A 72,089-nucleotide genomic window follows, 5' to 3' on the forward strand; every position below is an offset into this window, starting at 1 on the left:
AAATTAGTGGGCTTATTACAAAGCCAAAAATAACTGGACATACAAACACCTCAGGACAAGGTTGTAGAAATACACTGGAACAAACACAAATCCAAACCTAAGAGCAAGATTGAATCTCTGAAATAAGAAAAGAATGACATTCTCTAGGTACAGAACACAGGCAATGATTGCCCCCACATCAAGATTTGTCTTCATCTGGATTAGTGAAAAGAAAGCATTAATCTATCCCTACACTACTACTATCATGACATCCCTACTTAGCATTCCTCAGGCAAGATCTGATAAAAGTGTCAGCGCTTGAAGACTTCCTAAGAAGTACACTCACGTTGTATGGTCAAGTAGCCAAAGCTACAGAGCTTGTTCTAAGGTGCTCCTACTTACTCCCTCGATCTCCTCACCCTTCTCCTGCCTCCCTCATCTCCTCTCTTCACCCCTCTGGGCACTGTCCCTAATTCAAAACAAAAAGGCACAAAATATGCCCACTGTTGCATCGGAATCACACCATCCTGCTGGATACTCCTCATAGGTAATTTTCTACTAGCTTCTTAACGTTGCCAGCTCCTGGCTCGGTGACCTTGATTCCCAGGCCTCGTCCAGCATGAAAGAACACCGTCTCCCAATTAGCAACATTTTTCCATGGAAAGTAACTTTTCCTCTCCAGGCCTAACTCCTAAAATAAAAGGGGTTAGTCTACCTAACAATGGTGACTTTCTCCACCTGCAACTGAAACGTGAGAAAGAAAAAATTCAACATGCACATGAGTTTCAATCTACCCCTTCTACTAGAGCCATCAGGGAAAATACATTTCAGGCCTACAGAAATCGGCCAACATAAGAATAAGGCACACAGGGCCTGCGAATAACACATGAGCAAACATTTAAATGCATTTCCAACTACCACATTGCAAAAGCATTTTAGTGCAAATCATTATGTGCAACCTACAACATTCTACGCATTAATTCTCCATTAGTCACGTTCATGGGCAGCTTTCAAAGTGGTGCACGTTTGAACCTATACATTATATTCTTCATGAGCAACTTCATTAATCGTTTGCAACGAATGCTGATGATTACATTATTCAAAGCACAACTGCCATGTTAATTCTTGCATGGCACATATTGAATCTAACATTTCTCTTTCACATTTGTTATGAACCCTCACGTTTTCTAACCACATGTTAATACACCAAAAATAAATGCAGGTGCGACCTACTCATGATTATAATGCACCTCTACAAATTTAAAGAGCACCATCACGCTCCATCAGTCCATTAAATCAAATGGCCAACTGGTTCCCCAGTACATCAGTCTACCTTGTGCCAGAGAGAATTAAGGCTAATGACTTTGGTACGATTGTTGTGTCTATTGTACACCCAGGACGCTGGCCTAGGTGCTGCGGTGATACGTGGCACAGTGCCGATCACACAGAGAGACTCACACACACTGGTTATGGTCTGATGTGGGACTGCCTCTGCGCAGCTCCGTCTGTTTTTTTATCGCCAGTGGTCATGTGGCCATGTGCACAACTAAAAGGGGCTGTGGAGCTGAGGTGTGTATGAAAAATACCACTGCGCGGCCTAGAACATTACATTCCTTCTTTATCATAAATTAACGGGCAAAAAATAGTTCTGCCAAACTGGCAAACACTGCATTAAGTGATCAACACGATATAGTACAGCTGTCAGTCCAAAAGGGAAGTCTCTGAAGAAAAAAAATAAAATAATACATAAGCATTCAAAACATTAGATGGAAACCACACAAAGGATACTGATGTTTCATATTTCTGCTCTCCGCCTCTGGATCTCCCTTCTTTCTTGTCACTTCATCACATAGTCCTGGGACTGCTGGGATGGCATGGGATTTCATTGGAGGTGGTATCTTGGGAAACCTAGATCAGGTCTTGGCTGTTCAGAGGTGTTCTATTTGCTCTCCTCCTCTGCCCCCGCGTCAGAATGACCCAAGGAGTTGAGCTCATTTTAAGGGGGCACCGGAGAAGACATCCTCCCAGGGACACTTTGGGTAAGTGGTAGCTCCACTGCTTCCTGGCCATCTTCATGCTCAGGTGAGGAGTTATCAGTGTCACCTCTTAAACATTTGAAGTGTGACACATTCTGCGCTACAGATTCACGGTCATGGATCGCTGTTATCATAGTACTGCTGATCAGGGAGACCTCAGTTCAAACAGCAGCCAAAACTTCCTACCCGGGTGCCGGTCTTTGATGAGCATCCAGTCCCCTACCGAGAGATGCACTGTCTGTGCTCACCCGCACTGGGACGCCAGGCGGTTCTGCTCCTCGCGGTGAGATTGCTCATGATTCCTCAGCACTAGGGCTTGTTTAGGTCAGATGGTGGGGAATGACATCGATGATCAGACATTAGAGCCACTCCTGTGCTGGAGTGGGGTGTCAAACTGTACTCCTTCTGGAAGGTGTAGATCGCACTCTAGACACCGTTGCTCAGCCTGTGCTATCCGGATGGTCTTGGTAAAGGTTTGCGCAAACCGCTCGACCTTGTTGTTGGCGTGAGGCCAGCGAGTGGTGATCCATCGATGCTTGGTCCCACGGGATTCAAAATAGTTGGCCAGGTCTCGGCCAATGAAAGGAGGATGGTTGTCGGTCCACAGTTCCTTGATTAGGCTGTGAGTGGCCATCATTTTCTACAACTTTTGGATGGTTTCTTCAGCGGAGGTGATTCTCACAATTTCGACCTCTGGGTACATGAGGTAGTCATCCATACCACTAGGAAGTGCATACCATCCGGCAGACTGCTGACATCAGCACTTGTCTATTGCCAGGGAGCACTTGGTGATGGTTCCGTGATGACAGGTGGGAGAGGGTCGCTTCCTTCCATGCCCTGACAAGGGCATGTACTGTGACAAGGGCATGTACTGTTGGACAGTCTTCTCAACGTTGTGGTCCAGGCTGCGGAACCATATTTTGTTTCTTAGCCTCTTTTTGGTTTTCATGACTCACGGTTAGGATTCATGAGCCAGGTCCACCATTCGCTGTGTCAGGCATAATGAGTCTGGGTCCTCGGGCAGTCATCCATCACCTGAGGCAGAGAGTTCCTCTTTTATGTGTTGCAGCGACTTGAGTATGTTCTTGGTTTCCACAGTCTTGCCTGAGAGAGTGGCCATGGTGTTGTCCCATTTTACTGACTGGAGGCAGCTATCAATTACTGGAGACAGTCGGCTGTTCTGGTTGCTTCAATGATGTCTTTCTACTATAATCTGTACATACTCTTCGGCCTCTTCAGCTTCTCGTGCCTCTTGAGCAGTGGCGGGCCGCATGTGCCTCAAGAGATAGTCAGCTGGATTGTGGGAGCCAGGTCAGTATTCAGCATAGAAATGGTATAACTGGAGTATCAACTTATTGATGCACTGTGGAGGCTTGGTGGCTGACCCTTGAAAAAGTGGTAGTAGGGCCTTGTGGTCAGTTTGACAAAAAATGTGTGTCCATACAGATAGGTGTGAAAATGACGGCAGCACCAATGGATGATGATCGCCTCTTTCTCAATGTGAGAATACCTGTGTTCGTTCTGGGTCAGGGCATGGCTGGCATACGTGATGGGGGCCCACTCACTACATAGCTGCTTCTGGGACAGAACATCCCCTAGACCTGTGGGGCTGGCGTCGACGGACACCTCAGTGTCTTTGATGGGGTCGAAGTAGACAAGCATGGTGTCGGCAGACAAAGCTTGCTTGTTGATGGGAAGGCTCTTCCTGCTCGCGTCTCCACTGCCAGGGGTTCAATTGCTGTTGTGAGTTCCCACAATGGTTCTGTGAGCTGAGTAAGATTCTGTATGAAACGGCCAAAATATGTGAACATGCCTAAAAAATGTCTTACTCCGGTGATGGTGGAGGGTGCGGGCGCGAACCTTGGCAGGGTAGGGGTCAATCCCCTTGGCGGAAAAACGGTTGCCAAAAAAACAGATTTCCTCCATCAAGATTTCACACTTGTCTTTGTGTAACACAAAGCCGTGCTCCGCCGCCGATGAAACACATACCTTAACCCTTGGAGATGTTCTTCCAGGGTGGGGGCATTGACCAAGATGTTGTTGCCGACGTTCAGGGCGCAAAGTGAGCCCCACTAGCACTCCCCGGATGATATCCTGAAACTCTTCGGCAGAGCTGGAGATGCAGAAGCTAAGGCGTTTTCACCTGCAGAGGCGTTTGGAAAAAGTAGTCACATGTCAGGACCCCGGAGCTAGGAGAATCTGGGCCCGTATTTCATCTTGATCGTCTGGGAGGGTCCAGGTGTCTGCCAAATCACAGAGCCTAACATAGAATTCATCTACTGTCTCCTCAGATGCCTGGGGTGGCTATTCAGAGCAGAAAGCATTCATACTGTAGATTTGCTATTGGGGCAAAGTGAGAAGTCAGCTCTGTCTTGAGCGTGGTGTACCTATGGGGTCCGGTTTCATGTACCTTCTTGGATAGTCTGTGGACAGCAGCGTCCCCAAGGTGGAGCTGCATTGGTTCTTGTCTGTCTTCCTCCAGTCCAACCGCTGCAAAATTTCTCTAGGTGGACCACTCACATGGGCCATTTTGTGGCTTGGAATGACGGTGCACCGGCTATGATGAAAGGTTTGATGGTGGGTACTGACGCCATGGATGCTGATGCCAGTCGAATCTAAACTGCTCAGGGTGGGGTGGTGATAATTATGATCGCTCCTCCCCGGTGTTGGGTGTAGACAAACGCGCCAGTGTGACTGAAGGGCATACAGTGACCTTCTTTCTTGGAGGTCAGGGTACAGACAGGGACTTTGTGCTACCTTCCCTTCCGCCTCACGTTTGTAGATGTTTGTCGGTTGCAGCCACTTTGGGTTTTGCAGGGTGGAGGTGCGCAGTTGGGTCACATTCTGTGTCCCTGGATTTCTCCAAAAATTGTGCTCACCGAGCATGTGCTGTTCAGCAATTCTGGAATGCAGGACAGGATCTCTATCTGGACTTGGCACTTACTGGAAGTGATCAGGGTTTATGGGCGGAGTCGCGCTAGCCACATGGCGAAGCTGCCTTCTGCTGCCAAAAGTGTTCTGCTGTGGGTTCTGTCAAATCAAATCAAATCAAAAAAGCTTTATTCGATTATCACAAGGATATCATAAAAGCATACATTACATTAATCAATTTATAATTAAAATCCAGATAAAAAATGCCAGAAGAAAAACATAACTTCTCAGGGAACCGATGAGTTAACATTTTCCATAAAAACATTTTAAAAAGTTCCAAAAAAAAAGCAATCACTAAATATACAAATTCATATGTCACATCATAATGAGTTCCTAAATTTTAGCAGCAATTTCAAAAACTTTTCCATAGTAAGTATCACGTCCCTATTCTCCAGTTGTTGTAAACGGTCAAAAGCATCTTTACAAGACCGGAAACCCCAGGTCTTCAATAGAGGTTTCAATAAAAGTTTTCTAGGTACTAGATAATATTTACAGAAAAGTATAGAATGAATATTGGATTGAGGTGCAATGTCATCACAAGGGCAAGGGCGCAGGTTGCGGGACCAGTCGTTACAGGAAGGAAAAGTAATTAACCGAAAAAAGGAGCCCAGTCTAAATCTAGAGAGGAGCATTCTTGAGAAACAAGAAATGACAGTAGCGAGATATAATTGTAATCCCTGGATCATGGTAATTCTTTGAAAAGCCAAAACAGGTTTATTGTCCTTTTGAGTAGTCCATCTTTTGGCTTCTAGATGATCCATTAAGAGCTTTCTCAGAGCTTTCCTGGAAATTTGCTCCAAACTTAATGGGTCGGTAAAAAACTCTGGACGACCAATTTCAAAACAGAACCTTTTGACGAAAGACATCCATTTTATATGTTTAGCCCCCTCCAATTTTTGGCAATCAGCAATTACTTCTCGATTAAAAGCCGTCTCTGTAGTAGTCCAAATCTTATGCCATAGAAGAATGGGCTCAGATTTAATTATATCAGAAATGAAAGGTAGCCCCAACTCTATGTGGATCAAATAAGTGGACGTTGACTTCGGCGTCCCTAGGAGGTACCTTAGGAACTGATTTTCATCCTTCTGGATGGATGTTATGATGTCGATCCCCCAGAGACCAGCCCCATAGATTGCAGTTGATACACACTTTGCTTTATAGATGGTAATAAGCTGCTTGACTGGTCTCCCCCCTATTTTGCTAGCAAAGTCTCGAAGTGCACCAATCGCTCTAATAAAAGCAAGCTTCCTGGCTTTTACAGCGGACTGCCAGGTCACCTTTCTATGGAAGCAAATACCCAAATATGGAAATTGTTCTACGGTCTCTATTTTTTTACCTTCAATGAATATCGGGCATGGGATTTTCTTAATTCCCTTATTACAGGCCAAGGAAAAGGTCTTACCAACATTTACTTTCAAACCCGTTTCTTGCATGAAGAGAGTGAATTTAGTGACAGCCCTTTGCAGCCCCAACCTTGTTTGAGACAGTATGGCCGCATCGTCTGCGTACAACAAGATTGGGACAGGATGACCCTCCACCTTAGGGTAGTCACATTCAGAACTCCGCATATAGTCACCAACAGCATTTATGTATAGTGAGAAAAGCAGGGGGGCTAGGATGCACCCCTGCCTCACACCTCTAGCAATGGTGAATCTTGGGGAGCATTCCCCTCTCTGACCATACCGCACCCTAGCCCCCGCATCTCTATACAAAGCAATAATAAAATTAAGAATAGATCAATTTAATCAATTTAATCTCAAGAACACACCATAGCTGGTTATGGTCGACACAGTCGAACGCTGAGCTCAAATCTATAAATGTGACAAATAGATTTCCGTTTTTAGCCTCAACATATTTTGAAATTAAAAAATATAAGTTCAAACTCTGTTCGACTGTGCCCCTACCAGTTCGGAAGCCATATTGGAGTCTAGAAAGGGCATCTGCCTCCTCTGTCCAGTTATGAATGCGTTTTAAAATGATGCGTCCCGCAACCTTCATTAAGGCGTCAAGCAAGGAGATAGGACGGTAACAAGAGGGTAAATGCCTATCTCCTTTTTTATATATGGGTACCACAATGGCCTCTGACCAAGTTGGAATTTGACCATATACATTTGCACAATTCATGACAGATGTTAATAGCGGGGCCCAAAAATCTATTTCGGCCTTGAAGACATCCACGGTGATGACATCTGGACCCGGGGCCTTACCACTTGGGCTCTCCTTAATGGCAAGAATAACCTCATCACGGGAAAAAACAATATTAGGGATACCCTCTCTCTGGCACATTGTGGTACTATGGGAGAAAGGAGTAAGGTCCGATGGAGGTATGCCGGGAGGACTTGGTTTGCTATACAGTTGTTGGAAATATGCAGCCCAAGTGTCTCCATCAATTGCCAGGTCTAACCTCCTCTCAGGCATTTTGATCCACGGAAGTGGGGCATTTACAAATTTCCAAAAAGCTGAGGAATCACGGCTTTCACAAGTTAACAAAAGTGTCTGCCAAGCCTCCGCTTCCAAAGATTTTATCCTGGTATTTATAGCATGTCGGTAGCAGGATCTAGCCCGGCGTATCTCGGATAATGACTTCGGGATGGAATGTAAGGCCTTCTTCAAAATCTTTAATGCTCTTGTACAGTTATAATCGAACCATCCTTTAGGTATGAAAGGACCTGGCTTGAACTGGCGGGTAAGTAACTTTTTTAAGGTTTCTTGTATTTTTAAAAAAGATTTTAGGATTTTTTGAGGGTGTTCAGTCGTAGACAGACAGGTATACACCTCTTCCCGCCTCGTCTCTAATAGATTCATTAGGAGACTAGCAGGGTCAATTTTTTCCCATTTAAGGGTATAACCATTTGTCGCCCCTATAGTGATTGGTTGATCATAGCTTATAGGATGGGAATAGTGACAAATGGTAGAAGATGGTAATAGAATAGATAAGGCTATGGGGTAATGATCACCATATATCTGGTCTAGTGTATCCCATGAGGATATCAGGGGAGCATGCATCTTAGAAAAGATTACGTAATCAATAGTAGAATTTGAGCCTCTTCCATGAAAAGAAGGTTTAAAAGGTCTCGGTGGTGAACATAACTCATTTGCAAAGGCTAAGTTAAAATATGCTAAAAAGTTATTTAATCCCTCCCCTGTTTTTGAATGCATAAAATGATTTGAGATATCATCACTTTCATTTTCAGGGGTGGAAATAAACTCACACAATCCCCTTAGAGCAAATTGGCAAGTGTGACAATTAAAATCACCCATAAAGGCAATGGCCCATTCACCCCCAAACAGCTCTTTGACGGACACAACAGCATGGGTCAATTCATTTAACACTTTCTCTAATTCATGTGATGGCATGTTGTTATAAAAATTAATTATTAACAAGTTTAGAGATTTACCCATTTGAATGGAAATAATTTGATAAGACTCCCTGAGAACATGTTTACGAACACTCAAACCCCCAACAACATTTACATATATACACAGCCCCCGCTATTTCTTCCTTGTTTACTCTGTAGCGCCGGTGAATGGAAGGTCTGAAAACCCAGAAGATGTACCGGGGTTTGCACCCACGTCTCCTGAAAGCATAAAACTGAGTAAGAGTTAACCACATCAAGCCAAGATGGTAGACCTATTTTAGTGGAAATACCAGCCACATTCCAGCTAAGAATCTGAATTTGGGGAGATGTGGCTCGATTCTCAGGATGGTTGTAGGATACCTCTGTGTTATTTACCTGATTTGCACAGTGTAGTATAGTTAAGGGGGCCAATAAATCTACCTGACTAACTGTCCCAATAACATCAAAGTTGATACACAGGGAAGCACTATTTAAAGGTGCTACGTCAGAAGTTGTACCAGTGACATTCCCTATCTCATGGCTATCCAATCTAGATAGGGCCCTAGTATTACCTGGAGCTTTAGTATCGAGCTGAGAACCAACTATAGAAAGTTGAAGATTTTTTTGAGGGTCCAAAGACTCAAGGAAAGTTCCTTTATTCCGGGTACTGTTTTTACGAGAAGGGGACCATGCACCCTCATCGGCATTTAAGCTCCCCCAAGATGTTATTTCAATAGAGTGTTTTGTGGGCACAATGTTCGGCTGTCGATATTTAAAACGATGTTCACGGCAGTTTGTCAAATCTGCATCTGAGATGGAAAGTCATTCAATATCGTCCAAGCCGGAAAGAGGCGCATATTGATTGTAACAAGGAATATTCCACTGGGGTGTTATAGGTGGCAGACATTGACCATAACCGGCAAAACCATGTGGGAAAGAACGGAGAAATGTGTTTTCCATGACTCTTGGCCTTGAGGGGTAGGGGTTATATAATTGTCTATGGCGCTGGGGAAAAGAGTAGTTATCATAGAGCTGTGTTGTACGATAGTTTTTACGGGGCATCAAGGTTTCAGGATAAAAGTAGCTCAAAATTTTTGGAGTAATCGCCCCCCTGTTTGAAACTGGGAACCAGTCTCTAATATGCGAGATAACTCTGCTATCTTTAAAAGTACCAATTACAACATCACCCTCAAAGTCCTTTGGACGCACTCCAACCCAATTTGTTCGCCGCACAGTGATTATCACACCATTTATGTGAGGTGGCAGTGGCCTATTATTACATAGCCAATAGATGACTTTATTTTTTAGGCTAGTATGATTTTCAAGGGTTCCTGGTGATAAGGGCGAGACCCCTGTTAAGATGATGACATTATTAGAAGCATCTGGGGGTAAATCCACGTTTCTTTCACGTAGAATTTGGGTTGGTTTAGTTTTATCCTTGTTCAGCTGGGAATGGGTCTTTTCATTCCCTATTCTTGCTGATTCCATGAGTGCATTTATTTGAGAGGACTGTGACTGTAATTTTTGGGGCATCTTCTCAGTAACAGTGGGGACCTTAGTAGTCGCTGGTTTTGCTTTGGCAGAAGGCAATTGTGCAATAGATGTATTTACTGCGGGTGTTGTTTTAACCTTAGTTTTACTTTTGCAGCCTCCTTTAAGTTTATTGGTTTTACTACATCATTTCTTATTAGGGATTTTAGTTTGGAACCTTCGACAAGTGTATCCAGTTGGGCACCTAGTCTCTTAACTCTCTCTGCTATTGGTAGCAGCAAAGCTTTCAGAAGGTGTTCCATCGCATCAATAAAATCTTTCAAAGATGGTGGGACCTGAGAAGAGTTTATATTTAATGAACTAGTCGAGACCCCTTGTACAATTTCGAGTACTTCTTTTCTCAGAGTGACTTTAGGAGGCAATAATTTACAAGCAGGACTCGTTGTTGTACTCATGCCTCTTTTCCTTCGTTTTTTAGGAGGAGAGCGAATGATTCCGTGTTTGTTTTTAGGAGAATTATTATCAGTTAATGATTTAGGTTCCCCAGGAGGTGAAGTTCGTATTTGCGCTTGCTGATCAGCCCCCGAGCCTATTTGAGCCCTTAGAAGACTTGGACTAGGATGTTCAAAAGCCTTTGGAGCTATAGGGGAGATGGGTCTGACTGAGAGGCAACGGATATCGACATGTTGGTATTTTTTGGGGACGAGCTAACTTGAAATATTAAAGGAATACTCTCAGTGTTAAATAGATCAGCATCTGTATTTTCCATGGAGGCATTATCTAGATGTGATATATTTGTATCCTTGGAGATGGAGGCAGTAGCAGTATTTTTTATTAGTTCGACAGAGAGGCGGCGTGCCGCGCGTCGCTCAGCCAATGCAATATCTCTATCGACATCTGCAATAGCTCTAGAAAAGTATTTATCCAGGGGGCCAAGGATAGATACTCCTACCCTGGATGAAAGATCCTCACCTACAGATGTAGTCATTTCCGGTGGTATGAGCTCGTGAGTTGAGAGGTATTTGGAACCGGGATCAGAGTGTAGGAGTTAGAGGGTATGCCAAGCCAAGTCTTGTTTGGCCTTGGAGGGCCGTAGAGGGCCCGCCCTTTGCCCGGGCTTAGCCCCGGGCGTCCCGCACGCGTCCCGCGACGCGGAGGGCTCTGGAACTTATTGGCCCCTCCTGGCGCTTAGCACGCGTCAGGCAACGCGCCGCCGCAAAGGCTGCCGGGATGTGTAGTCCCCCCGGCGGCGGCGCGGTTGGTGCTCACCGAAACCCGGTGCTGGTGCTCAGGACGTTTCAGCCTGCTCTCGTCCCGCTGCCTCGTAACCAGTGAGTACTTTCAAGATTGTGGTCTCACATCACAGTACATCTCGTATGGTGTTGCCAGTTGTCTCTATGGGCCCCCCAGGATGCTGGGCCTAGGTGCTGTTGTGTTGCAGGACGCAGCGCTGTACCCGATGGGAGACTCATACACACTGGTTGTGGTCTGGCACGGGACTGCCTCTATTTATGGCCTGTGGTCATGTGACTGCAGGCACAACCAGGAGGGGCTGTGGCGTTGGGGTGTGCATGAAAAAAACCCTGCGTGGCAGAGAACATTACCCAGATCACTGTCTGAATTCTGCCCGGTAGCTTCAGCAGTCGTCCTTGGAGCTCTATGATGCCTAGTTGAAAACCACAACAAAATCTTTTCTCCCTCTTCTCACAACATATATTGTGGCTATTCTCTTTTACTGTTAAGTTTTGAAATAGTCTACCTGTTATTAAAGCCATACCAGTCTGTAGTGGTGGCCACCTTCCTGGGTGGGAGTTCATATCCACTTCCATTTCTTAATCATGTCAATTGTAGGACGGTCCTACCACTATAAAAGTCTGTTTGACACAAATAAGTTGAATGGCTTTAAAAGAAGTATAAACATGCAAAGGTCTCATTGCAACCAACAGCAGATAAATTATGTAAAAATATCTTTGAATAAGAAGAATCACTTTATTTCTCTGCTGGCCTGGTACATTAAAACCTTCACAAAGAAAGCATTACTGAAACTTCGATCAGTCCTACCTATAAATGTACTTACACTAAATTACAAAGAAAAATGGCGTTTTAACATAGAAACAATGGCCTGAAAATTGCAAACCATGCTCTTTTAAGAGGTCCATTCAAAATGGGATTCACCCAACCATAGCTGCTCTTGTGAGGCAGGGCTTAGCCTCCAGGAAGAATATTTTTTCAATATTCCTGGCGAGAATAAAGATTCTACAGAGCGGCTAACAGGTTTTGTAAGTAGTCCTTGACAAACCTCTTTATAATTGGAGTTTGGGAACAAGAAATCACAATAAGGCCCTGTGCCCAATGCATATCCAGGATGGCACAATCCATACAACATATTCGGGATATGCATGTAAAACATATTTACATACAACACATATGAATACCAATACTTTACATAGCCACAGTTGATCTTCAGACTTTTGGTAGAGATCTATACCTCTTAGTTCAACGTTCTACCTCACGAATGCAGGAATATTCATGGGTCATTAATTACAACACCTAAATTTCTATTTGAAACTAGGTTCAAAGTACCAGATTCATACATTATCACTAAATAAAACATTTTAAGCCAAGTGTTAGAGAAATTAGGATTAGGAATGGGAAAGGAAGAAGCATGTAATTATCTGAAGTCAGAGGTGATGAAGAGGATTAGTGGGAGAAGCACAAAACACTGACTGCAATTATATGATTTGCAGGGAAATTTCTTGACAGATTTGTCCATCAAAATGATGTTGAGTAGGGGGTGTACATTCTGGAAACGTAAGTGTTGCCCTTGACCCTTTCTGCAGAGTCATCCTCAGACTTTTTGTTTTCCTCCTCCTATTTTTTGCTGAATTCAATTATGCCTTCGAGCTCTATGCACTTTCCAACTGCTAACCAGTGCTAAAGTGCATGGGCTCTCTCCTTAACACATGTTGAATTGGCTTACAACCAGTCAGCATATTTAATGTACTTCTAAGTCCCCAGTAAAGTGGCACTACATTTGCCCAGGGCCTATTAGTAATTTCGCAGCTCTGATTGAGCTATCCACTTAAGCGGCTTGTTAAAATATCTAAGGCCTGCCACTGCAGAGCCTGTGTGTGCAGTTTTAAATTGCCTTTAAACCTTTTGCCAGGGCCAAATCTTTTTATCACATATAGGTCACCCCTAGGGTAGACCCTGGACAGCCCAGAGGGCAGGGTACAATGTATTTAAAAAGTAGGACATGTACTTTTACGTTTTACATGTCCTAGTAATGAAAAACTCTTCAATTAATTTTTCACTACTGCAATGCCTGTCTCTCCATTGAAGCTACCTGGTTTCATTTCAGATGTGTAATTTTCAAATGGGATGAGATATTCAGTTCATGTTTTGTCTCTCTGGAATCACAATTTAAAATCCTAACTTAAACACTGCACCATTTTGAATTGCTATCAGTATGCAAACAAGTTTGTACAATAGGACTTCTATTTACCAGGGCACTCATACTCAGACCCTTAGTCTTCTTTTGCTTTGGGAATGCTAAAGTAACAAACAAACAGGTTCCTCAGGAACCCTAAAAGGAAACATGCAGGGAGCTAAATAGAAGGAAACTTTTGGAAGTCCCTTCAAAGCTTCTGAAATGTGTAGACTTTACCCTGAAAGATGCGGGGAAAGCCAAGTTTCAAGGGGCATATTTCTAGAGCTTTTTAAGATTCCTCTTTTAACTTTCTTAGCTCAAATCTAGACACCTGGTGAGCATTTCATAAAGATTACCTATTGCTCACAAAATTGCAGCAAAGCGCCGAAATCCTGCATATCAGGAAAACAACTTAACATAAAGTTGAAAATGTTGATAGAAAATTGAGGAAGATTAACATAAAAAGGGATTCATGTTTATAGACCTTTTGTCAGATATTTTGATTTGTAAAATGTTGGAAGACATTGATTCCGTGGATCATGGACCTTTGGATAAACAGTTATTATTACAAAATAATTTAACTGACGTGAAAGACACTGGTACTTTTCTGTACTATAATTCAGTTAATCTCAAGCAAAACAGGCTAACTATGTGACTCAGACTAAGACTTTTTCAAGTTTGGGAGTCAGCGTTGACTATAGTTGTCCCCCAATGCCCCTAAATTATACAGAATATTCCAATGCACATTCCTCAAGCTCACATTTACAGTTCTGGTGTAAATTACACGAAAATGTGAACCCTATCCAGTGCCTGTCAGAAATCCCTTGACCTACAGCCAAATTGCACCTAGTTATAAATACTAGCTGCTAAGCAAAGAATCATTGACAATGTCAGTAGGCTTAAGTTTTGTATTGTGCATGCACATATGTTGCCATACATGACATTGATGCAACCGTTAGCATAGGATATGCAGCATACCTACAAGCATCCAACTTGACTAGGAGATTATGTTGTAAGGCCCAGCACTCCCTCAACCACGACAGGTACAACCAATCAGTAACATAGTCTAGCAGATAGAGAGAGAGAGGCCCATGCACACTGATGTACAGACATCCCTGCAAAGTCGCCACCTAAAAGGCTGTCACTCATAAACTTAGACAGAGAGACCTATGCTTTGTTAGGTCTGTTGCATGTTTAGTACTTTAGATTCCTCTTGGAGATGTGACATGAGAGTGGAAGGGACAAAGCTAGCTCAAGGGAATGAGGAAGAAGGCTTGTGATTTCAGTGCACAGAACACTATTTAGTAACCTACTGAATCCTAAAAGGCATGATGAAAGTAGGGCGGAGAAATAGCCTGCAGGAGCTGGAAGGCAGGAGGAAGAGAGGTTAGGAATATAAATGAAGGAGGTTCATACACTCTGTCCAATCAGGGATTGACATGACTGCAAACAATAGCCTGCTAGGGAGATGCAACAGCAAGCCAGGGTGATCCAAGTGAACATGTAGGCACACATACAGACCCACACAACACTGGCATTATCAGAGAGTGTACAAACAGGCACACATGGAGGGACGGGGACGAAAAGAAAGACGGATGGATGTAGACTGATCATTGACTTTATAGACACAACTGAAAAAAAAACAGGTACCAGACAGATTTGATCATGGCCTCCCTCAAAAATCACTTCTAACTCTTCTAATATGTGCTAAAATATTCAGAATCTATGTCTCCTTAATATCTGCCCTCTTTGCAATCTTCACCTGTCATTAACAATGCAGCACTCTCCGCATGTCCATTTGGTCATTTGCAGCTTTTCTATAATCAGGGCCACTGGAATTATGTGACGGGGAGGGCCAAATTATGTGCCAAGGTTGAGTAAATTATGCGGAATGAAAAGGCAATTCATGCAGGTAATGTAGCACATTTTGTGACACTATTCTTTCTTTTGTCATTTTTACACTTGTTAGCACTGAGTGGACATTGGTTGCACCTCACTAGTACCAGTTTAACACCCAAATATAGCAATAAGCAACAGAAAGGTTACCCGTCAAGCTTTACAAAGGGCCTTGCCCTGTGTGGCAACACGTGTTGCTGCATTTTTAGTAACATATGAACCATTTGAGCTAAAAACAACTTTGTTGTTAAAATCTGAGGATTATACAGGAGGTGATGAATTTGGGTATGTAGCAAATGTGTAAAATCTACAATTATGAGGAAAACACGACAGCTGCACAATCACATAACTCCATTGTCCCTGGCTATAATCATAGATATGCAGCACCAACATTTCTTTAGCACTACAAATTACTCACAGGTTTGCCAGAACATTCCATCTACAGAAAACATTCTGTATCCAGTCCTAAAACTCATCTCGACAAATGATTGTTATCAAATGCATTGTCAATTGAAGCAAACTTCTCAATGCCATAGCTAGTTGAATAAAAGCCCAGGGACAAGGACATGGTGCAGAACATACAAAGCTAATAATTTACATATTTTGGAGTTCTTGATTTCATGCATTGACAACCTAAAATTGCCATTTATAATGCTTTGTTTTCATAAATTTGTATTCTGAGCTATCTACATTTGATTTTTCTGCTCCTTCAGTCTCTGTAACAATAGGAATGTCTGTAAAGCAAGGGCGTTTTACCATTAGCCAGTGACTCATGTATATGGGTCGCATGCTCATCACCCGGAATGCCTATCACAAAGTGCTCTGTACAATACACTTTGTTACTAACTGCTCGAGGAGGCCACACCTGAAAACAACAGGCCATGAATCAGCATGGTAGAGTAGAACACTCCGTTTCTAAGCCCTGACCTCTTGTATGCCGCCTTCTTTTAGTCAATCTCAAAGCAAATCTTTAAAACAACCTCATGGGTCCCTTTTTTTGTGCTTATTTTATGTTACAATTTACCGTAAATGGTGCAATGCCATTAACGTAATCTTTAAAATGGGAGAGCAAGTCAGCAATTAATATGTAAATAGGTTTTAGCTAAATCTAGCATGGCTACTTATTGTTTTGTCCTTTTTGTGTGAAACTCAGAAGCAGTTTTTATTACAACTTTAAAAAAATTGTGGGTTTTTGTTAATCCAATCAAGCTTATATTTATCTGATGTTGGCAAATGGTCAGAGAGTAGGGAATGTTTTAGAAAAGCACAGAGTGAGAGGAAACACAATTATAGGCCTGATTATGATATCAGGTGACTGGACCGCCGTCTGCTGTTGCATCGCCAGAAGATCGCCCGACAGAGAAGGGGTTGGAGACCAAGTCTGACATGTGGCATATGCCATGACATATGCCACAGTATGCCACATTTTGTGTCTATGTTGTTTGAGGTATAATTGTGTTATAAACCCCCTTAAGTGCTAGTGGAATATTTTTAAGATATATCTTTCATCTGGATTAAATAAAGAAAAACATAATTTAAAAATCGATTTTTCCCAGCTGGGGTTTGAACCCCTGTCAAAAACACACTCATAGACCCTGTGAACTGCCCCTGTACCAACTGTTCTGCATAGTTTATCTCAGCCCAAAGCCTTTGTGTCTTTCAAAAAGGGTGATGTCCCTTTTCTGTTTCCATGCTGGTTTTCTTATAGCATGCCACAAATGTACACTTGATTTTCCTTATTTATAAACAAAGAGCCCTTCCTTCCTCCCATTCTGGCACTTGGCCCATGCATTTAGTTTTCTTACACAACCATTCCCAAAGTCTCATTCCACAAATTAAGGGATTTATTTAATAGCAAACCTGCCCCCCCTTCCACGTGCCAGTGCATGTCACAAATCTCTGACATGCACTGGCTTGACTAAAAAGGACACAAATCTCACAGACACTGCTCGGGGTGATTTACAAAAGGTAATCTTTCATTTGTGTAAAATAGAAAAAAAAATTGAAACAAATATAAAAATCGATTTTCGCCAGCTGGGGTTTGAACCCTTGTCAAAAAACACTCATATATCCTGTGAAATGCCCCTGTACCATCTGTTCTGTATAGTTTTTCAAAGCCCAAAGCCTTTGTGTCTTTCAAAAAGGGTGATGTCCCTTTTCTGTGTCCATGCTGGTTTTCTTACAGCATGCCACAAAAGTACACTTGATTTTCGTTATTTATAAACAAAGAGCGCTTCCTTCCTCCCATTCTGGCACTTGGCCCATGCATTTAGTTTTCTTACACAACCATTCCCAAAGTCTCATTCCACAAATTAAGGGATTTATTTCATAGCAAACCTGTCCCCCCTTCCACGTGCCAGTGCATGTCACAAATCTCTGACATGCACTGGCTTGACTAAAAAGGACACATATCTCACAGACACTGCTATGGGTGATTTACAAAAGGTAATCTTTCATTTGGGTAAAATAGAAAAAAAATAGAAACAAATATAAAATTCGATTATCCCCAGCTGGGGATTGAACCCTGGTCTAAAAGCACTCACAGCCTCTGTGAACTGCCAGAGAGCCATCTATTTTGCTGGAATTTTCTTTGCAGCCAAAAGCCTAATTGTCATTAAAAAAATGATGTCAGTCCCTTCTCTATTTCTATGGTGTTTTGTTTAGATGCTGGAAATGCACTATGACTAAGGAGGCCATAGTTCTCCCAGATACTGCTAGGGGGTGATTTACAAAGCCACAGCTTTCATTTGTGGAATTTAGAAAATAAATAAAAAAATAAATAAAAGAACGATTTTTCCCAGCTGGGGATTGAACCCTGGTCTTTAAGCACTCACAGTCTCTGTGAACTGCCAGTGAGCCATCTATTTTGCTGGACTTTCCCCCAGCCAAAAGCCTAATTGTCATCGGAAAATGATGTCAGTCCCTTCTCTATTTCTATGGTGTTTGGTTTACATGCTGGAAATGCACTATGACTAAGGAGGCCATAGTTCTCCCAGATACTGCTAGGGGGTGATTTACAAAGCCACAGCTTTCATTTGTGGAATTTAGAAAAGAAATAAAAAAAAATGTAAAAACAATTTTCCCCAGCTGGAGATTGAACCCTGGTCTGAAAGCACTCACAGCCCCTTTGAACTGCCAATGAGCCATCTGTGTTACTGGAATTTCCTTCAGCCAAAGGCCTATTCATCATTGAAAAATTATGGTGGTCCCTCCTCTTGATTTCAATGCTTTATAAACAAATAACCCTCCCTCTGTTTCACTCTGATACCAGCCCATAAATGTATGCTTCTCACAAACTCTTTCTTTATAAATTATGCCAAAATTTTACATGGATGTTAAATGCCTCAAGGACAATTGCCTTTCCTGTCCTTCTTTTCACTGTGCCACTAGTCCCCACCTTTTCAGTCTTAATATGTTTTTTTTTTACTTTTCAAGTCTCTTAACTCCAAAATTGTTCTCTATTCCTTGTATACAATATGGTTTCTAAACATTTTCAATTATGTAAGAAAATCTCATTTGCAATATTCCACTGATCAGTCTAGAACCCTGTATGACCATCAATCAGCTTTTTAGTTCCTGTATTTAGTCACAGTATTCTTCATACAATCACATGACTGTAGTCCCTTTTCTATTTTCAATGTGTAGTGAAATTCATTGATAGGCCCTCCTCTAAACCATGTGACACCACTTGTTTTCCAATATATTGCCATACAGTGGAATAATCTCCCTTATCAACCATCCATTTCTACCAGCTTAACCATTGAAATTTGCAGTTTTTGTCACTCATCCTGTGAGAACTGCTGACAGAAACAGGATTTTGGCAAAGCCACTCCACTTTTTGCCATTAAGATAAGGTAAGCAGAAGCATGGGCCTTGATCTGGGGCTGTGTGGGTCTTAAAGATTACTGTCCAAAACCTTCCAAATCCTCAAGTACTTTCTGTGTAATATGTAATGTCCTAAATGTGATCCTATCATACACAGGTTGTAAAACTGAAACTGAAACTGAAATGTACAGGTCAGTGCTTCATTTAACTTTATGGCATGAGGTGGGGGCATAAAGCCACTTTCTTTTTGGTTAAAGGGAAACAATTTTTAATTGGGCTTTGACCAAGGAAGGAATCTGAAAATCCAAGGAAGGAATAGAAACACAGGAAATAGTGGGAAAGAGAGAAAGCAAAAATCAAATTGTTGTTCAGTTCAGCTGTATTGTCATGATACATGGTGATGTATAAAAAATCATAAGGAGAGCACTAGTAGCAGTGCATAATTTGTAAAATACTGAGAGCTGGTAACCGCTACTTTTATGAGAAGCCCATGTGACATCCAATTAAAAGTTTGTGCGTCGAATACTAAATCTGATAGTCTTAATACTCATGATACATCTTTATTTCACTGACAGATATATCTGCCCATTTATTTTACTCTTGCCTCTCCTGCGTTTCCCCTTTGTGATTTTCTCATCTTTCTCTATCTCCATCTTTCCCCTTTTTCCCTCTTTTCCCACTTGAAATGATAGATGTGGAAAAATAAGTGCTGGTCCCCAAAAATAAGTGCTAGTAGCTCACACCGGCAACCACCATATCAATTGAAGCACTAACTGGTAGGAGGCTAGTCTTCCTTTAGGTATCACACAACTATCATGGGGCAATGAATGATTTATGAAAAGCAGCTTGCCAAAACCAAGCGGTCTATAATATACTGCCCATACATATAACTTTCTGGAATCTTACATTTTAAGGATGACACACAACAGAAGTTAGGCAGGTTTAGTATCTTATGTTGACACACTTTGTACTGCTGTACACGGATTTGCTAATCATTCACATTCATGATAAAGTGTGCAAATAACACACAATATAGGAATGATTGCACACATTGGCATTTTACTAGCATTTGTATTCTACTTCCTATTTGACTCATTAAATCTAGTTTGGCTGATTATTTATACCATGAGGTACGATTCTTGTCAACATATTAATTTAATTGTTTACATGTTTACAAGCTACATTCATATTGGAGCTTGTACTACTAAAGCAGCGCATAAAAATTCACACAAATCCTGTCATACATTTCACAGATTGTTGTTTTCTTTGTTTAGAGTTGAAATAATATCAATATATAAAATACATTGAATTTGAGCTGAAATTCACAGGGGACGGGGTATTAAGAAAGTGTTGGAAATTGGGTATCTAGTGTGCAGTGGTTTGCACCTGTCCAAGTACAGACCATCACTCTAGTCAGGGAAGGGGGATTACACTGCTAACATAACCCCTGCCCACCTCCTTGGTAGTTTGGTGCGAGCAGTCAGACTTATATAAGAGGTAATGTGTAATGCATTTGTACATACAAACACTACGAAAGGACACCACACCAGTTGACAAAAATACCCAATATTTATCTGAATAAAGCACCAAACATCCTGCATATAAAGTAAAGATATTACTTTTAAAAGGTTCTAAATTGTTCAGTCCATAGGAATCATGAACTTTAAGCACAAAGTACCTGTCATGGGCTACAATCAATGACAAAAACAGGCTCAGCTGAGGTGGAGCACAGTAAAAGCAAAGGATTGCATTGCTTCCTTACTACCAGGCAAGGTAATGCCTCAGTTCCTTACTGCCAGGGGATGTTATGTGTTAGTTTCTAACTGCAGTGCAGGGGAGATAATGCATTTGTTCCTCACCGTCAGGGAAGGTGATGTGTCCGTTACTTACTGTCAGGGGAGGTCATGTGTCGAACACTTGATACACGGCCTTGGTTCCTTACTGGGTTCCTTACTGCTGTGCCATGTTGATGAAGAACTTGGCTCAGAGAGACGATGCAATGAAAAACAATGCCCGCTGTGTCAATGTGGAGGAGCAGGCATTGCATCGATATAACAGCTGCGAAGCATGTGATGTGTTAATTTCTGTAGCCGCGCATCAGGGCCAGATTTTGAGCGTGCACCACGGACGTCTGTTATTTATTTATTTTTTAAAATATCTTTATTACATTTTATCTTTTCTGTTACATTAATCATTAAGCGTTGATACATACTGTTTTGGCAACATCATCCCTTGTTCCTTAACTATGTGCATTTAAATCTAAGTATTTCTTTATCACATTTTCAGTGTCGTCCATGTCTGCAATGTAAGGTTGCTCAAGCATTTATAAGTCGCCGTGGGCTTCCACAGGCCGCACATTCTGTCATCTCTGACTGATGGTCAAAGTGAAGGTGTTTAGTATTTCTCTGCATGACAGTGAACAATCCGTCTTGAAAACATCAATTCATACAGATAATGGCTAATCATATTGGGACTCCGCTCTTGGAGTACTTCACATAATGTTTCATAAGCAATTGGGTCAATACATATGTAAACGTTGAATCCGTACATTAGATATTATTTTTTTATAATAAGTCAACCATATTCAGCAACAGTACATAATAATTCAATCAAAACAAAACAAAAGAGACTTCAAATAACTGAGGATGTATGTACCCAGCATCTAGTGTGCTATCTGGGTGCGGTCACAGCTAGGCTAGCGTGCTAGTGTTGCATGTGGGCTGCTGCTTCTGTTTTCCATGTGGTTGCATGGTCATTAAGGCATTGCCTTTTAGGAGCTACTACCATATATTGTATTTTAAGGAATGTGAGGTCGTTCCCTAGTCTAACAGCTGCAGTGGTGGTGACACCCAGACGCAACGCATCGCTAGTGTCCAGGTAACTTATCAGGTGTTAGTTCACGCCCTTTGCGCATGATGTGTTTGCAGTGTGGCCGTACATTGTATGAGAGTCCTGAGCATATTCTCCCGGGTCTGTGCAATGGTATACTTGCGCATCCCCGCCGCTTCTTCCCTGTTTAGGGATTGTACTCTCTGCCTGTGTCCAGACCCCAAAGGACTTTGCCCAGTGTGATACCTCTGGAGGGTCCCTGTGCTTCCATCTTTTACTGATGAGCCGCTTTGCTGTTATGATGCCCAGGTCTAGAAACCTTGAGTTCACCTTGTTGGACTTGGTCCTCCTATAAAACCCCAGGATGCAGACTTCCCATGTAGTAGGTACCTCAGTGTTAGTGCAGTTGGTAAGTGTTTCTGAGATCACGGGGCAATAATGTAAAAGCAGGGGACAATACCACAACATGTGTAACAGGCCAGCGCCTAGGTGACGGCACCTTGGGCATTCCTAAGTATTGATGTTAAAGTATTGATTGATCTTGTCAGCTGAGAGATACGCCCTGTGTAATATGTATGTTTGTATGAATCTTAATTTCGAATTTCGCAGTATGTGCTTGGCACTAGCTAAAACGCGTTCCCACTCTTTATCATTCCAGGGACGGCCTCTGTCTTCAGTCCAATATGTGCAAAGTCTCTGCAGAGGCTTCAATACATAAACGAGCAGGGCCTGGACCAGCCAGTGTATCACATGCAATCCCTCCCCCATCACACGCAGGTATTGCAATAACTGGTGTGTCGGCGGCTTGTTGGTCATGTCGCCCCATGCTAGCGTAAATGTTCGCGTAATGGTTCTGTGTAGAAGGAACTGTCTCGCTGGTAATCCAGTATCTGCTGTTAGTGTCGCAAAATGCATTAAAGTGCCGTCCATGTACAGGTCTCTGAGAGTCTCCAGTTCCGCTTCAACCCAGGGCGCTAATGCCATGTCCGTTATGGGGTCTCCGGCTCTGGGCGTCCTGAATAGTGGTAGTACCGGGGCATATGGAATTGTGTCTTTTGTGAAGTGAAGGCTTCTCCTAAAACACCTATGCACCAGCTCAACATGTATTTGATGTCTGGCGAGGAAGCTTCGCTAGCGGTTGGAACAATCTGCATATCTGTATCTGCGTCCAAGCTGTCTTCTAGGTCACCGTGTCTGTCAGATTCCTGCTGCTTAGCCACTTTGCAACCCTCTGTAATTGTGCAGCTAAATAATACAGTTCCAGATGAGGAACCACCAAGCCTCCACTTTCCGGGGGTGCATATAGTTTCTGCAGCGCTATCCTGGGCCGGCCTGCATTCCAAATCATGCCACGTATCAACCCTCCAATTCTCTAAAGAACCTCATTGGGATATACACCGGAAGATTCTCAAAACAGTACATTAACCTTGGCAGCACTATCAATTTTGTCATGGTCACACGGCCCATCACATTGAGCGGTAAGGCCCTCCAGAACTGCATCTGTGCTCTTAATGAGGAGATGGCGCGAACCAGATTGCCTTTCAGTATATCTGTTGAGACCTGTAAATATATATTCCTAGGTACCTAAACGTGGTTGGATACCGGTCAAGTGCTATTACATTGATGATTATATCGGTTGCAACTACATCTTTGGGAAAAGAGTATGCACCTGACTTAGCCCAGTTTACCCTGAGTTCCAATATTGCCTTGAATCTACAGAACAGTGGCGATATCTCTGGTGGCACGGCATGAAGGTCACGTACGTATAATAACAGGGCGTCCGCATATAGGGACACTGTATGTAGACCATTGCTCAAGGGGATGCCCCAGTCTGCTCCTCCCTCACGGAGGAGAGCCGCCGTTGGCTCCATAGCTAAGGAGAAGAGTAACGGGGACAAGGGGCAACCCTGTCTAGTTCCTCGTCTCACCCTGATTTCGTCAGATAAGAGCTTGCCCATACGAGCCCGAACTGTGGAACGCTGATACAGCAACTGCACCATTTTTAGATAGTCATAACCCAGCTCATATTTACGTAAGACCGCCGCAAGATAGGGCCACTCCAGTGAATCAAATGCCTTCTCTAGGTTTAACACTAGACAGCCATATCTGTGCCATTTTTCCATTGCATACTGTTGGATTCTAAATAGCCTTTGAATATTGATCGAGGTGCTTCTATGGACACAAATCCGTTCTAGTCCGCATGGACCAGAGTCGGCACAAATGGGTCAATGCGTTTGGCCAGGACTGAGGCGAGTATTTTATAGTCTGTGTTCTTCAGGGCCAGTGGACGGTAAGAGCTTAGGAGTTCAGGGTTCCTACCCGGCTTAAAAGAGAGACCAGCGTTGACTCGTGTTGTGTTGGGGTGAGTGTTGAATACTCCAGTGTCGCCTCATATACTCACAGCAGTTCCGACACTAGAACCTCTGAGTATGCCTTGTAAAATTCAGCCGGTAATCCATCAGGACCCAGCGTCTTTCCATTTGACAGAGAGTAGATACCATCCCTTATGTCTTCTGGTAACAGAGGAGCACCCACTTCCCCTTGCTGGTAGTCTGTTAGCAGTGATAGTGTGGAGAGGAAGTCCTGTATTTCTGTGACCGTGGCTATTAAATAAGATCTGTATATTGTAGAGTAATGTTCCACAAAAGCAAGATGTATATCGCTTTGGGTATGCATTGTGACAGCCTGCGTATTCTCTATTGCTGTTACTGGCACAATATCCATGTCTTGCCGTATCAGCGACGACAGCAATCTACCTGGCTTGTATCCCATATGATGGGTACGCGCTGAGTGTGCGGCGTAGTTTAGATTATGGAGTCGGTCTATTAATCTAGAGTGTTCCTCCCCAGAGCGTTCCAAATCCTCAGTATCTCCCTCCAGCGCCTCTCCCTCCCCTTGGAGCAGCTCAGTTTCAAGGTGTGTAAGATCTGCCTCCAACTGTCACTGCATGCCCGCCTGGGCACCGAGGCAGGCACCCCTCATCACAACCTTGAACATGTCACACTCCACCTGAGGCGTCGTGGCCGTCCCGACATTATCTTTAAAATACTGAGTGACATTTGCAGCCAGTAGGGTACGGAAGGGTGTGTCCAATAGGAGATCCGGCTGTAGCCGCCATGTTGGGGATTGTCAGACAGGGGCGCGCCCACAACATTTTCAAGACATGCGGGTTGTGGTCAGAGTGCGTCCGACCTAAATAATGAACTGCCGCTATGTGGGGGAGCAGTGCGTCTTAGAGCATATAGTGATCTAACCACACATTCAGGTCATGAGCCCCTGAATAATAGGAGTGTACTCTATCATTGGGATGACGGTGTCTCCAGGCATCCTTCAAATGCCATTCTGTTTCCGAATTAGTCAACACCTTCATAGCATGGTGTGTGTTTGTATCCAGAAGTGTTGGAAAGGATCCGGCCAATGACACGTTAAGGACGCTGTTGTAATCACCCCCTAATGACATGGGTATGTCGAGCCATGGCGCAAGAATGTGTGATATCTTGTCGACAAATGCAGCCTGCTCTCTGTTAGGAGCGTATATCTATGCAAGTACTGTTTGTCGGCCATCCAGCGTGCCCCTAGCTATCACATACCTCCCCTCTGTGTCTACCAGCGACTGTGTAATTGTCAACGGAACACCTGCCCTCACCCATATCAGCACACCCCATGCAAAAGCAGAATACCCTGTGGCAAACAATTGGCTGCGCCAGCGACGTTGTAAACGTTGTATCTCTATTTTGGTTACGTGGGTCTCTTGCAGTAGGGCGATTTCTATATGATGTTGCTTGCGGTATGAGTAGATCTGATACCTACGTGACGGCGAATGTATACCCCTCACATTCCATGTACTAATCTTAACTGAAGACATTAACCCTCCAACGCATCGGGTAAAAATGTGTACGTGGCAGCCCAACAACCATGTGCATTAAACACAGCTCATCATTACATACTCCACCTAGCTCGCTGATTCGCAGCGTGGGATGCCGTATGAATCTACTCGTAACAGATGACGCCTCCCAAAAAAACGCAGAAAAAGATATATGCATGAATAATACCAAAAGGGTGATAATGCAACCAGCAATTGTCCAAACTCCCAATCCTAGATAACAGTCAAAACAATCCTGGGGGTTGCGCTGCAAACTGCTATACTTTAGAGTACAGTCCTCGTGTCTAGCGTCACAGGGGCTTCCCATGCGCAGGCAACATACAATATAGTTGGGGCTAACTGCATATGTTAACTCAGGAACATTCCACAAATCAACAATAAAATATACGTTTGAGTCCTACCGCCTCCCTCGTGTATTTCAGTATTGAATACAGTAGGGAGCAAATACTGTAGAGTCATAACAGCGTACATCCCAGGTGTCTACGCGTCCAGCAACAGCATGCCCCCACACATACACCCCAATACCTCAATTCGTAGTCCATACAAATACAGGAGCTTGCAGCGTTTATGCAATCAAGTCCGCCGTCTGCGGGGTGACATCCTGTTGTCCTTTTGAGTCCTGCGAATTCTGTAGGCCATATATCTGTTCGTCATCACTCGACATGTCTCGTTGGCTGGAGTTAGATGCATTTTCGTCCTCGGGGAACCGCTGATCTCTGCCACTGCCTGTATGGTGTATTGCTGTCCGCTCAGGATCAGCTCCGAACGTGGACCCACAAGTGGCAAAGGCGGTGTCCCTATTCTCGTAGACCTGCGCTCTCTCTGCTGGTGTCGAAAAGGGCCTTTCAGTTTCGGTAGCCCTGCGGTGCGGCCCTGTCCCGAGGCCTCACATTGGTGAAGGTGTCCAGCCAGTCCTCCGCCTCCTCCGATGTGTTAAAGAAGTTTTTTTTTTTGCTGGCAACCACACACAGCCGCGCAGGTAACAACAGAGAATATTTCAGGTTATTTTGTCAAAGACATTTCTTCACTGCCATGAACGCAAGCCTCTGGAGCTGTACCAGGATGGCATAGTCCAGGAAAAACATTATCTTGTTATTATCAATGTCGATATCCTGGAGCTTCCTGGTTTTCTTCAAGATGGAGTCTCGATCTTTGGAGTTAAGGATACGAAGCAGCCAGGGCCGCGGATTCAATCCCATAGTAGGTGGCCTCGTCGGGACCCGATGGGCATGCTCTATTACGAAGTGTGGTGATAGGGACCCTTCTGGCAGTTCATCTTTTAAAAAAATTCTCCATGTTCATTGCATGCTGTGCCCCTTCCCACCGTTCCGGTACACCTACTATGTGGACATTGTTTCGTCCTTCCCTCCCTTCGTCATCCTATGCTCTGTCTTCCAGGAATTCTACACGGTTTAGCAAGTCTTGTACATGTTTATCCGTTTGCGTCACCTGTGGTTTGGTGTCAGCAAGCGTGGATTCCAATGCAGTGGTGCGGTCCGGTAATTTCTGATGGCCTGCGTGTAGATCAGTGAGGTTGATGGCCACCTTGTGTATTTTGTATTCCAGGGAAATGTGGGTTTGATTGATGGTTTCCTCCAGACGGTCCATTGCAGCAAGTACCACATCCAACTTGCTTGCGGTCTGATCCGCCGACCCCTGCTTCGCCATCTTGTCCAATTTGGCCTTTGACAGCGGCGGCATGGCTTGAGCTCCACCAGTACAATCCTCACTTTACTACCCCCCCTCCGAAATCAGGTGCAGGACCTATTCACCTAAATTGCCTTTTCGCTCAGGGAGTACTCAGCACGGCGCCACCAGGTCTCCGTTATCGCTATCGTCCCCTCCTCAGCTACGACCGGTCGCAACCAGCAGACACTCCACGTCTCCCAGCTAAGATGTTCACTACTTCCTCGTATTCTTTCTGCAGCTCCGTCGTCAACCATTTGCTCCCAGCCACTCACATCTATTCGGGTAGAGGCGCCATTGTGTGCTCCCTGGCGAGAGACCGCGCCAGGCTAAGATTGGTGACGCATCTTTCTGTGTACATCAACAGACTCACCCCTCAGAAGGCCACTCAGGTAGAGCATGCTGGGCGTGCAGACGTGCCCTGGCTGGGCAGCAGTGTATACGCTTTGACTTTGTAGTGGATGCCAGGACAACGGCAGAGAACTTGTAGTGTAGTTCCTATATTCCCAATAGGCTCTGGGCATTGTAATAATATATACTATAGTTTAGACGTAGGACTGAGGTCGACTAGGTCTCTATCGAATATATTAAACTTAATTGTGAGTGCTAGTTAGCTCAGAGGTCACTAGAAACGTTCTTGAATTCACAAGAAGGGATTAGTTTCTGACAACCGCATAAACATGACAACTTTGTTTCCCAAGAATAAGAAATCAATCTCTAGAGTTGCGGAAACAATAGATAGCTATTTTACTCAGTCAATCGTGCATGCTTCGTTTCACCAGAGGTTCTGAGAAAATAGAGAGACGGGCGTTTTCAATAAAAGGTATTTTATTGAACAGTCTTCTTTCTCAAGCATAAGAAATGTACTGCTACAATCGTAATACTGGTTATAAACTACAATCCATAAAGTACAAAGAGTATTATGAAATAATACTGTAAAAGCATGGTATGGTTTGTAAGCCATATAAAGTAACATATAATACATACATTAATAAATAATGACTAAAAGTACTCAACTGGTGCTTCTAATATACGCCGAACCGGTATACCTATCCTAGGTCTATTACAAGGGAAGAAGTAAGTGAGGTGTACCTTAAGTTTAGTATTCTTTTGCCAAGAATTTATTCCAAGAATTCTCTAAGGTTCTAATCAGCTCCGTACCTTGGCTTTAGAATGAAGGAGGTCTTGTATCTCTCTCTCAGGACACGATTTCCCAGCAACCCTCAAGGGTAGCGTGGAAACACTGGAGCTGGATTTCTCTGCAGGAGAAAAGACAGCGTCTCTCAGTGCGTCAGCTGGAGGGTCTGCTTCCTTCGGCACTTGCTACTGCAGGGCGTGTCCGGCAAGAAGATAGTCAAACTTCTCCAAACCACCGTGTGTTTGTCTGGGCAAGTGTGGGCATATTTATACCTTGAAGATGCCGAGTTTGACTTAAGGTTGGACATAATAACATCATCAAAGACTCAGTTCTTCGAAAACTCCAGGATTTCTTGGATAAATCAATATTCAAGCAGGGGGAAGTCCCTGACTGCTGAAGGCGGGTTTCTCCAAGAAATCGTTGTGGATTCTCGGAACTAGTGGAAGTAGCCTTGCCGAATTTGGACTGCATAGGCTAAATCTAAATATGGTTATGATTTCTAAGCCTATATAAGGATAGGGTGATTTATACCTAAATATGGGCATGAATCGAGAAAATTACACTAGGGTCCTGAAATCCTACACAACAAACTTACTGCTGCTCCAGGGTGCAGCAGACTCGGCTTCAATATCGTGCCTTGGCTCCTGCACGATAACAGCTCCGTACGGTCATCAGCCTCGTAGTCTTCCTGTGGCAGGTGCAACAAGGTCGGATGGGTCCAGGATGGCAACTCGTTGGCTCCCTGGGGGCAACAGCAGGGCGTCTCACCTGGGGCGATCGCAGCTGAGGCTCACTACATCAGCATACCCGCCAGTGCCGCCCACACACTCAGTATGTTGATGTCCCCTAGTGCGGGCGCGGGGCAATGGCGTGCAGCAGGCAGTTTCTTGGGAGTGGAGCCCTCGCCACCTAGCCATGACACAGATGCAATGGCAGTCGTTATGAGCGTGCAGCGCCGCCTCGTAATACCTCTCCGCCTTTACCACGATGCGTGTGTGGCAGGCTGCTGGTATCACAGAACTCCACAGGCCATCATTAATATCACAGGGACCTCAGCTGCAATGCACTCCTCACCTCAAGGGCATACAGGTATGGCAGGGAGCGGCCAGCCATGACTCCTGATCCGTCAGCAGGGGCCAACCACTTCAACCACGTTTCCGTGGCCGGAATGTTTAGGCAGTGTCCATCACCAGTCTGCCGGCGAGGGGGGGCACTATCCCCGATCACGCTGCATGGACAGCTGCAGCTCGTGTTGGCCAAGCAGGGTCTGCTCACGTCGCGCCTCTTCGGCCACCCTTTCAGTTGGTCACCGTGTTGTGCAATATCAGAGCCCGGATGTTCGTGGGCAGCACCGCGGGGGCCCCAGCCATTCTCGGGCCGCTGGCATCAAGTAATCAGAAGAGCGTCCTGTAGGGGGGTGAGTGTCCGCAGCACTGCTTCAGCGGTCGAGAACCGCCTACCATAGCTCCGCCACAGGGTGAATGGCCACACAAACAAGCCGGCCTCCGCCACCGCACACAGCCCTCCTTTCTTGCAGCGCGGCGAACAGCAGGAAGATCAGGTCTGCAGAGGGAGGGGCGGGCGGGTAGCACGGCGGGTGCCTCACCCAACTCTCACCATCCATTGGCGGGCACCGAGACGTCAGCCGCAGTCCAAGCCAGCCGCCGTCCGTTCACTGCAGCTGCGCCATTTCTCGCGGCCTTTTGGGTGGGGCCAGACCCCGGGCTCACGTAGTTGATGTCGGCCTCACCAGGGTCATGCAGTAGGCAGCGTCTCCGGTCGGGGGTTTCACACTAGAGCCTGGGCGATCTCAAATTTACGTTGCTGCATGTGGATAGTGTCCTGCATTTGTTCCTCTAGGTTGGTATCCCCAATAATGGCTGCATCCGGAGGTATTAGCCTGTCCAGGGGAGCCTTCCGCAGAGCTCTATCCAAATATGTCTGCCTCCATTTTGGCCGCAGCCACGCCCCCCACCACGGTCGTTTGTTATACAGTGAGCGGGATTCAGATTTGCGGTGTTCCTTTAGTAGCACAGTAGGCACTGCATCAATACTTTGGCCACACATCAGTGATACACTGCTTTTTCAACCGCACAGGGGTGCTCCTGTGGAAAAACAGCTGTTGAGAGTCGATGCATGGAATTTCTAGTTTCTTAGCAGCCAAACCACCTCCAAATGGCCCAAAACGAGAATTGGCACCCCTTGTCAGCTCTGAACTCCCAGCAGAGGAGTTCAGGGGCTACAAATGAAGTCTTTTATGACCCTTAGACTTCTTAACAGGAGGCAAGCATGCATAAGCGTTTGGAGAACCTTAGGAAGTAGGATGTAGAAAGAAAATGTCCTCTTAGTCAAGAAGTGTTTTCAAGTTATGGTGTAACAGCTCCAGTTCTTATGCCAGTTTCTACCTTCGAAGTAGGCAAACTTCAACGGAAAGTCTTTGTTGAGCACAGGACCCTACCTTACTCTGACCTGGCTCCAGACACACTACAGGGCATTGGAGACAGCTTTGTATGAGAACATTTACAGTCCTATTCAGGTGTCATTGACAACTCCTTCCACCACTATAGCTCAGGAAGACCTATCAGGCTGGTGATTGGCCATCAACATATGCATATGCAGGGCACACCTCAACTCCCTTTTTTGTGACTGTCTAGAGTGAATGGGCAAACTGTCCAACTGTCACCCTTCCTCAGACGTGTATTCCACCCACAGGAAGAGCCACACAATGTTAAAGCAAGAAAATATCCACGTTCTAAAAGAGGCATTTTCAAACACACAACTTAAAACCAAGTTCACTAAAAGATGTGTTTTTAAATTGACCCCAAACTCCAAAACATGATCTACTTCCAATGGGAAGTTACACTTGTACGTGGGCAGAAGGCATCTTCAATAGTAACTTCTTTCACATACAGTCCTTGCAATAGTGAAAAAACAAATAAGCAGTATTCACTATTGCGACAAGTAAAAAACTCAAATACATTTCCTACCTTTCATCTACACTGCACCCTGCTCATTGGGCAACCTCGGCCCTACCTTAAGGGTATCTTACATGTAGTAAAAGCAAAGGTTTGGCCCTGGCAAGTGGGTAATTGCCAGGTTGACATGGCAGTTCTAAATGGCACACACAGACACTGCAGTGACAGATCTGCGACATGGCTAAAGGCCTACACATATTGGTGGCACTATCATTGTTGCAGGCCCACTGGTAGCATTTAATTTACAGGTCCTGGACACACAAAGTGTACTTTACTATGGAGGCCAGGTGTTTGACATCCGAGGCAACATATCCCCGCGTATTCGCTGGATCTTCCCCCCCATAAATAGCACCTTCAAGCCTATATAATCAAAACCCCAGAAAAGCCAAATTTGACCTAAATGTGCATAAACAAGAAAAGAAAAAAGATAAAAGATAAACAAATAAAAAAAAATAGCAACCTCGTTAAGAACTACTTTCTGCGCAAATGCAACTGCATGGCTTTCCCTAAAGACAGGATAGATGTCCTTAGTGTTTTTAAGAGCATCCTATTACTGCTACCATTATTTATTTCCAGAGACTTCCTCTAAGTAATTTTCAGCCATTATCTCCGAAACAAAGCTACGAGTGGACCCTTTATATACAATTTTAATTCTGGCAGGATTCTGAAGGTATACATCGGCTCTCAGCTTTTGAAAAGGAGCAAAGAGCTGCCTGAGCCTCCATCTGCGTTCCACTGTAGCATGCGCAAAGTCAGGTCTAGTGAAAAAAGTTATTCCATCACAGGATCTTGGATTCGTGGGCCTTGCCAGATCATAAAGAGCTTGACGGAGGAGAAATTTGACAAAAAACAGTAGCATTGTACGAGAATGTTGCTGCGCTGATGGGGTACGCTTGCCAAGCGAAAGAGGAAATCTGTGCACTCTCTTAACTTCTTTGTCCCAATCCCAGGAATGTAGCTCTTGAAAAGCCCCTTTAAGGAATGAGATCATGAAGCTTCTGGGGTACTCTTTTTCTACTCCTTCCGGGATCCCTAGGAAGCCGAGATTGTTGCGCCGCTGCCTATTTTCCTGCTCCTCCATCTTCCACATGAGATCTTTGACCACACTCTCATGTTCTTCTCTTTGGGTTTTAAGGGTGGCTACATCTTTCTCTAAATGTTCTGTCTTTTCCTCCACAGAAGCCATCCGATCTGCAATTTCAGCGCAGGTTTTGCCAACCCTTCTGACAGCACCTGTTAGTTTCTTGGTGGCCAGGCGTGATCTACGGCTGTCATCCTTGGCTTCCTCCTGGAAGCTTTTGATAGATTGAAAAACAACCTCCAGTGCAGGGTCGCGCTTTGGTCCTCCACTATCTCCATTTAGGCTACCTGTTATAGTTCTATTACCACCTGAGGTGACCTTAGAGTCAGATAATACTGTAAGCTGAGTATCAGAATGATCCTACCTCAGATCTGTACCTCTTTCTTTGTCTAGGATATCATGTATCTTTTTTCGGCGATCCTTGTAAGAGCTGCTGTACCATTTGGGACCGTCCTCTCTGCTTGACACAGAGATGTTTGTGTCTGACAGCTCTGATTCATCTGTTAATGAATAGTATTTATCTTTATTCTCCAGTGTTTTTAATGAGTGGATTAGAAGAGAGTTGCTTGCAGCTTGTGGAGTTACTGCGGGTTCTACAATTCCACCAGTGATACTTGCACAATCATTTGAGCTACTTCTTTTACTGCCAGATCTTTCTACTTTGACCTCCAAGCAACCCTCATCTGGCTGTCTCACAGGTGTAGAATCGACCTCCGGGACTTTTTCTCACCCTGATCTATAGGGAGGGGAGTACCTGGTGGCCCTATTACATATAACGCAGCTGGCAAATTTGAGTCAGTCAGTGCTCCTTCAATCTTCCCCAGCTTTTCTGTTGTCAACCTTGGATCTTCTTCTACAGACTCTTGCAAAGTTCCAGCCCCCCCGTTGTACTAAAAGTGCTTGTAATCAGCATTTGAGAATAGCTGGTCCCTCTGTGTGGTTTAGCAGTCTCGATATTTTCGGGCTTGTTTTCAAATGTGCTGTTTTTATCCACGCACTCACCCTTCTCCCCTTTCCCTCCCCTTGCTTATCTTCTCGCACCCCTTGTTTCCAAACTTTTTTGCCTGGTAGCTGACAGCGCTGTAATGGTATGTGAGGCTGCTTGTGACTGAGCACTGGGTGCGGAAACATTTTTCCCTTTGAAGTTTTTACTCCCCCTGCCAGCCATCCTTACTTGTTTGTGGTGGTTTTAGACAATGCAACAAAGTACCACTGTTGCGATTTCAGTTCTCAGAAGATTGTAGACCTGTCCCAAGCACTGTGTAATCTTTGTGGCTTCACGTTTAGCAGACAGCGCGCTGAATGTTCTCTCTGAGCTCCTGCATTCCGATCGCACCGATGGGAGATCACGCAGGTCAGGAGTAATCCGAGAATCCCAACCCGTGCAGGCGTCCTCGAGGTTTGGAGGAGGTTAGAGCGTGAGTCTCTGCATGAAAACGATGGAAACTTTTACCATCCTTCGTTTATTTTTCAGGTGCATTATATTTGCTTTCCATGATACTGCATAGTTATCTGAGGAGCGTAGAAGGTATTCAAGACTGGTTTAGCAGTGATAGGGGTTTGCAATCAGGTGAGCATCGCTGCGAGGATGTTTCTTGAGCACCATCTTGCCTCCAACTTGTGATATTTCAAGTCCACCCTCAAAACACTGTTTGTTTAGTTCCAAATGAGTCTGTGCCCAGGTCGTCACCATCCTGCCATTTTGTGGCCAATCCTGGTTCACCTAATCCCTCTAATCTGTGTTTATCTGGGAGGAATAAACAAAATCCAGCTGCCAACAACACCCATTCACATGGCCCAAGAGCAGGCAGCAGGCATCAAATGCTGCAGAAAAATGTGTTTATTCTAAAAGTTAAAGACACAGAGATGACAGACGGAATGCAGAGCGATTCAAACATTCTACCCCATTCAATAGATCTATTGTGCCACCACAGTTTGGACACATCCAAATGCAAATCAGTCTTCACCCTGTGCTTCATGTGAACAGTCCAACATGAACTGCCAAGGCAGGTCCTCCCTGGAACATGAACAAGCCTCCTGGGACTAGTTTCGTGGTTTCACCCCTCATCAGCTAGGCTAGCTTGAAGCCAGTGGCCCAGTGAGCCCAGGACCCATGTCTGGGTATAGCCGGTGCACTTAGGGCGAGGCAAAAGACACACAGATCATGGCGAACTGACGGTAAATTGGCACGGGTAGGAGCCCACGACCTCGAAACCTGTCGGATTTGGACGGCACGTCCGTGGCCAAAGTGCTCTGCTTTGGTGTAGTCCTGACAACTGCGCAAAGGGAGGCACTCCGTTCTCGGATGCGGGTTGATGCTGTCACATGGCAAGGGCACAGTCTTGAGGCGATCCACAGTGCACTAGGCCCCTTGTGCCTGGACAGCACTGAAGTTGAAATCGCGTGCAAGACTGGCAAGGCTATTTGTGTTCCGAAGCCCAGTATGGTTAACAAGGGCAGTTGACAAGCCCCAAGAAGTCACTCTGGAGGCAATCCTTTGTGCCTTGCTTGCAGGGCAGATGTCCGTTGGCATGAGGGTGGCTCCACAAAGCAGGACAACAGTTCCTGTGAATAGTCAGACACAGCAAAGAGGCAATCCTTCCCACTGAGCAGCCTTTAGTGTAGCAGAGTTTCATGCAGGTCCAGTTTTTTTCACACAGATGTGGGTTTTGGGCCCTATTATTATACCCTGGTGCCCAGGTACTAGAAGAGACCAGAAGCTATTGGAGAGGGCTTTGAGGTTTTGGGGCTCCCCTGTCTCACCTGACTTGTCTGCCCTGACAAAGCAAAGTCGTAAAGCCTATTGTGTGGTGGCCGGCTCAGGCTATTCAGATGTGAGTGTGAATCATTACTCCCTCCTCTCAGCCCAAGAAGGCCATCAGATTGTTGATGTGGCAGCCCTTCCTGTGTTTGGGAGAGTGTAGGTAGTATGCAAGTATAGGACTGCTACCCTGGGCCAGACGTGTATTGGGGCAGGCAGCAGGTACACAGAGTTTATGGAAGGACAGAGAAATGTCCACTTTCTGAAAGTGTCATTTTTGCCAGTAAGGGTAAAACCCAATACACCAACAGGGAGGATTTCTCATGATGATTCTAACCATACCAAACATGATATATCTACGCCTTACTATGCAGGATTTATCACTTTAAGGGATATAAGGGCATTTCTAAGGCTGGACTATGGAGGGGTCCGCCCCACTGCAATGGCAGAGGCCTGATGCAGGATGCAGGTTTGCCAATATCACCATATTTTAGGGTAGAGTAACTGAACCTTAGCAGTTGTAAGGTGCCCAGAGTCCTAAGTCCAACAAAACGGTATAGTCTGAAGTTGGAAGTGGGCAAAAGTTAGTGGGAGACCAGCCTAAGGCTGATAGGTGAAACACATTTCTCAGACACAAAACATGAAAAGTATTATTCTTCCCATTTAAAAGTTAGCATTTATTACATGTAATAAGGCAACCCTATGTTATCCTTTACAAGAGGTATGCCTCACAGTAATGAAAATTGATTTTAGGAGTTTTTGACGACAAGGACATGTAAAATGTAAAAAAAAAAGCACATGTCCAAACTATCAATTATAATGAACCCTTACCTATGTGCTAGCTAGGGTCTAATTTATGGGTTACTTATATACAATGAAAGTGGAGTTTAAGGGTAGGCACAGCTTATAAAACTGCAATCAGGCTGCAATGGAAGGCCTGGGACGGGTTTAAGGAGGCTACTTAACTGACTGGCACACTAAGAGCTGCATGTCCTTGTAGCTAGAATGTGTATTTAACATAAAAAATAAAACACAAGAGGCATTTTGGAAAACTAGAACAGTTGTTTTAATTAATCGCATCAACAAGAGAACAGCAGCAGATTTGCGGTCTGAAGCAGTCTCAAAGTAAATTGGTGTTGGCTCTTATTTTATACATTTTACAACTTGTTACGAAGCAATTTGTACATTATTTTTTAACAGGAATTGCGGGAATATTCACAGGACTGTATATTTGATCTCCTGATAAGGAGTCCAGCTGGGTCTCAACCTTGCGTGCACACAATGCGGGACAATGGGTAACATGACCAGATGTCCGTCACGGTGAGCGCCTGTTTTCTGTGTGCAGTGTAAATATGGTGTTCTGATCGGTAAAATTCGGTATTTATGAGTCGGTAAATTAGATTTACCTACATCAGGGCCTAGGTATTTCCAATATGTGTTTAATAAGCCACATATGGGATTTCACATGACATTTTGCAAGATTATGGGAGTGGTCAATGTCGTCCGTCTGAACCACAATACATTGAGAACTGAAATTAATATAGTGAACATGAAGCAAATATATAAGCTTGTGTGGGCCAGCTACAGGGGTGAAGAATTAAACGAGGGACTGCCATTAAAAGGAAAGAGATTCGAAGTGTGAAGGACATCAATAATTTCCGTGCCCTCTGTCTTATAACTTTTTACTGGGGGATCCCCTATTTAATTATAAGTAGTAGCATGAGTGTAATCATTATAACAGTTTCCCTTTATTTCTAAATATATTTAAATTAAAATCCACCGCTCTAATTATTGCTGCTCCAAGACACATGGTCTTCCATCTGTCTAAATTAATAAAAAAAAAAAATTATATAACATTTTGTTGATGCTTCCATACATAGTTAGATTGACAATTATAGTAATCAAATGTGGGAAATGTTCCCTAATATACTACATGTATCCAAAAAGACAGCTTTGAAATCAATTCACCACTATTGTATTGTGTAATAGTAATATGGATAGCTGCAAATATGTAAATGGAAAAAGTAGGTGCTGGGGGACCATGTTTAAATGTCATTGTATCCGGTAAGTCGGTTTTATTGTAGCCATTTACGGCCTGAGATTTTGTGCTACAAGTTTATTGCAAACATAAAATATACCAGTTTATTTAGAAGGCAATTGTAGTAGGTTGTTGAGAAAATCTCCTTCGATTCAATGCTTTGTAGGAGATTAAGGAATATGATAGTTGACCAGGTACATCTAATAATTGATATATGTTATTAGTAGTGTTGTTTGAGGTGATCGCCAAAAATGTTTAGGAGCCACGGTCAATTTATTATCAAAACCTATGTAAAATAATGTTGAATGTCTATGGTATGGGAAAAGGTTTGAGTGTCTTATTGTTCCAATCGATGCAACAGGGGTCTAAATGAAAGAACTTGGTCTGTGTACAGTATTCATAAGAATGTATGGATATTTTTTTACTGTATTTTTACAGCACATCTCTGCCATAAGTATGACCGTTTGTGATTAATGGCAATTTTTGGGTATTATGTTTGCAATGGCATAATAAAGTTTAATACTGCTTAAATAAGGCTTCCAAAAAGTAATAATTGGATAATGGCAGCTTTAAATGTCACATTGTTAGTAATCATGGTATATTTATGTCAATTTCTGTCATCATTCTGGCTATTCTTGGAAAAATAATGTCTATGACTGACATGTTGTGAAAGATCTTAGCATTAGGATGGGCATCCATGCATAAAGTAGTCATCTTTAGCATTATGGGATAAAAATCTGGCATTTGAAAAACTAAACCTGTTCAGGCTAAGCCAAATCTTTCAATGAGATTCATTGGCATTAAGAGAATCACAAGGGGGCATATAGGGGTTATTCTTGAAAATAAAATTTGAATTAAAAATTGATTTTCCTTTTCAGACAAATCATTACTTAATTTGAGTGTGTTTACACATTATAAGATGTTCATATTAAAAGAAAAAAGACATGCATTCTTATTGAAAGGGCTAAAACTATGGGTTGGTGTTTAGCCATCTTCTGTGATCAAGTGGCCAGATAGAAAAATTGGCCATGTGGTGCATGAAAATGTGGTTATACACTTATGAGGGTATTGTGAAACTTTCCATAAAAACAAATGGACACAAATTAGTAAGTCCTTCTCTTTACAACACATACCTTAGAATTTGACATTATTCTGAAAACTGCCAATAATTCATTACATGTCACCTAAATAACATTTCAACTAAAACATCTATCATTACTTAAAAACTATAAATTAAAATGTGATATTTAAAAGTGTATGCACATAAACCGGAAAGTATGTAGGGTTTGATTATTCAGCCAAAGACTGTAAAACATTGAAAATTTAAGTAACCAGGCATTTTCCAAGCATTTTCCAAGCACAAACACAATAGGCAAACGGATATCCTTGTATGTTTAAATTGGGTGTAACCAGACAACTTGTAACATGTTCACAAATGTAGGTAGCAAGTGTAATACTAAATATAAAAATGATGAAAGACAACAAAAGATAAGCCATACTTAAAATCTGAAATAGTTGTCCATTTAACTGTGTCTTTTAGTAGAACATGAAATAAAAATGTTTGCATGGAAAGACTAAAACGTAGGCAGCTTATCATATTGGAAAATGCTAATTTAAAACATCGATTTTGAATCAAAGTTTTGAAAATATAAAATAAGTGTACACACTTCACACCTGACAATAAATCCATCTTATTAATGTACATTACTGAAAAATGAAATAACAGAGGACTGTAATTCTTAATTTTCTCATTGCAGATGACAATCAAAATTCTCCAAAAACATGAAGAGTTAAATAGATATGAAGCAGAACTTGTACTGATGAGAGGGTACTTCCTAGACTCCAATGATGATGAAGTAGATGAAGTACAAACATTGAAAAAAGTGAAAATGGGCGCACGGAAATAACTTTTTTGAAAGATTGTATTGTTCATTACATTGAAAAATTAAATTGTATGTTCATGTCAAATGGTGTTTAGTATTACATGTAACTTTACTAAAAGAATTGTTGTGAAAACTATTTATTAACTAAAATATAATATGTATAACTGTTTACTGTGGTTGAATTAAAAATAAAAGCTAAATAAATGGAGATATTTTTAGTAATGAGATAAAAATACAATGAAGATATTCGTTGTCATGCCTATTTTGATTATGCTTCATTTCAACATAGAATATTATTAAACAATTCACACAAAAAAATTGTATTCAGAAACAATAAGAATAGTATTGTACATAATTTTTGGTTAGATGAACATAGAAATCAAAATGACTACAATATAGTGCAATTTTAACATTCGGATTCTACATCAACTACAATTTCATGTTATTACTAATTGAAAATGCTATTAATATAGAATGCCCTTAATTGCTGTGTAGATTTTTTCAAAAGGCTGAAAATAAACCTAATGTCTGTCAAAATTAAAAAGGACAAAAAATGTAGCGGACTTTATGGAAAGAAACAGTTCAGTTTAAGAAAAAGAACTTGAATTTATCTTCAGGAAATGAACATCTTTTGCATTACATATACCCAAAGTCTTACCATATCAGTTACTGCTGGGTGTACTACTCTCTATACGTTAAACCTGCCTCCCAGTTATGATGGGCCTGTGCTCCTCCTTTCAATATGATGAAATTAGTTCATTGTAATTTGGCATATTTAATCTTACGTCTAAGCCCCTAGTCTTGTGCACAAAGTGTACCCAAGGCCTCCAAGTTAAATGTCACTGTTGGACTGTAGCACCGATTGTCCCATCCACTAACCTTATGGTGTAAAACAAAGCTTTGGGATTACCTGTAGAAAAGTGCAATAGAAAATATTGTGGCTGGGGAGCCTTACCTTGTAATGTTATATTTATACCCCAAAGATGATCCTTGAATTTACAGTAATACTTATTTTTTTCGGTCCTAGTAAGTAGAGTGGCTAAAATAAATCAGGCTTAACTAGAGGAACATGTAATTAACACAATTTGTAAGAAATCCAACATCAATCTATATAAAGTAAGGGTAATATTATCTTAATGTAGAGACAAAAAATAACAGAATAGCATACTTATAATAAGAGTTATAGATTTTTAAAGCAATAGTAAATCAGTGCTGGAAAATACATAGACAAAATAACATTGAAGTCAATTGCAAAATCCTCTAGTGACAATAGGTCACTTGCAGGTCGAGTGTGCAGCGGCTCCTCGAGCAAAGTGGAACAGAGTCACCCCACTGCTGTTTGAGCAGCGCAAAAAACAAAAAAAAATAGTAATAACTCAATGTTATTATCAGTAATTTTTCAGTGTGAACTCAGAGCTAGGTTATGGTGGGGCGGGGCTGGGCTATCTGAGCCAGTGGGAGGAGAAAATATGTCTTACATTAGTGCACATGTCAGTTTGGCCTGCCAGCCAGGTGAAGAACTGTCCTAGGCTTCCAGGCATTGCCTGAGCAGACAAACAGGAAGCTCAGACTAATCTCGATACTGCTGTGTTGCTGGTGACAGCAGAGTTGTGATTGGCTTAGGGGAGTGTGGAAGCCTGAGTGTTTCTGTTCCATGAAGCCAAGAATACAAGAAGAGAAGAGGATGGAGGAGAGGCAATAGCCGTACACAGGTAAGTTTTTTTTCATCCCCCAAAACCCCAGTTCTGCAGCAGCCGCCACTGGGTCTAATTCCTTGGAACAAAGTAAAATGTAAAAAGTATTGGGCCCCAGGACTGGGACCAGGCCATAACAGTCAGATACTTTTTAAATATCCCCAGGTGCATAGTTGTCCTGGGGCTTTCTGGATGCAGAACAGGACACACTGTGTTACCCCTGATTTTACCGCTCAAGCAGAGCGGCAAGAAGGAAAATGCGAAAGCACAACAAGCACACACAGCTGATGTTGGAAGTTGGTTTGCTCACCGTTCTCTGTAGATACAGCGTAAGCTTTGTGCGTTGATTTGCAGATTAGTGACTAACATGTGTCGGCTGCAGTAAACACAATGAAAAGCCTCAGGAACCTCATTGGGTCAGTAACATAGTGGTGTGAAACTTTGGGGCAGGTGAGACTACATATCCCACTATGCACTGGACCACCTTGATTTGGGCAATCCCTCAGAAGGCCCAATAGCAAAGAATTATTTGGATTCAGTGATTGTTTTTAAATGCAGTTTGTAGGGGAGTAGTTTTTCTAATCCAGGGTAGACTGAGGGTGTGTCTGGCTTCACCAGGGGCACCCATTTTGAGGGGTGTTGCGTTCTAGCCAAGGACGGGGGTCTTTCAATAAGTTTCAAGTTTGTTGCCATTTGATTTTGGCTGGTGGGCAGAGTTCTGTTATTGGCAATACAGGTCTCCTCTTGGACCCTTTTAAAAGAAATATCTACAGATCCAAGATTCTGGTGTCATGGGGGACCCTGAAATCCTAAATTTAGGGAATGTAGGGATGTGGGAGCTAGGAGCCAATGCGTTGCTAGCCTCTGCAGCTAGTCTGCCCTTGAAGTGACCTCATCTGGTGGTGGAGGCCACCTTTTCTACCCAGAAAACACTATTTCTGCCCACCTAAAGATAAAATAATTTAATTTTAGGGGGACAGAACAGCTTTCCCAAATTAGAGGTATGGCCAGCTTTCCTCTGTGTGAGTTACTCCTGCATAGCTAATTTCCAAGCTTTCCCCATTGCAAGTGCGCCTGGGGCATGGGGAGTGTTCTTTCCTCCCAGCTCCATATCAGAGGAGGGGCAGCCTTTGAAGCTCACTGTTCTGATGTGCCAATTCACTAGGATGCTGGGGATGGGGGAGGTGTCACCTCCTGTCTTGGCTACATCAGGCAGGGTAAGCCAAGCACGGTAGAGCTATGGGTAAACTCTAAGGTGCCAAATAGGTGCTAGCCACATCACCCAGGGCACAAGAATTGTGTCCGCAGTGAGAAGGCACTTTGTTTGCTACCAAACATTACTTAATCTAGTGGCACAAATAATGGAACAGCCAATCTCGATAGTGTCCGGTTGGCAGCCCATGTTATGCTATTGACCGCTAACATATATACTAATTTACAATGGGGAATGCTACTATAGGTACATGTAGGCTTGCCCTTATTTAATCACACCTTTAATGCAATGAACCCTGATGCCTGGCCTGAGGGGCCCTACATTAAGGAGTGTCTGTGATAAAGTAAAGGCTGTGTAGGTGTCTGTGCCACACATTGTGAGGGCACAGAAGAATGTGTGTACTTCGTACTGCTTCTACAATAACAGGCCTGCTGTCTTTAGTTTACAAAGGTCACCCAGGATGGCATAAAATGTGCTGAAGCCCTGGTGACTCCTCTACTACCAATGCCCTGGGTACTCTGGGTACCATATGCTTCAAAGTCATAAGGTGGTAAATTGTTTGCCAATTTTGGATTACCAAGTGGAAGATAGCAGTTGTAGGAGAGAGGACATGCACTGGTGTATAGGCACCAGACTCATGTTCACTTGTCATATCCGTAAGCCTTTAGAGCAATGAGGTTGGGGTGACTATACAGAAAGCGGCACTTCCCTACACTAGGATTATAGCATGAGTATGGCAGTTTAAATATTACAATTCAAACTATCAAAGTAACCCCTTTTCAATGGTCAGAACTTTCTTTCTAAATATTAACACATCACGCCTATGAAAGGCCATTCTACCCATAAAGAAGAATACAATGTTTTTAAAAGTAGGCCATTTCAAAGTATATTGGCAGATTTTCATAAAAAATGCACACAACATAATGCAGCAAGAGAAGTTGTTGTGCTGTGATACAAGAATGGAAAAGAACAGAACAGTGCCACCTTTCAAACATATGGCGCATTTCAGCTCTCTAACTACGCAGGTGAAGTTGCACCAAGTCATGCAGACTTGCACCAGGATGCAAAGGTGAATATAATATGGGCAGTTATTGTTTTTCTATCAGAAGACATACACCCAGCAGAAAAAAAATACTTAGAGGCATATTCCTTGTAATATGTGGGCTACAGAATAAAGCAAATATTCAAAAAGGAAGTAACAAAGCAACATTAAGCTTTTTCTCACGATTACTGCTCTACCTGGCAGGTGCACGATTGTCACATTAAAACAAGTTCACTACCTTCAATAATTTAGGAATGCATTAAAATACAAGGGTGGGTGTATGGGAATGCTCATGGTCCACCCATTGGAAAGTCAACCCTTCACAGTGTACCCAATGTTATTTTTTTTGTGTTAATATACAGAGTCACACAAGGTGAGGCAAATTGGTCCTCAAGTGGCTTTCCAATCCTAAATTGGATTTTGTAGTCTGAACCTAAACTTCTAAATGCTGTCCGCGAGATCATGAGACACTTGGATGAATTCTGCTGCAATCTCTGAAAAGTGTGTACAGAAAATGGCTTTGAACTTCCTGCCATAGGAGAACTAAGACCATTCCATCCGAGCCAATCCCACAATATTGCGTCTTGACTGGGCTGAAGAAAAAGGTTTCTTGTGCAAGGAGCTTCTCTGCAGCAGAAAATCTGTTTCAGCTGGTCCTCTGTGAGAAGTTATGCACGCCCCATGTTTCCAAACTCATCATCAGATAGAACCTTTAGCCTTGTCAGATGGATGATTGTGACCTCTGAGAAAAAAATGATTTATGGATGGTTTTGAGTTTGGCAGATTTGTGGACCACCAAACCCACAGTGGTAGTGCAGTAACCGCCACACCAGTAGTCTGACTGCTGTATTACAAGTATAGCATTCAGATCACCATAGGATACCACAACCACCAGGGCTCTGCAATCCCTGGGGGTTGATCAGTAGTCTGAGGGCCGCAATAAGCTGAAAATACCACTGCAGCACCGCCAAGCATGTTACTAGTTTCCTAACATCCAAACTTTTAATGGAGGTGAGTCCCCAATAAAAAGGGTGGCAGTGAGAACACCTAGGGGGCCTTACTGGGCACCCTGTTCAACAGGGCCATGAGCAGCATCCAGGGGGGCGCATGGTGTGCACCCATGTGTGCATGCACCCCCTTTACTGCAAACCATGGACTTTACAGTATATGCCGTGAATGAATGGGCTTTAGCATTGACATTGCTAGGCCTTTTTTATAGGCACCACCATGGCAATGCCAAAGGACCACTTGCCAGACTACACAATAACTCTTAATGTTGCGTGTGGCCGGCTGTAAGGTATGGCAGTGTGGGAGGGGGAGGTGGTGTGGTGTCGTGCTCTCACACCATCAAACTCATAATCAGGCACTAAGTACAAACTTATAAATCTTGAACCGCCTAACAAAATTACCTTCTTGCACGGAAAATTCGAACAGCTCCCACCTGGGCCGTTTCCCTCCAAAACCAAGAGCTTCAGCAGGACCGCGTACTAAAAACAATCAGGCTTCAGGAAAACATTATCAGGTATGGTCTGCAACCTTAGCACAGTCAAGGAACTCCACTTTCATTTCTAAGTCGTGAGGTAAAACCTTCAACCTGACTTAACCTATTGATATATATGACTGCATTTTATCTCAGTAAACCTCAAATTACACCTAGGTCCAGGTCCTCCAAGAACAGTGAATTATTCTTGACACACTTTCTTTTGAAAATATAACATCTCAGGTTCCCCTTTTTGGTATTTCATTATTTTGAAGTAAATCTATTTATTCAATTTTAAATTATTTTTAGGTTTCGTAACCTGGCGAGGGGCGAAGCCCCTCCCAGATCGAAATCTGTTGTTTTTAATAGTGAGGTTAGGACAGCCTCTGTTTCCAATTGGCTAGCTCCATAAATGGAGGCTAGCCATTGGGAGGCAGAGGCTGTCAATCGCGTTTTCTCTCGAAAACGCGATTCGGGGGCGTTTCTGGTGCTTTTTTTAAGCCCCGCCCCTTTGTCCCGGGCCGCGCTGCCATTGGCTGCCGGCCCGGGACACCCCCGTGACGTCATTCCCGGGCCGCGCTGTGATTGGCTGCCGGCCCGGGACACCCCCGTGACGTCAGCCAATCACAGCGCGGCCCGGGACCTGACTTGTTTTGCTGCTCTTTGAAAGCCGAGTAACGTAATTCCAGTGCACACACCTTGAAAGGGAAGCGACAAGCCCAGGCAATGGCTGCATACTTGCGAGGGCCTCGTCAACACTTCCCTCCTGCCCCCTGAGCGCGCCTTTGTCTCCCCGTGCTGCTCCGCGGCGCGCCAGAGGCGAAGCCAAGGTTGGGAGCAGGGAGGCTGCGGCGGCCGACATTTTAACGGTAGGAAGGAACTTTCTCATTCGTGCCTCACGATGAGAAGTTTCATTTATTTTTTATGCCCACGCTCGGTGGCACCATTGTCTAGACTGCAGTCTGAAAGCTCGTGATTTAGATTTTACCGGAAGATCTGTGCAATGGCGTAGCTAGGGGGGGGCGAGGGGGGCGGTCCGCCCCAGGCGGCACTATTTTGGGGGCGTCAGCTGCGTTGTACTAGTGGCCAGCCCAGGATTCACTTAAGCACACTGTCGAGCAGCACAGTGCACTGCACACCTCACGTGTATCTAGGTGCACGCGCACCTGGTCCCAGGGGCCAGGCCGTCAATATTGTAGCGGCAAAAGTGCCACCATTGAAGGCCCTGTGCATTTTGGGCCAGCCCCCGCACTGTGCTTTTAAAATGCAGAAGTGATGCGCAGGCGCACGCTCGCGCGCCACCACTACGCATTCTTGGAGTGCCATGTATTTTCTGCAGACAGTCCAGCTATATTAAGAACACCAGTCTCACTTAGTTTGAGACCGACCACCACCGCTCCAAGCCGCCTACATAAGAAGGTCCTCCTAGGTAAGCTTTAGTTCATTCGGTTTCTCTTAAGCGTTCCGATGCCCGACATTGAATGCAGTGCCCCAAAAAAGTCAAATATCCTCCTATGTTCGCCGCCCCGCCCGTCTCTCTGCTCTCGTCTCCGTCCTCGTGTGCTCTGTTGTGCGAGGCTCACCCCCAGCGCCGCAATAAGCAAAAATGTAGTTAATTAAATTTTGTGGACCCGCAAGAAGGACACCAAACGTGTCTCAGTGGAAACCGGAAGCACTCCCACAGCCACAGACGAAAACCGACAGCTGGAAAAATAGAACAGGGAAAGAAAGAAGGAATGTTAGAAGAAAAGGGTGAAAAAAAAGGAAGTAGGGATGATGGAGTAGGAGGATGAATGGATATGTGGATGAATGAGTGGGTGAAAGAAGTGAATGATGATGGATGGACACATGAAAGTATAGTAAAGTAAAGGGATGGGTGAGTGCATGAATGGATAGGTGGATGGGCAAGTGAAAGGATGGCAGAACAAATGGATGAATCGTTGAGTGAATGAACAGGTGAAAGGACAGCTGAAAGGAGGATAGAGTAAAGGGATGGATGAGTGGGCGAAAGATCAGTGAATGGAAGTCGCAGTGGATGGATGATGAATGGATGGCAGGGTGAATAGATGGGTGGCAAAGTGAATGAATGTATGGATGGATGGTAGATTGGATGGATGGCAAAGTAAATGGATGGATGCGTGGCAGCGTGAATGGATTAAAGGCAAAGTGACTGAATCCATGATTGGATGGCAGAGTGGATGGATTGATGAATGAATGGCAGGATGGATGGCAGAGTGGATAAATGGATGAGCGGATGGATGGCAGAATGGATGGATGGCAGAGGGGGATTGATGCATGGCAGAGTGGATGAATGGGTGGTTGAATAGCAGAGTGGGTGGATTGATGGATGAATGAATGAATGGCAGAGTGAATGGGTGGTTGAATGGATAGATAGAAGAGTTGATGAATGGATGGGTGACAGAGTGGATGGCTGGTGAATGGGTGGCAGAGTGGATGGCACAGAGGGTGAATGACAGAGTGGATTGATGGATGGATGGAAGAGAGGATAGGAGGATGGATGGATGGCAGAGTAGACTGATGGATGGCTGAGTGGATGAATGGAAGAGTTAATGAATTTGAATAAAGGATGTCAGTTGATCGATGAATGGCAGAGGTGATGGTAAGATAACAGAGTGGAGGATGGATGCAAAGAGAATGGATGGCAGAGTGAATAGATCAATGGGTGGCAGAGTGGATGGTTGGTTTTGGTGAACTGAGTCTAGTTTTTGGTAGGAATAAAAAAGCATTTTTTTTAAAATTCATTTAGTTTTAGGGAAGGATATGTGGCCTTGTGGCTGTAACTGGCCGCATTGAAATGGAACCGGATTCGAATCCCGGCTTCGCAGATTTTCCGTGATTCTGGGCAAATCACTTACTTGCCCCGAGCCTCAAAACATGAATAACATTTTATGATACGTATATAAAGTGCCTTAAAGCACTCGGACAACTTCGTGGTACCTGTTAAAACTTAAATATAAATAAATAAATATATGTCTATGAAATGAGAGTTCTGAGCGTGTGTTTACGTGCATTATTGCAATTTCTTGGCGTTTGGAAAGTAGGACGTCAGTGCGGCAGTGCTCACTGGTCACATTTTTTTGTAATTCTATCCCGAAATAGCACAACGAAAGAACAATATAAAAATGCAAATTAGGAACATTACATTCTCAGCTGAAGCCAGTCTATTTAAATGAAGAAACACTTTACTACACTATAAAGTAAAGCCTCCCTGGCTTGCACTGGAATTGCTGGATAGCAGGGTGGATTATGCGGTGCGTGAAGCCTCCAGTGCACAGATTTATGTCTTGAGTGACGTCACTCTGTGTCTCATCCTTTTGAAATTGTTAAAGCGGCGGCTCTGGACCCGGAGTACAAACATGCTGCAGCAGTTCTTGGAGACTGTTCTAGTTGAGCGAGTCAGAATACATCGGCTATTTTATTTCACAATAAGACATGGGAAGTATCTTTCAGATCTTGAGGAGTACCTTAAGGAAGTTCGTCAACAAAGACTGGTAAGTGCCTGAACCGCATTTCAGCAAGAGTATTGAAGACATAATTATAACACGCATTTGCAATGCAATAGGTCTCGCATTTGCAGAAGTTTCAGTTATTGGCATTGTAAATAACAATGACTTATTTCTGTGTTTTCAAAACCTGGAAGCAGTGTGTAAACACGCACTTTAAACTTATGGTCCTTGCTTATGAGAAGCACGGCTGGCAGTAAAAGAGGTGCAGTTACTGGCAGCATTGCTTCTCCTAAGCAACGACTACATGTATAAAGTGTGTGTTTACACACCTCTTGTCCTTTAAATTATCACTCCACTTTAAAAAACATACCTAAAAAACAATGTCATTTACAATGTCAATAACTCCAACAAATGCGAAACCTATTGCATTGCAAATGCTTGTTTCAAATTGAAGTTAGATTATTAGTGTGTTGTGTTTTAAACTTTTAAGTTTTTTGGATATTTGAAATGCTTTGCACATTTTCTGTAATTTAACAGTGCTTGCTCTGTGCTATATCTATCAGGAGCTTAGTTTATGTTTAAATTAATGAAATGTAAGCTCGGACCAAAAAGGTTTGTGACTTTATTACTTTGCTAACCTAATAACCCCCCGAAAGTATTAATTCATTTTCTTACAGGTACCCTATGGAGTTCTTTTCTATACTACATTCCCTCAACCTGCTATACAGCTGCTGGATTCTCAGACATGCACACAATCTCAGAGTTTATAAAAGTTTCAAATAGACTGTTATAAATAATGCCTAAACACACACCAGTGCATAGCAACTTTAAACTCTTCTGTGAAACAACAAAGAAGATAGAAGTTTCAATACTTAAGTAAGAGCACATTACAAGCTCCTCAGAGTTCAGGGCTTACACCTGGAATGAAGCATTAGTATCCAGTCTAAAAACATTATATTGCATTCATTTAGTGTCTGTGACTTTCAGTGCAGAACAAAATTATAAATAAAATGTGGCATGATGTCAGAATAAAACTAGCGTGAGATCCCTAAACTTTAAGGGCGCAATTTATAGTTTGATAGGCAGCAATCTGTCAGTCAGGGTGGTGGAAGAAATTTCTAACACCACTATGATGTACTACAGCACAACAGATTTAGAGTTACCCTCAAGCCCAGCAAAGATCTCTGTGCCTTCAGAGGGAAAGCTGTAACAATGTGTCCCCTGAAGTTACAAAAAGCTTTGTGAACAGCAGACATAATTTTTGACAGACAGCTACCAAACTCCGAAAAGCTTTCGGGGCTCATGACGATGTTGGACAAAATCACTTCTGCCAGATACTCAGTCATAGGACCTACCGACTCCCAGTCATAGGACCTACCGACCGCCCTATTACGATGCGAACAGACCTTGTTGTGTTGCATTGTTATAATTTACTATGGGAGCATGCCTTCTGGCCAAAAAACGGACATAATACATGCTCCCATAGGTACCTAAAGGTGTTTTCTGAGCCTCAAACGGGAGGTTGTGAACCAAAGGTGGCCCAGCTGGGGCACCCTAACACGCTTTTCAACATGGTTTCCATCTTGGACAGACCAGCATGGAAACAATGTCGGAAACCATGATCGTAATCTCAAGGGCAGAAGGGCCAAACTTTAGTTTACAGGCTGCATTCTGACTGGCAGACAGACTCTCCAAGCCAGTAGGAAGCGATCCGGAATAAACGGGCATATTGCATTCTGAACTCCTCCATCAAAATGAGAAAGAAATCAAACCGACCCATTATGATGCGGCTCGCCTTCCGAGCCATATCGTAATGTACCCCTTAGTGTCATGACTATGGTGTTGTTGACCCTCAGACTATATGCTAGTGAATAAAGTGACACATATTACATTGTGGAACTTGATACAAACTTGTGCACCCAAAAAGTTTTGATAGCAGTGTCACCTAACTGGTGATGCATGTGATAGATGGGTGTGGGTGTCAATAAAGCCACTAAGGAACGGTAGCTAAGTTCTGTGTTCAGCAGAACACTACAATAACAAAGATACTAATATGTGATTTATCCTGTTTCATTGGATAACCTACATTTCCAAGTCTACCATAGATGTTGTGAACCTTGTTGCAGTGTTTCTCACCCATAGACAGCCATGACAGGAGAGTTTGCAGTGGCTGAGGTGGTGTGCGGCATCGGAGGCCTAGTGGGCAAGATGCCAGTGGAGCCTTCTTGACGGCAGCCGGAGCAGAGAACGACGGGCGCGGCACCGCCAGTGTGCTCCGAGGGCGGAAGCGCTGGCCGAGTGCAGAACTGGCTCCTGGTCGATGGCCTGGCGTGCGTGTTGTGGCAGCAACGGTGTATATGTGACCGGGAGGTCCCCAGTGGTGACCCTATGATTGTTGTTGATCATCTCCCCTCCACCCAGCTTCTACATTGATTCTAGAGGTCAGATCAGTACGCAGGGATGTGGTGTACTGCAGACTACACGGGGGTCGTAGTCGAGTGAATTGCCTGCTGGGGTCCGAACAGCCTGTGGGGGGCCATTGGGACTGCGCCGGGCCCAATTGTAGGGCTGTGGGCCGGCTCACGTTACTCTGCTTACCGGCGGATGTAGCATTGGGGCCTATAGCATAGGGACTGGCACGGGAGGTGTTGGGATCCACAAGGCATATATATATACTCAGTGGAGGGATACTGTGACCCTTTCTATGTACAATGGTGTTACGGCTTGAGCCCTGGTATGTATTGCCCATGACTGCAGGGGAAGAGTGCCATTGGAAGCACTGGGGAGCGTAGCTGAGCACAGGGCCCTTAGCTGATGTGAGGTAAAAAGAGCCCTGGGCAGCAGTGAACGTCCCTACATGGACATTTGTGGTTCTTGTGGCAGTGGCAAATAGTGGACCTACGGCATGAAGGCCGGCTTGTGATTGCTGGACACCATATATGCTACTGACTTTTACCAAGCAAGGAGCCAGGCCTAGGCTTCATGCGCAATGTGGAACCCAATGCGGGGTGTGAGATATACTGCCCAGCGCTTGAGTTTGCAGGGTGAAACCGAGTAGGGGGACACAACTATCTGCGGAAGCAGGAGGGTTAGCACTCACTGCGGCTTGTGGGCAGAAGGTATCCACCCAAGTCCCGATATTCAAAAGGTTAAAAGTAGCGACAGATATCGACAACCATTAACGCAAGGGGGAAGATGTATGTGCCAAAGGCTGTGCAGGTGTGGTTCGTATAGGAGGCTAGTCTGGGTGGTTATAGAACCGCCATCATGAGGGATGAGCGACAAGATTGCACCATGACAAAAGATAAAACAGCAGCAGGAACTGCTAAGCAGAGCATGTTGGACCACTACACCGTAACATGGGCCTCGACAACCGACCAGGGAGGTGCACAGGGAGGCATTCCGGACAATGCCGCACTCATGGAGGCCATCACACAGTCCAGGGACACATTGGAAGAGAAGATTGGAGAGGTGGGCTCCGATGTCATGCTTCTAAGACAGGATCTGTGGAATGCGGTGGAGCGCATTACAGAGACCGAGATCAGGGTCCAGAGAGTGGAGGATTTGATCGCTACCTTGCAGAAAAAAGTTGCGTCACGATCACCAGGGGTCTGCTCTCATGGATGAAAGACACGGAGGGCAGGGCTAGGAGTAAAAACCAACGCTTTGTGGGATTCCACGAAGAATGTGAATGGGGGACTCACCAAGCCAGCTTCATTCATCGCACCCTGCCCTGCTCGCCGGACCCCCGCTGTTGCCATCATCGAAAAGGGAGCCGGCCGTCACCAGGACTACTGCTCACAGGGTGCCCTGCTGGTCGCTGTTTGAGCGCGTCAGCAGAGGGCGCCGAAGGGGCTGAAAGCCAGCGTTGCTCTCCCGCAGGGCGGGCCTGTCTGCGCCCATCCGAGCCGGGAAGAGGCAGGGCTGGGCCTGGTCTCTTTCATCTTTCGTTTGCCTTGGAGCACAACCCACGAGGTAATGTCTGTTTCAATCTAGTGACTAATATAAGTTCCTTGGTTGCCATCTATATTTGATTCGAAATGCTACCTTGCGCTTGTGCCACAGCGCTCTTTGATTTTTATTCTTAGTACATTGTGTCATAATAAAACAACCTATAAGGTCTACCAAAACCAAAAATGGGCAAAAGGAAAGCAATGGAGGGAGCTGGGGGATGTAATGGGATGCCAATAGAACAAAGGAAGGAAAAGAGACAGAGGAAACTCCTAATAAATGCTGGTGCTAACTGTGTGATGAATAGGATAGACAACTTAATACGAGAATGTGAAAAAATCCTAGTTAATGAGCCTAGTACTCCTGTCAATGAACCCCCATTAAGAGCCCTGTAGTCCCCCCCCAAAAAGCGGTATTTCCATCAATTTTTAATAAATCAAATCGGGGAAAAAAAAGGGAGGCTTTGAGTCTGTCCCAGCCTGAAGCGAATCCCCCTGAGCATGAGTCTTTGATCGCCCAAGAAGAAAGTAGGCTGCCAAATCAGGTGGGCTTTATTGCCCAATGTTCCAACAGATTTGCCTCCCTTGATATGATAAGTGTACACTCTCACTCGATATTAACACCATTATTGCCTGATACCCCGAGAAGGTGCAAAGTTTCACATGTAATAAATATATTGGGGACGCAGTAGCAAGTATAAAGGCACTTGGAGGGGAGATCGAACAGATGAAAAGCATGTTCACCGAGCTCTGTGTAACAGTCAACTCTACACTTAACCTTAAAACAAATATAAGTCAAGTCGGATTGGTCCCCCATGCAGCTCAGGAAAGCACACACAGCCAAGTGGGCCCAAGCACAAACATTACAGACGCTGCGAGGTTTATGTCCAAATCACTCAGGGGGAAAGGAGGCTCACTACAGCACATACTTAATAGACACGTTTATACCAAAGACAGTGCAGATAGATCCTATCTCCTAGTAAACAAACAAGTACCACCGGGCATACACAATAGAACTCATACTCTGTCAGTTCCTCTAACAAACTCAGGCCTTAGAAATTGTGAGAACCAAAACACACCTACAAATATAGTTTTCATAGTTAATGTCCCCAAACTCACTGAGACTAGAAGCCCTGAAAATGGCGAATCACTGATTAATAAATCAATCCACTAGATTCATCATGTACGAGGGTGTCGTTCCATCATTAGGGAGGACATAACTAAAGGAAGAAGATGTATAATCCCCAATACGACATTAGATAGTATTGAATTAACACTGGTAGATGCTAGTCTGGCTGAAAACATGGTAGCATTAGAGTATAGAACGTCCTCCCCTGATTCATCCCGTATACAATTAAGGCGCCGTCCCATTCTAACTGCAACTGTAAGTGGTGGGGTAAAGGAACATGCTGTAGGAATTGAAGGTCCTAGGTCAAACTTGGACGCTAATGATTGACTCTATCAGAATCCACCTGAAGAAGGGGAGAGGAGTCGCAAATCCTTCTGTCACAGCACCCCTTCTCTGACCAACCAAGGGCTACCTTTGACGCCTCCCATTCTTATTCCACAAGAAAATGTTACACATAAGGAAACCTCAAGGCTCACTTCCGTTGATCAAACCCATTTAAACATCCTCTCCTGGAACATAGCTGGGTTAAAGAAAAATATGACAGTTCCCTTGTGGAACAAGTTTGTAGAAACTCATGGTATATGTTTATTCCAGGAGACCTGGAGTGTAACTGCACTGTATAAATCCGGCTATAGTACATTCCATATCCCGGCAGTGTCTACGGGAAAGGGCAGGCCTTCCGGAGGACTAACAGCTTGGATCAGATTAGATCTGGGCTGCTCAGCCCTCCTACATGACACCGGAAGTTACGACATTATGTGGCTTACAAGGAGATCTATTGGAGGTCTTTAATGTCTATATAAGAGGGATAGTAAATGGCAAGCCCTCGACCATCCTAACACAGCTACAAAATCAAATAAACAAGTGCCCCCTTCTGCTAAAATCATTGTGGCCAGCGAGTTTAACTGCACATTCGAGCCACTTAGCATTGACGATCTACTGCATTTTACCACCAGTAAAAAGATGGTCTGAGATTGTAATCCAAGTTAGTGCTATAATACTAGAATATGGCATAAAAGCAACAAATGGCAGAACCCTATCCGACATCAGGGGGAAATATACTTACAAGAAAATTGCATGCCCTTACCGCAATGATTATATCTTGGTCGACTTGCACCTCTGGGCCGATGTCATTGACATGGAAGTGGGCCTAACTATTCACAGTGACCACAACACTCTAATGTTAAAATTAAAGAATAAATGGGCCCCTCACAACAAAAAATATAATACCATTGGGAATTACCTCATCTCCACAAAGGAGTTAATTCTCTCTAATTGTGGTAGGCGTCGAAGATGGCCCAAGGTCGCAGAAGAGGACCAAAAACTAAAGAACATCTCCTCAATATTAGTGTCAAAGACAGCCGAACTCGAGGCAGCTTCAAATAACGTCCTGGCATGTGGCTTTGAAAAATGTAAGCACGCAATTGACCAAAGGCGGGTGCATGTCCAACATTTTCTGTAAATGTTGACTCCCACGGCATACATCTGTCAGGAGCGAGCAGCGGCACGCAGGGTACCAGCTGAATTCCTCATCATTGGTCATTAAACATAGAACGGTCGAGTTCACTTTCGCAACGTGGCTTGTCTTGCATTGCTTCAAAAGCAGAACCAACCCCCAACAAAGCATTGAGCAGCGCTCATGACGCATCTTCATTTATTTATTATCATGAACCACATGTTTTTTTATACACAGCATTGAGCAGTGCTTGCTGTGCGCCTTTATTTATTGACTGCTGTCCTGGATGTGTACCTGCAACAAATGCCTCCCTGTTCGCTTTGTGTGCTCTCAACTGTAAGCCACTATCATGATGTTTATTAAAAGCAAGGTGGCTGCACGCGCTCCCAGCACGTGGATGGTGCTCAATCCTCCACAAACACAGGACAAGCTATGTCTGAGCTCCAGTATCATTGTTTTTAACTGCTCTTTGGCTCAAAAGCAGACCCCTCCTACCTAATACACAACATCGAGCAGCCCTATTGTGCACCGTTATTTTATTAATGACGCCTGTATGTAAATAAATTTTCATGACTTGCCTCCAAATCACACCTCTCCCACCTCCAACAGAGCATGGGCACGCACAGCTGCATTTTCACTTTGAATTTGACTACTTGCAGTGCTTTTTGTTGGATTTGCTCTATAGCAGACCCTTCCCATCTCCCGACAGAGCATGACAGCGTGCCTTTAATCACTTATGAACAGCCCAATTTTACTTTACATGTATATGTAAATAGCTCAACTTGTTTTAGACGGGGGCATGGGAAGAAAAGTGATTTGCTCAGAATCACAGGTTGTTGAGCCAACGAGGAGGCTCGAACATCGTCACCCCCAGTCCAAAGTTGTCTGCTTTGGCCGTTACGCCACACCTTCTCCTTTGTCATATCGACTTTAAATAAAGAAAAAAAACTTGTACGGTTATTCAAAGATGTTAAGAGTGTGTGGGCATGCCAGTGAGGGATAATGTACTGCATTGATAAACACTTATAAGGTCCAAAAAGGCTAGACCTAATGGCTATGCCAGTGCTTGTTTTAAAATGGTGTCATTGGCGGGCCTGCTCTACCAATTGCAGAACCATCCATATAAGATACTCCCTATGTGGTTTTTCCAGGTGAAGGCAGCGTTGGGTCAATTTCTGTTGACAGGAGGGGCCTCCAGAGTGGCGCTGAGAACTTGATGTCAATCGACGTATTCGGGGCTGGCCATGTCGGATGTGCAATCGTACTATATGGCATTGCATCTTTTGGTGCCGAATGAATGGTGGTATGGGGACAGGAAGGACACCGCTCATGCAGTGGAGCGAAGGTGTATACAAGAGTCACCCTACATAGCATACTGTATTTGGCGCCTCTACGCAATTCTTTAACGCCGGCCACTCGGGTGGTATTCTAGGTGTGGAAACAGTCTCTCCGCAGGATGGGGTGGTGGAATAAATTTACTGGGGAAACCCCACTGTGCCACAAAGGTCATTTGCCGCAGCTAGCTGCATTATACGGACATGGAGGGTGGGATAATATAGGAGTCTACACATTAGGAGATGTATTGCAAAGCTTGGTTCTGAAATCATTCCAAGATCTTCAACAAGAGTACCAGATGCCAAAAAGTACATTTTATAAATCACTTCAATTTTAGCATTGCGATTTATCCTAGTATGCCAGGGTTAGAGGCTATTCACAAATTCAGTCTGATTGAAGCCAAGGTCTTCATGGGCCATTTGCAGAACCATAACATCTCGAAGATCTATCAGTCACTGGTGACGAATAGCTTCACTACATTGGATAAACTTAGAGAAGTATGGACTGTTGATCTTCGATAAATAGACAGAGATGTTTGGATGGAAAGACTGTATTTCCCTAGGGGAGCAGTGATAGCAATACCGTTGCGTATTAATCAATTTAAATACCTCCATGCGGGTGTAGTATACCAGGATCTGGCTGTGGAGGGCAGGCCTAGAGTCATCCCCTATATGCCGGCGGTGTGGTCGGGAGGAGGGGGTCCCTAATGCAGAAAATTTGGCATTGTACAGTGCTCACAAAAGTTTGGAGACTGGTTCTGGCCAGTTTTGCAGAAGTGTTGGGGTGGGAGCTCCCCTCTTCAACAAGATTGGCAATTTTACATATCACGGAAGGCATAGGAGGTAAAGTATAGAAGAGGCACCTGTTATTGTTGGGACTGACATTGGGTAAAAGGAATGTAGTAAGGCTGTGGAAGGCAACAGCCCCATGTTCTCTCTCGTCATGGAAAAATGGGCTGGACTTTTTGCATGGGGTTAGATATCCCAATATTCAAGGGCAGGGGTTGCCCACAAAAGCACCCCAAAATCTGGAAAAGATGGGCGGACAGCCGAAGACTAAATTTGGACCCGGTGCCACCAGTGGATGCATATGTATCAATGTTGTTATACGGGCCTCTTAGTTAAGGGACCAGCTATATGGTGATGGAATCTATTTGTTGGGGTGGACGATGTGGTGGGAAATGAAATGCAGTAGTGGTTCAATGCGTTTATGTTATATTCCAATTCAATTCAATTAAAATAATCGTTTTTCGGATACTTAATATCAATAAATACACAGGTCACGTTAAAAACTTTTTCGATAAAAAAATCAATAAATGACAATAAATAACAAGGACTTGTATATATAGCATAAACGGAATTATAAATATTCATATTATAAAAGAGCGGCAAATATATAAGACAACCACTCCTTAAAATTGGTCAGTTTTTCTTGACTATAGCAGCATAGAGTAATAAGTGCAAAAATGCGGAAAATCAGAAACAGACAAATAACAGCACTGCGTAATATGTTAAAATACAGTAAGAAAATAGCAGCATGAATATATTATATTAAAGTGCATACAGGTATTAGCTATATTTGATAAACCATAATATGCAGGGCACAGATTTCTACAAGATGCCACATAACATTAGAAATTATGGTTCACAACATGTAACAGCTAAATGTAGTAAGTAGTGCTCATTGACATGCGTGAGCGAAGTGCCACCTTCAGAAAAAAAAATTTATTCTAAAGGTTGAGACTACACTCTTAACGTTAAGGATTTATAGGTACTTTCAGCAAAATAGATGGCTCATTGCCAGACCCCCCAGGATATAGCGGCATGGATTAGCAAATCTAGCGGCACAAATATGGAAATTTAGCGGCACACATATGGAAATTTAGCGGCAATTTAGCGGCATTTTATTTGGCAGTTTTTCCTACAACAAGCACAGATATCTTCGTTTTTTAGTTATTTAACAACATGAAGCTATGTATATTTGGTTTATTTACAGTCTTGAAGCACCTTGTAATGTCAGAGTAGCTCAAGTGAAAACGTACAACAGTTTTGCTCTAACGAAACTACCCTTTTAACTTGTTCACAGAACAGTAACATATCTTTAATAAAACCAACAATGTGTGCAATTTACTGCAAAACTTTGCAGATTTTAATAGCAATTTGCATGGCTTTAAGTAAACTTTCAATTATGTCTGGTTCTCACTTCATATTACATTAAAAAAGGCAATTTTATTCAAACATTATCAATTTTTTGTCCAATGTTCTTAAATACATATAGTATAGGGGAACATGGTGTTTATTTGAGAAGAAACTAATAGAAAAGAAGTGTGGCTTTTTTGAGACTGAAACATATGAGATGAATATACTTTCAGTGAGAAACACCATCACTCACAGCTAAAGATTTTATTGCATTTTCACTTGAGAACAACTTTCATGTGGGGAAAAACAGAACCTTGGCCTGCTTGGAGCGGAATCCAACTACATAAAAACAAGGTATTTATAATAAGAACAAGGACCTGCAGTTGCTGCTGTAGCTCAAGCTGCTGGGACAGGACGGGGGGGGGGACAGGACGGGGGGGGGGCAGGACGGGGGGCTGTGACAGGACATCGCACAAGGTCACATGCATTGTTCAAGAGTTTGAGCCAAAACTGAGATTGGAACCGGGTTCCTGAGTTCCTAAGACAGCAGATCGGGCTGTAACACCACATCCCAGGTACAGGGAGGGAGACAGCAGCCACAATAAAGCTCATCTCGTTATGGGCTCTAGGTTCTAAAAGGCCCTCAAGCTGAGCCAGGCTTTAGGCTCGAGCCTAGCTCGGGCTTCAGAGGCTCACCCACCTCTACGAGATATGAATACTAGCGATGCCCCTTTGTTTGGAAGCAGCAAGGGGTTTTAGTACCTGGTGCTGCGAGAGTGTACAGTGTGTGCTTAAACCCAGGGCCGGCTTTAGGGACATGCGACTGGTGCAGCTGCACCTCGTGCTAGCTTTGGTGGGGGCGATGTGTTCAACAATGTCAAAACAATTCTGCTGATTGTTACTACTGGCGAGAGATCGGAATTACACATGCAATGGCGACGAGGAAACACAAGAGAGGTTGAGGCGTACCTGTGGGCTTTAAGGTTCTGGCTCCACGACCGCCAAGGTCCACAGTCCCTACAGGGCGGAAGCCCAAGAGCGGCTGCAGCCCCTCCTGATGCCAGGGGCCTGGAGAGTGACTGGGTGGGCGAGGCGGACTTCGATAAAAGTGAAACTGAAAGGCATATGGCGGAAAGAACGTGCAAGTCTAAACACTTACATGAAAGCAAGACAAAAACAGCTGTGATTTGAAAACTCAGCAGCTATGCAACATATGTGTTTGCAAGGTCTTTTTTTCTCTTTTTCGGATCCAGGTGAGAAGGCAGAAGAAGCAGCAGCAGCAGGGCAGGTGAGGGGTGGAGGAATGTAAATGACCACTCCACCTCGCCTGCCTGCTGTGAGGACCCGAGGACCCCTCCTTTTATTGGCTCCATGGCGAGAGCCACTGGGCCAATAGAAGGGGTCGGATTTCGCAGGCAGTTTTGTAAAAATCGCGGCATTTTTACAAAACTGCCGATTTCGCGATTTTTTTGCAAATCGCGAAATCCTGGAAGGTCTGATTGACAGATCATAGGGTCAGTGAGTGCTTTTTGACCAGGGTTCAAACCACAGCTAGGGAAAATTGTTTTTTTTATTTGTTTTCTAAATTCAACAAATGAAAGCTGTGGCTTTGTAAATCACCCCCTAGCAGTATCTAGGAGAACTATGGCCTGCTTAGTCATAGTGCATTTCCAGCATCTAAACCAAACACCATAGAAATAGAGAAGGGACTGACATTATTTTTTTATGACAATTAGGCTTTTGGCTAAGGAAACTTGCAGCAAAATAGATGGCTCACTGGCAGTTCACAGGGGCTGTGAGTGCTTTTAGACCAGGGTTCAATCCCCAGCTTGGGAGAATCGTTTTTTAAATTTTTTTTTAATTTGTTTTCTAAATTCCACAAATGAAAGCTGTGGCTTTGTAAATCACCCCCTAGCAGTATCTGGGAGAACTATGGTCTCCTTAGTCATAGTGCATTTCCAGCATCTAAACAAAACACCATAGAAATAGAGAAGGGACTGACATCATTTTTTAATGGCAATTAGGCTTTTGGCTAATAAAAACCCCAGCAAAATAGATGGCTCACTGGCAGTTCACAGTGGCTGTGAGTGCTTTTAGACTAGGGTTCAATCCCCAGCTGGGGAAAATCGATTTTTTTATTTGTTTCTATTTTTTTTTCTATTTTACCCAAATGACAGATTACCTTTTGTAAATCACCCCTACCAGTGTCTGTGAGACGTGTGTCCTTTTTAGTCAAGCCAGTGCATGTCAGAGATTTGTGACATGCACTGGCACGTGGAAGGGGGGGCAGGTTTGCTATTAAATAAATCCCTTAATTTGTGGAATGAGATTTTGGGAATGGTTGTGTAAGAAAACTAAATGCATGGGCCAAGTGCCAGAATGGGAGGAAGGAAGGGCTCTTTGTTTATAAATAACGAAACTCAAGTGCACATTTGTGGCATGCTGTAAGAAAACCAGCATGGAAACAGAAAAGGGACATCACCCTTTTTGAAAGACACAAAGGCTTTGGGCTGAGAAAAACTATGCTGAACAGTTGGTACAGGGGCAGTTCACAGCGTCTATGAGTGTTTTTTGACAAGGGTTCAAACCCCAGCTGGGGAAAATCGATTTTTATATTTGGTTCAAATTTTTTTGTCTATTTTACACAAATGAAAGATTACCTTTTGTAAAACACCCCTAGCAGTGTCTGTGAGATTTGTGTCCTTTTTAGTCAAGCCAGTGCATGTCAGAGATTTGTGACATGCACTGGCACGTGGAAGGGGGGGCAGGTTTGCTATGAAAGAAATCCCTTAATTTGTGGAATGAGACTTTGGGAATGGTTGTGTAAGAAAACTAAATGCATGGGCCAAGTGCCAGAATGGGAGGAAGGAAGGGCTCTTTGTTTATAAATAACGAAACTCAAGTGCACATTTGTGGCATGCTGTAAGAAAACCAGCATGGAAACAGAAAAGGGACATCACCCTTTTTGAAAGACACAAAGGCTTTGGGCTGAGAAAAACTATGCTGAACAGTTGGTACAGGGGCAGTTCACAGCGTCTATGAGTGTTTTTTGACAAGGGTTCAAACCCCAGCTGGGGAAAATCGATTTTTATATTTGTTTCAATTTTTTTTGTCTATTTTACACAAATGAAAGATTACCTTTTGTAAAACACCCCTAGCAGTGTCTGTGAGATTTGTGTCCTTTTTAGTCAAGCCAGTGCATGTCAGAGATTTGTGACATGCACTGGCACGTGGAAGGCGGGGCAGGTTTGCTATGAAATAAATCCCTTAATTTGTGGAATGAGACTTTGGGAATGGTTGTGTAAGAAAACTAAATGCATGAGCCAAGTGCCAGAATGGGAGGAAGGAAGGGCTCTTTGTTTATAAATAAGGAAAATCAAGTGTACATTTGTGGCATGCTGTAAGAAAACCAGCATGGAAACAGAAAAGGGACATCACCCTTTTTGAAAGACACAAAGGCTTTGGGCTGAGAAACACTATGCAGAACAGTTGGTACAGGGGCAGTTCACAGGGTCTATGAGTACTTTTTGACAAGGGTTCAAACCCCACCTGGGGAAAGTCTATTTTTATATTGTTTTTCTTTTTTTTAAACAATTTATTTATTTTAGCAGAGTGAAAGATAGTCATTTGGAAATCCTCAAGTGATAATCATAAAAGCCATGTAAAAAATCTGCGGCATATGTCACATCAGCTGTGGCATATGCCACATGACAGAGTGACACGTGTCACATGCCAGGAATGGGCTCCAACCCTTACTGGCCCGACAAGTACTCAGCGGTCCATCACTCAATTACAATATTACAGTCGGAAAGTGCTCCTTTACACTATGGCTTGTGCTGCGGCCTATGAAAAGAGCAGCACAAGCCGCCGTGTTCAGGAGCACTTAGTGCACTTCCATGAAACGTGTGCCATGCACCATGTAATACATAACAGACAGTGCATGGATGTTAGCTGGGACACTACATGTGCCCCAGGGCCACATTGCAGTGGCACACGAGGGACAGGTGCCCCCAAAGTCCCTTTCCAACATCCTTTTCATGGCAGCCAGACCGCCATGGAAAGCTGTCGGATAGGGGCGCCGTAACCCCCACTGCGGTGCCTGGCTCAACACTGCCACCATTCATGGGAGGCAATCCTGACCAGGACTCTCTGAAGGGATTGTAGAACATGTGTTAGGCAATGGTCCCCCCCATGGGTTCGGTATGACCGCCTGCATCATAATGCAGCAGTCCGAGCAGAGGACTGTCTGTCTATGGCAGTTCGACCGACATCATGATGAGGCCCTAAGCTTGGGTATCACCAATCTATTCAGTCATCTCAATGGGAGATTTTCGGCTTTATTTATTGTGGCAGATGGAATATTCCTTCTTAAAGGTGAGAATGTCCTGTTCCCCATATTACAAGTGCCATAGACTTTAATACATTTGTAATTTGGCAAACTCACAATCCGCCATGTTTGTGAAGGAGTATTCTGTTTGTCAAACTATAAGTAAGGCCTTTTCTTCAATTAATCCTTGAACATCAACACCAACCTATCCAGATCTCATTCTATTTTAGTTTTCCAGTAATAAAAGAAGTTTCTGTATTTTTGTTAAGTCTTTGTGTTAGAATTACAGTTTGATTCCATTTAGAGTTGGTTTTTTTAAAACCATAAATATCTTTTTATATTTTTTATATATTGGAAATCAAGTAGTACATATTTACATTATCCAATTTTTCTTACATTTGTTTAACATCTATAACAGTATTCTTATTATTAAATTCATCTGCTTAGACACTGCTATTTACATCCCTGCATATTTACACATATTTACACATATTTACACACCATTTTATTCTGCTACCTTTTCCTTCCAGGTCATTAGTGGATCCCATATTTTCATTCCTTTCCGCTTAGCTTTGATGCCTTTACACTTATAAAGAGACATTTCCTGCTGGCCGATATTCAATATCCTATGCACCGATTGATGATATGCAGGTGGTTCTTTATCTTTCCAAACCGTGGCAATTAACAATCTTGCCACTGCAAGCAATATGAATACAAAATCTCTCTGTAAAGTGTCTAATTTCATTCTATTATCATAGCCTAAGAGCATCAGCGTTGTGATTATTTTTATTTTTATATTCATTACTTGAAACCAAAAATTCTCTATAAATGTTTTAAGCTCATCCAATTTCCCACAAGAGTCAAACATATGCATATAATCTGCCGGTCTGCTTTGGCATCCTGGGCATTCATCTGTCTGGCTCATTCCCCACCCAAACAACTTCTCTGGCGTATAATATAAATTGTACAAAGTTTTATATTGCTGTGCTTTCAGATTTGATGACAGCAAACCCTGATCCCAATCTTTATTATCATGTACACATCTACCTCCCCATCTACCAAATTTTCTGCCCATTTCCTCTCTATTTTCTCCATGTCATCTGCTAGTCTCTGTGTCAGTTCTATGTAAACATCCCTGTTCCTACTGTCTCGGCGTTTCATTGCTCTCAATATTGATTCCTCCTCCACCTTGACCATTCCCTTAGCTAGACTCTTGATGTGATGATGTTTCTGTATATATTTGAAACAGGAGTTTCTGCTTAGGCCAAACCTTTGAGCCAACTCCAGAAAGAATATTTGCTCTTGATTATCATACAGATTTGCCACCATCACAATCCCTACCTGTTCCCATTGCCTGGCCATCCCATCGTAGAGTGCATGTCGGAGAATATCTGAATGCCACACTGAAGTATACTTGTTGTATCTAGAGATTTGACAGTGCTTCGCCACCTTTTCCCAAACTTTTATTGCCCCCCGGACACACTTATACTGACTGTTTTTACTATAGCTCGATTCTGATTGCCTTTGAAAGGGACCTTCCGCCTCTTTCCCCAACGGCAGCTGATATATGTTAGGTAACTTATATCCTTCATCCCTATCTGTTTCACTAAAGTACAGCGTGTCAAACTGTTGTAGGGCACATGCCCAATAATAAAATAATATGTTAGGGGCACTGCACCCCCTCTTTCTTTGGGCAGAGGCAAGTATTTATATGCTTCTCGTATCTTTTTATATCCCCATATAAACTTTGAGAACATAACCTCGATTCTTTTTATTTTTCTCACAGGTGATTCTAGCAGTATCTCTCGCGTTAAGTATAACATTTTGGGGAATATCCGCATTTTTGGTACGTTGACCCTGCTTATAATCGTAAGATGTAACTTATCCATTTGTCTAAGTTCTGCATTTATTTTCCCCAATACAGGATCTATATTTATGTCCCACAAGTTATCTATCTGTGATGTTAAGTTAACCCCTAGATACATGGCATTCTCTATTACCCGAGGATCCTGCAGTTGACATTGGGAAGAACAAAGAATTTGCGTTTTCTCTTTATTTAGCAAGTAGCCAGACTGCCTCCCAAACTCTGTTGCCATACTTTCAATTTCTTTTATTGTCCCTTGCGGGTCTGTTGAGACTATCCCAATATCATCTGCATACGCAAGGATCTTTGTCTCATACACATGTGTAATAATTGGTTTGATCGCCTGATTATTCGCTATACTTACTATAAATGGATCAAGATAAAATGCAAATAAAATAGGGGAACAGGAGCACCCTTGACTCGTGCCCCTAGAAATGTCAATCCTCCTAGATGTATTCCCCATCAATTGTATCTGAGCATACGGTTGGAAATAAATGGCTTGTATAGCCCTCAAAAACCCAGAACTGAACCCTCTCCCCCCCAAAGTGTCCAACAAAAATTGCAAAGACACTCGATCAAAGGCTTTTTCTGTGTCCAGGAGTACCACAGCCACTTCTGCAATATCTAATATTGATATAACGCGCCTAGTGTGGTATGTGGTCCCCCTGTCAAGAACAAAGCCATGTTGCCAGGGTGATACCATTGGAATAGCTATACTTTGCAGACGAGTGGCCATTATTTTAGAATAAATCTTTGCGTCCGCATTCATTAACGAAATCAGACGGTATGAAGATGGCAATTCTAATGCTTTACCCTTTTTAGGGAAAACCACTATATCTGTACCCTCCCACGATACTGGTGGGACCCCGCTGTATTGTATACCTAGATATAGATCATGTAAAATAGGGAGGATCTGTGTGCCCAACAGTTTATAGACTTCTACCGTTATTTTATCCGGGCCGGCGGCTTTACCTACAGAGAGGGATCCTAGTGCCTGCTGAACCTTTCCATGGTAATTTCCTGCTCTAGTTCCCGTACTGTATCTTCTTCCAGTTTGGGTAAGGTAAGATTCCTATCTACTGTCTCTTTCAAATCCGTCACAGTATCCGCCTGATATAGTCTTCCATAAAATTCCTCAAAAACCTCCATTATCTTCCCGGGACCCTCCACTATTTGACCTTTATTATTCTTATTTTTCAGGATATTATTTCTAGTACTTTATTGTCTTATCCTGTATGCCAGTGGTTTCCCTATTGTCTCCCGGTATTCATACATTTCCTCCCTGTATGCTTGATATAGTTTATCCACCTTCTCCTGGAAGTGCACATTAATATCTGATTTAGCTACCGCTAGCTTAAACATATGCTCTTGTAATGTCTCTTCCGCACCCACCTGTCTTATTAATACAACATGTTCAGCTTCCAAGTCTGTCAGTTTCCTGATCAATTGGTCTGTTTCTTCTTTCCGCGGCCTCCATATCCTATGACTTCACCCCTAAAAGCGGCTTTGAAAGTATCCCAGACCATCGAGCGAGCTGTGCTATACGTGTTACAATCAAATAATTCCATTGCCCATTGTTTGATATAAGAGCAAAATTCCTCGTCAGCTTATAGTTTTTTATCAATAGACCATGAGCTCCATTTTTGCCTATCAGCCATACCTCTTATTTCCAACACCAGAGGATTATGATCTGCAAAAAGTTGGGGTAGTTTCCTAACATCTAACTGATCTATCAGCTGACTGGATACCAACAAATAATCCAGTCTAACAAATTTCCTATGGGGATGAGAAAATATGAATACCTAGGGTCACTTTGTTCCTTTTCTATTCACACATCTACCAATCCATGACTATCACTGAGTGTGTTTATTGCCCTATACACTTTTGGTTACCTCCCTGAGTATTTCTGACTCTGCGGCTGTGCGTCCGCTGCTATATGTATATTAAAATCTCCGCATATTATCAATGATTGTGACCATGTGGCCAATTCCACCTCCAATTCTTCCCATATGGCTTTGTCATCTGAATTAGATCCATATATGTTAGCCACAGTTAGTCCCGTACTTAACTCTATTATAGCCCACCGTCCCCATTTATCTGCCGCTGTGCGGAAAAATCCCCCAGCACTCTGCTTTACATATACAGCCACTCCCCTTATCATGGTTGTTTGCGTGGAGCAGGCCACAAGCTTATACCCCCTATTTTCCAACAAATCCTTATTCTTCCAGGGAATGTGCGCCTCCTGGAGACAGATCACATCTGGGTTTAGCGTTCTGAGAATCTGGACTACCCTTTCACCCTTTTTCTTGTCATTCAAGCCAGCCACAATAGCTGTACATATCTGTAAACTATCCATCTATATTTATCTTGTTCTCATAAATATCTTTTAACTGAAACAGCATGCATTTATTACCAGGTTGGCCTGCTATCGAATAAATGTTTGATACCTCCTATTTTGTGATGTTTTTGTGGATTCTTTACAGAACCAAAATGAACTCGACCTTGAGTTTTAAGTGTAGAACGCTCTCAGTCAAACCAGCGCAATCATGAGTGTTTTTGTACCCTAGACACAGCTCTAATACGGAGCACTCTATGTGGGACACGTAGACCTAGTACGTGGCCTAACAGAACATCTAAGCCAGTACCAAATGCCGATTCCATGACAGGGAAAACGGTCTCTAAAGTACAAGATCCTGCTACTATAAATGCAGATTTGTAAATTTGGAAGCCAAAATGCAATGTCTTTAGACATAAACAGAAAACAAACCAAAATGATATTTGGGAGAGTGATTAATTATTCATATCTGTACGTGGTTTCTATTTCGGCTTTGTATGAACATAATATGCATATTTCGTAAACTTATTGCAGTTTTAGCTAGTTGAGGGATAAGACACAAGTCAAATGGTCTGATGATGTAGAACACCATCTCTGACTTTAAAAGATGGAGCTATCACATATTGGACAGAAATTATGCACATTCAACATTTAAAACATATCCCTCAGATTACACTGATTTTAGGACAGGCTCAGGCTTCATACAGTAAATGTGCATTGAAGAATTTACAAGCTCATGCAGCAATCCTTGAATATCAAACAACATGTATGCTCAGACATCAGATTAGTGCCACATCATACCCTGTTGTATAGGTTTAGAGGTCAGGCCGGAAAGTTTACCCCACAGTTATGACAGGTACAGGTTATACCTATATCACATGCTTTGGCACAGATATTACAAGCTCATATCTAAAAGCATAACTCTCAGTCAAGGCTATAACAGCTAAGCTATTGCTGTAGATTACACGGATCCTGTTTACTTGGATCTCAAAGACTCAAATTTCTGATAGAAAATATATAACTAAGGTTGCAAAGATCCAACAAGATGAAGCATCATTGAAATCAGGCTCAGAATTATATACTCAAAAGTCTTCTTCTAGTTAAAATGATCCCATACGGTGAGGACCAGAAAGAAAAAATATTGTATAAGTCACAGAACATACTGGCTAAGGTCTCTGACAACAGAGCACGCTATTCTGCCTTTATATAGGTGAGCTATCCCTCAGGTTAGAAATCCTTCAGCTCTTTCAGAGGTCACATAGATTTTGCAGCCTGTGAATTTGACTTTTAGTCCTATTCCTCAAGTTACAGTCCATGGACCACCAGACTCGCAGGGGTGCGGCGGTGGCTATCTTCCAACCGCCTTATTATACTTAGGGTGGCCGGACCATGCCCCGGCGCAGCTGCAAGGGAACTGCTGTTCCCTGGTGGTGGTGCAGCAGTTTAGAGGCATCAATATACTTGGTGTGACCACCGCAGTCCCACCAAGCCTAGTGCAAGTTTCCTCTTTACAATCGTTTTCAGGGCAGTTCTTCCTTCATGAAAACCATGGCAGAGAGGAAACAAAAAGCCCCCTTGTGCCTCAGGGTCAAAGGGTGCATGCAGGGGGGAACAACATGTGCCCCCGTGTGCATGCACCCCAGTTCCCTCCCAGCAGGGACTTTACAATCCATGCAAGACAGAATGTTTTTGGCATTCCCGTTGCTGTGCTCATTTTCTGAGGCACTGCCGTGGGAGCGAAAAAAAACAGCCACCAGACAGTAAGAAAATTCTAATCTGGCAGGTGGCCCGAATACAGTTTTGGCGCAACAAGACCATGGCAGTAGCATACTGCCTGCTCCCACTGCACCAAAAGTCATAATCGGGCCCATAGAAATTAATTGTCCAGTTCCAAAGAAGATGATAAGAGAGTATACTGTACAATTTTATGTAAAAATGTGGAACAAAAGATATTGTGCTAGCAAATTACGGGAGCATAAATATTGATTACGAACATAATGTGAATTTAAGTATATACAGGTATGTATAGATTTACTATTTTTTTTTTTTTTTTTTTTTAAAAACCTTTATTGTGCATTTAAAGGGAGAACAAATACGGGCCTACAACCAGCAGGCCGGCCACGATACTGTAGGCACAAAATGTAAGCAATGCAATTCCTCAGCGGCATCAAACAATATAGCATCAATCAGTAGCAGTCACAATACACAGGAACACGTCGCCAAGGGTAGGAGCAATGAGGTTTAAGTTTTAAAGTTAATCTAAAGAAATCAGTGAAGAATAGATGCAAGAAGAGCTGAGTCCGTACAATAACTTCACAACCTGGGTAGGTAGCATAATTAAGATCAACAGTAGAGACAAACATTTCACGGTATTGCAATATAATGCAGAACAGCAGGAGTATCAGTACACATTTACGCATCACCTACAGTGCCACCCACTCCCCACTAATCCCTTGTCAGACCCAGAGCAGAAAAAGGAACAAGAAAGCGCAGAAACGATAGAAAAACAAGGCCCATAGAAACCAAAAAGAAAAACTAAATCCACCCCCCCACCCTACAACAATCCGGAGGCTACGGCCTACCCCCCCCCGGTAAAGTGCCTGTCGCCCTATAAAGAACCCGAAATATAGAGAAGAGAAGAAAAGGAAAGAAAAGAAAGAAGATTCTCACTCATGAAGAGGAGAAAAGGTAAAGAAAAACTTTCACAAGTGATAAAGGGAGCAAGGAAAGACATTCCCGGATCCCCATTAAAGAAGGTGGGGAGGAGCCAATAAAATAACAGATCTCCCGGACATCCAGCCAAAAAGGATACATACGTCATTAGAGTCTAGAAGGACACAGGCCGAGAAACAAGGGGGTACAAATGCGGTACACAAGAGCGCGAACCGGACCCATAAAACACCCCCCCATGTGTAGAGTAGACAACCGGATATGAGCAGTCCCAATCACAATCGAAGGTGTCAGGAGAAACAAGAAGGAAAACAGATGTGAAGAACTGAAGCGTTGATACGCGCCAAAAAGGCGCCATAGGTATAAATCACCGAAAATAGGCCAATGCAAGTGAACACCCGGGACCCCCTAGTGTCATATAAGTTGCAAACGATCACTACACCATGGTACCTGCCCGAAACCCGCCCCAACCAGAGCAAAGACTAAGATGGCCGCCCCAGGCAGTGCAGAGACAAAGAGAAATAAAATGGACGCCACCCTTTACAGGCAAACCCCCGTCCCATTGAACAGTACATAACCCTCCATAAGTGTCGATCCCCTCCACAACATAGGAATAAGATGGAAACAAATATAGGCTCAACAGCCATCAACCGCATCTTCCGTCCCCGAGCAACCCGCCCGCAAAACAACAGCCGCCCCACAGAGAGGAACCAAAAATGATAAAACACAATACTTGCGACTTGAAATGAAGAGAGAGGCCAGCGCACCGAACAGGAGAGACAGTATGGAATAGGTAGAAGTCTCACAGAATGCATAATCAACACATCGACAATGTTTCAGTCCGGGGTCACAACCAAGTGGACAGTCAGTGTCAATAGGGAAAAAGTCATCAGCCCTGTCCCGAGCGTCGGAATCCCACCAGGCAGAGCCACAGCGAAGCAGAGAAACAATATGGCAACAGAGAGAGTGAGAGTGTCGCAGGAACACAAAATGGCCGTCGAGATCCAACAGTAACTCCATCAGCTGTAGTAGTGAGTTCCCTAGGAACCTGCAGAGCATACGAGTTCTTTGAATTCAAAGTCGGAGGGCACAATCCAGGGGCCCGTGCTGAGGTCGACAATGGTGTAGAAATGCCCCAAGGCATTCGCGACGAACAGTCCAACAATGTTACACTCTCCGGTGAAAGGAGAAACAAAGTATCTCTGATAAAGGCAGCAGGCAGACAATCTCGGGCACCGGTCAATTCGGGAGCGAGCACCTCTGTCCCGTAGGCTGAAGGAAGCACTGTATCGCAATGAAGCGCAGGCGGAGACGAGGGTAGATGTGGCGGGGTCAGTATATTGCAGTCCCATCGCAGCGAAGACGCCATGTCGTCCAGCTTCTTCCACAGCACTTGGCAGCCTTGGCGCATATCAGCGCGGAGGACATGCAGGGCAGTCAGGAGGGTTTTGAGAGAAATTGCAGGCTGAAGCCCCGGGTTCTCACTTCCCAAGGGGGGTATTTGGGAATCTGACCACGTCGCAGGCGGGGTAATACAGGCCAGTGACAGGGACGGGCGCTCTCCCCCACACCTCGATGCCTCCAACAAAGCCATCACGGCGAAAGTCCGGGGAAATCACAGGATAGTCGTGGCCCAGGCGAGCGTCATTGCGGGACTAAAGCATTTACAAAGTACAGCACCAGTAAGGCACACAGCGCGGAGAGGCGCCCCGTATCATAGGGGGTAGCGAGGCGCGGGGCCAGGCAAGCACAGGCTATCAAACATGGCCGTGCAACACTCTCCGTCCGTACCTGCCCCAAACAAAGGATGTGCTGCGATAGGGTGCCTCAGCTCCATGAGCGTTCGTTCCTGGCCTCCTTCTGCAATCGCCGCACGCGTCGCAGCACAGACAGTACGCCGTGAGGTCCCCACCAGAGCCCAGGTCTTCAGCGCCGATAAGGTATCCTGGCCGCCATCAGGTCTCCGGGGAACGGCAAAGAGCCCCTGTGCAGACGGGCTCCCGGGCTGCGGGCATCACCGCGGCTATCTCCGGCCGCCGGGCAGGTCGAGAGACCAGGATCACACCTCTGGAATCAGCGCCGCGCCGCCCTCCATCCGGTAGTGAAATGCATCAGGATGTATGCCAGGATCACGGAGCGGCGGTAACAGGCTGAAGGAGCCGGGAGCCTACAGGTCTGCTCCGGACGCCATCTTGGCTCCTCAGATTTACTATTCTTAACTTCACTTCTAACTACCTTGAAAATCTTTATATCAAGTTACATGCATGTGAAGTTAATTACTAATATCTAGAGAGCACATTTAGTGAACTTGCTCCTCAGTTTTTCCTAGAATCAGCACTTTCGTTTACAACACAGCATAGAACCTTCACAAGTTTGGTAACAATGACATATACAATGTGTGCCCTCCCAGCTATATCCGAATGTTTAAATATCTGGTAATAAAAGGTGGAATATAGCTAGGAGGACACACACTGTACATGCCATTGTTATCAGACCAGTGAAAGCTCAATTTAAAGATCTGTTGTGCCTATGTATGGGCCTAACCAATGGACATGAGAGACCCTGGCATCAATACTTTAGAACATTAATGTTAGTAACAACACATAAGGTGTTGAACCTTTGCTTCAAAGCCAACTAAAATGCATGAGCCATTACATTTTCAGAAGGTAAGAAGTTGTGTCGACTATATTGGAAATTGAATCAAAATTCAAAGCATAAATGTTATGGCAATATGGGGACTACATTTTGATAACATCTGCGAGGAAAATGGCATTGTTCGACTCAGTCAC

Source organism: Lissotriton helveticus, chromosome 7 (genome assembly GCF_964261635.1).
Source record: "Lissotriton helveticus chromosome 7, aLisHel1.1, whole genome shotgun sequence".
NCBI lineage: Eukaryota > Metazoa > Chordata > Amphibia > Caudata > Salamandridae > Lissotriton > Lissotriton helveticus.